At 36.6% G+C, this 72089-nt stretch overlaps 1 pseudogene; it reads left to right on the forward strand.

Annotated features, from left to right (window-relative positions):
* Positions 1 to 29681: 29681 nt before the first annotated feature.
* Positions 29682 to 32538, forward strand: LOC100140449 (splicing factor 1-like; annotated as a pseudogene).
* Positions 32539 to 72089: the final 39551 nt, after the last annotated feature.

A 72089-nucleotide genomic window follows, 5' to 3' on the forward strand; every position in this document is an offset into this window, starting at 1 on the left:
CCAACTTTTTCACTCTCCACTTTCACTTTCATCAAGAGGCTTTTTAGTTCCTCTTCACTTTCTGCCATAAGGGTGGTGTCATCTGCATATCTGACGTTATTGATATTTCTCCTGGCAATCTTGATTCCAGCTTCTGCTTCTTCCAGCCCAGTGTTTCTCATGATGTACTCTGCATAGAAGTTAAATAAGCCGGGTGACAATATACAGCTTTGACATAGTCCTTTTCCTATTTGGAACCAGTCTCTTCCATGTCCAGTTCTAGCTGTTGCTTCCTGACCTGCATACAGGTTTCTCAAGAATTAGGTCAGGTGGTCTGGTATGCCCATCTCTTTCAAAATTTTCCACAGTTTATTGTGATCCACACAGTCAAAGGATTTGGAATAGTCAATAAAGCAGAAATAGATGTTTTTCTGGAACTTTCTTGCTTTTTCGATAATCCAGCAGATGTTGGCAATTTGATCTCTGGATCCTTTGCCTTTTCTAAAACCAGCTTGAACATCAGGAAGTTCATGGTTCACTTATTGTTGAAACCTGGCTTGGAGAATTTTGAGCATTACTTTACTACCTTGTGAGATGAGTGCAATTGTGTGGTAGGTTGACTATTCTTTGACAATCTGCTATAGTTCAATTTTTAAAAGATGTATTGCACCTCTTTACTCATTTTCTTTTCATTATCACTCTACCTAATTTCTGATTAAACAGGTAACATAGTTTAATGGAAAAAAATAAATACAGAATGCCACAAGCAATATCATTTTCATAAATTTGACATTGAATTTCTCAAAAACCACAAAATTACAAATTTCACAAAGATAAAGTAGTCAACATAAACAGCTTTTAACCATTAATAAAATTGAAATTATAATTTAAATTTTCTCAAAAAAGAAATTTTTAAGTTGAGATGATTTCATTGGGGAATTATATCAAACATTTAAAGAAGTATCATATAATACACACTGAAATACTGAAAATGATAGATATAGATGAAAAAAAATCAAAGAAGGCCTAAATTAATTGAGAGACATGTATTGGAAACTTTAACATTGTAAAGATGCCAATTCTACCCATATCTATCTCTGCATTTATGCATTTCCTATCACAATAAGAAATTTTTTATAGTTATACACTACCTTATTATTATATTTGTATGGGAAATTGCTAAAATTATATTGACAAGGAAGAAGAAAGTGGGTAAAAGCATTTAACTTGATATTAAATTCTATTATATAGCTACAATATTTAAAATAGTGTGATATAACAAAGGGACAGATTCATAGATCAACAGAAGATAATGGAATATCCAGAAGTAGATCCACACAAATATGCTCAATCCAATCATCTTTAAAAAAAAAAAAGTTGCAAGAGCACTTCAATGGAATAAGGGTAGCCTTGTCAACAGATAGTACATAGAAACTGGACATCACTAAGAAAAAATGATCATGTATCTAAACTTCACATTTTATACAAGATGAAATTTTTAAAAATGGATCATGAACTCAAATAAAAAATATAAAACTATAAATATTTTAGGAAAAGAACTATGCAAAACATCTTCAGGATCTAGGGGTAATGAGGAATTCTTAGAATGGACACCAAAACACAACCTACAAAAAGAAAAATAATTATAAACTGTATCTCATAAAAATTAAAAACTGACATTTCTTCTAAGTAGATATAATGATTGCAAAGAAACACGTTCAGTTCAGTTCAGTTCAGTTGCTCAGTCATGTCCGACTCTTTGTGACCCCATGAATCACAGCACACCAGGCCTCCCTGTCCATCACCAACTCCCGGAGGTCACTCAAACTCACGTCCATCGAGTCAGTGATGCCATCCAGCCATCTCATCCTCTGTCATCCCCTTTTCCTCCTGCCCCCAATCCCTCCCAGCATCAGAGTCTTTTCCAGTGAGTCAACTCTTCGCATGAGGCAGCCAAAGTACTGGAGTTTCAGCTTTAGCATCATTCCTTCCAAAGAACACCCAGGACTGATCTCCTTTAGAATGGACTGTTTGGATCTCCATTAAAAGATGGTAAATATCATCACCCACTAGGAAAATGCACATAAAATCACAATGAGATACAATGAAATACTAATAAGAAAGGCCAAATTTTTTAAAATAGTATTAACAAATGAAAGAGAAAAGATATATCATCCATAGAAGAATTGCAATTTTTTTTATGTTGATATTCTCCCATATATGTATTCTTAAGAATCTCTTAAAATACAAAATCACTATTGGAAACCCAATGGTGAGTAATCAAAAGAATTGAGTTTGTCAGGATCTGCCGGGGACCAGCCCCGGCTGATCCAGGGTATTTGAAGGAGAGACGGCGTAGGCGAAGATCAGGAAACAATTGCTTAATTAAATGTTAATTAAGGATATAAAGAGTAATAGAATGAGGATAGCTCAGTGAGGAAATTCAGTGGAGAAAAGAGGCTGAAATAAGGATAGCTCAGTGAGGAAATTTAGTGCAGAAAAGAGGCTAAATAATTCAGCCAGAAGGTAAGAGAAAGAACAACATGGTGAGACCAAGTTTCGGTGAACAAGGCCCACACTTTATTTTCCAAAGTAGTTTTTATACCTTAAGTTATGCATAGAGGATAATGGGGGAAGGGGTAGAGTCTTGCAGCAAGCCAGGCTTTCTTCCTGCAAACTTATCATATGCAAAAGCTTAGGTGATTTGCATCATCTTCTGGCCTGGAGGCCTTTTTCTCTAAAGGTGATTATTCTAAAGTCAGGCGCCAGCCTCCAAAAAGCATTAGATAAAGTTGCATTCCTACAGAGCAAAGGCGTGGTGGGCTATAACAAGAAAAAGAATTAATTCAAGGGTCCCAGGTTACAAACATTAAAGCTACAACTTACACCAATTATATTAATCAATACACTGCCAGGGACACAGCAGATAAGGGATATGGAAAGTTAGCAGCAAACATTGGCCCAACAAGTGAAAATCCCTTCACCAATACAATTTCTAATCAATCTTTTAGCTACTCAAAAGAATCTGTGTTTAGACAGTTTAGAACATCTCATGCCTCTCACAGCTGGGAGGCTCTGAACAATTACATGTGGCCGGAAAAACCTATTCAGGCAGGCTAGAGGATTTCCAAAGGAGTTTGTAGGTTGAAACACTGTCACACCCAGGAATTATTAACTGGAGCTGCAAGCTAACTCTTTTTTCAGAGAGGTAGTGGGGGACAGCCCCCAGTAAAGTCAGAGGTGTAGGTGAAAGCAGAAAGTAGGCAGACTCTGGTTTTGGGGGTATATGCTGGAAAATTTCCAGGGGGATTCCTGAAGCTCGATCCCGCCTTTGCGTATGCCGAGCCTCCTTCCTCATGACCTTTGTCATGGGTGGAGTTCCTCACGCTGGCTACCGGCAGTGATAGAATTCCAGTTGAGCTATTCCAGATCCTGAAAAGTGCTGCACTCAATATGCAATATGCACTCAATATGTAATATGCCGGCTCCCGGCAAGGATCAACATTTTTTTCAAAGGAAATTGAATAGACTAAAATATATCAGAGTGCCTTGTTCATAGCAAGTGTAAGAAATTTTTGGTATTTTTTTTACATATGTATATGTACACTGCTTGACATGTGTGATACGTTTTTCAATGAGAATTTAGGTCAACTAAGTTTAAAACTAGTTCTTGAAGATATTCTTCAATCACAGGATAGATATAAGTCCAAATGATGAGTACATATCATGTTCTCAGTTCAGTTCAGACGCTCAGTCTTGTCTGACTCTTTGTGACCCCATGGAATGCAGCAAGCCAGGCCTCCATGTCCATCACGAACTTGCAGAGTTTACCCAAATTCGTGTCCAATGTGTCGGTGATGCCATCCAACTATCTCATCCTCCGTCGTCCTTTCGCAGCATCAGGGTTTTTTTTTTTTTTCTTCAAATGAGTCAGCTCTTTGCATCAGGTGGCCCAAGTATTGAAGTTTCAGCTTCAACATCAGTCCTCCCAATGAACACCCAGGACTGATCTCCTTTAGAAAGGACTGGGTGGATCTCCTTGCAGTCCAAGGGACTCTCAAGGGTCTTCTCCAACACCACAGTTCAAAAGCTTTAATTATTCTGTGCTCAGATTTCTTTTTTTTAATTTTTATTTAATTTTTAAACTTTACATAATTGTATTAGTTTTGCCAAATATCAAAATGAATCCACCACAGGTATACACGTGTTCCCCATCCTGAACCCTCCTCCCTCCTCCCTCCCCATACCATCCCTCTGGGTCGTCCCAGTGCACTAGCCCCAAGCATCCAGTATCGTGCATCAAACCTGGACTGGCATCTCGATTTCTTTACAGTCCATCTCTCACATCCATACATGACAACTTGGAAAACCTTGGACTTGACTAGATGAACCTTTGTTGGCAAAGTAATGTCTCTGATTTTTAATATGCTGCCAAGGTTGGTCATGACTTTTCTTCAAAGGAGCAAGGGTCTTTTAATTTCATGGCTTCAGTCACCATCTGCAGTGATTTTGGAGTTCAAAAAAATAGTCTGCCATGGTTTCCACTATTTCCCCATCTATTTGCCATGAAGTGATGGTACCAGATCTCTGTTTTATGAATGTTGAGCTTTGAGCCAACCTTTTTACTCTCCTCTTTCACTTTCATCAAGAAGCTCTTTAGTTTTTCTTCACTTTCTGCCAAAAGGGTGGTGTCATGTGCATATCTGAGAAATATGTGCATATTTCTCCCGGCAATCTTGATTCCAGCTTGTGCTTCTTCCAGTCCAGCGTTTCTCATGATGTACTCTGCATATAAGTTAAATAAGCAGGGTGACAATATAGTCTTGATGTACTCCTTTTCCTATTTGGAACCAGGCTGTTGTTCCATGTCCAGTTCTAACTGTTGCTTCCTGTCCTGCATACAGGTTTCTCAAGAGGCAGGTCAGGTGGTCTGGTATTCCAATCTCTTTCAATATTTTCCACAGTTTATAGTGATCCACACAGTCAAAGGCTTTGGCATAGTCAATAAAGCAGAAATAGATGTTTTTTTGGAACTATCTTTCTTTTTTGATGATCCAGCGAATGCTGGCAATTTGATCTCTGGTTCCTCTGCCTTTTCTAAAACCAGCTTGAACATCTGGAAGGTCATGGTTCATGTATTGCTGAAGCCTGGCTTGGAGAATTTTGAGAATTACTTTACTAGCATCTGAGATGAGTGCAACTGTGGGGTACTTTAAGCATTCTTTGGCATTGCCTTTCTTTGGAATTGGAATGAAAACTGACAGTTTCCAGTCCTGTGCCCACTGCTGAGTTTTCCAATTTGCTGGCACATTGAGTGCAGCACTTTCACAGCATCTTTTTTAAGGATTTGGAATAGCTCAACTGGAATTCTATCACTTCCACTAGCTTTGTTTGTAGTGATGCTTCCTAAGGCCCATTTGACTTCACATTCCAGGATGCCTGGCTCTAGGTGAGTGATCACACCATCTTGATTATCTGGGTCATGAAGATCTTTTTTATACAGTTCTTCTGTGTATTCTTGCCACATCTTCTTAATATCTTCTGCTTCTGTTAGGTCCCTACCATTTCTGTTCTTTATTGAGCCCATCTTCTGTGTATTCTTGCCACATCTTCTTAATATCTTCTGCTTCTGTTAGGTCCCTACCATTTCTGTCCTTTATTGAGCCCATCTTTGCATGAATTGTTCCCTTGGTATCTCTAATTTTCTTGAAGAAATCTCCAGTCTTTCCCATTCTATTGCTTTCTTCTATTTCTTTGCATTGATCTCCGAGGAAGTCTTTCTTATCTCTTGGCTATTCTTTGAAGCTCTGCATTCAAATGGGTATATTTTTCCTTTTCCACTTTGCCTTTCCCTTCTCTTCCTTTCACAGCTATTTGTAAGGCCTCCTCAGACAACCATTTTGCCTTTTTGCTTTTCTTGGAATGGTCTGGATCACTGCCTCCGATACAATGTCAGGAACCTCCCTCCATAGTTTTCAGGCACTCTGTCTATCACATCTAATCCTGTATCACTTCCGTTGTATAATTGAAAGGGATCCAATTTAAGTCATTCCTGAATGGTCTAGTGGTTTCCCTACTTTCTTCAATTTAAGTTTGAATTTGGCAATAAGGAGTTCATGATCTGAGACACAGTCAGCTCTCTTTCTTGTTTTTGCTTACTGTATAGAGCTTTTCCATCTTTGGCTGCGAAGAATATAATCAATCTGATTTCAGTGTTGACCATCTGGTGATGTCCATGTGTAGAGTCTTCTCTCGTGTTGTTGGAAGAGGGTGTTTGCTATGACCAGTGCATTCTCTTGGCAGAACTCTATTAGCCTTTGTCCTGCTTCATTCATTACTCCAAGAATAAATTTGCCTGTTACTCCAGGTGTTTCTTGACTTCCTACTTTTGCATTCCACTCCCCTATAATGAAAAGTACATCTTTGGTGGGGGATAATTCTAAGATATCTTCTTTATCTTCATAAAACTGTTCAACTTCAGCTTCTTCAGTGTTACTGGTCTGGGCATAGACTTGGAATATCGTGATATTGAATGGTTTGCCTTGGGAATGAACAGAAATCGTTCTGTCACTTTTGAGACTGCATCCAAGTACTGCATTTCTGACTCTTTTGTTGAGTCTGATGGCTACTCCATTTCTTCTAAGGGATTCTTGCCCACAGTAGTAGATATAATGATCATCTGAGATAAATTCACCCATTCCAGTCCATTCTAGTTCACTGATTCCTAAAATCTCGACGTTCACTCTTGCCATCTCCTGTTTGATAACTTCCAATTTGTCTTGATTCATGGACCTAACATTCCAGGTTGCTATGCAATATTACTCTTTACAGCATTGGACCTTGCTTCTATCACCACTCACACCCACAACTGAGTGTTGTTTTTGCTTTGGCTCTGTCTCTTCATTCTTTCTGGAATTAGTTCCCCACTGATCTCCAGCAGCATATTTGGTACCTACTGACCTGGGGAGTTCATCTTTCAGTGCCCTATCTTTTCGCCTTTTCATACTGTTCATGGGGTTCTCAGTGGAGGAATACTGAAGTGGTTTGCCATTCCCTTTTCTAGTGACCACGTTTTGTCAGAACTCTCCACCATGACCCATCCTTCTTGGGTGGCCCTACACGGCATGGCTCCTAGTTTCATTGAGTTAGACAAGGCTGTGGTCCATGTGATTAGATTGGTTAGTTTTCTGTGATTGTGATTTTCATAATCTGTGAAAAAAATCTGAAGGCAGATTTTCTGTCTGCCCTCTGATGGAAAAGGATAAGAGGCTTATGAAAGCTTCCTGATGGGAGAGACAGACAGAGGTGGAAACTGGTTCTTGTTTTAAGGGGCAGGGTCATGCTCAGTAAATCTTTAATCCAATTTTCTTTTGATTGGTTGAGCTGTGTTCCGTCCCTACTATTTACCTGGGGCCAAACTATGGTGTGGATCACAATAAACTGTGGAAAATTCTGAAAGAGATGGGAATACCAGACCACCTGACCTGCCTTTTGAGAAACCTATATGCAGGTCAGGAAGCAACAGTTAGAACAGGACATGGAACAACAGACTGGTTCCAAATAGGAAAAGGAGTACGTCAAGGCTGTATATTGTCAACCTACTTATTTAACTTATATGCAGAATAAATTATGAGAAATGCTGGGCTGGAAGAAGCAGAAGCTGGAATCAAGATTGCCAGGAGAAATGTCAATAACCTCAGATATGCAGATGACACCACCCTTTTGGCAGAAAGTGAAGAGAAACTAAAAAACCTCTTGATGAAAGTGAAAGAGGAGAGTGAAAAAGTGGCTTACAGCTCAACATTCAGAAAACGAAGGTCATGGTATCTGTTCCCATCACTTAATGGTAAATACATGAGGAAACAGTGTCAGAATTTATTTTTCTGGGCTCCAAAATCACTGCAGATGGTGACTGCAGCCATGAAATTAAAAAACGCTTACTCCTTGGAAGGAAAGTTATGACCAACCTAGGTAGCATATTCAAAAGCAGAGACATTACTTTGCCAACAAAGGTCCGTCTAGTCAAGCCTATGGTTTTTCCAGTAGTCGTGTATGGATGTGAGAGTTGGACTGTGAAGAAAGCTGAGCACTGAATTGGTGCTTTTGAACTGTGGTGTTGGAGAAGACTCTTGAGAGTCCCTTGGACTGCAAGGAGATCCACCCAGTCCATTCTAAAGGAGATCAGCCCTGGGATTTCTTTGGAAGGAATGATGCTAAAGCTGAAACTCCAGTACTTTGGCCACCTCATGCAAAGAGTTGACTCATTGGAAAAGACTCTGATGCTGATAGGGACTGGGGACAGGAGGAGAAGGGGACGACAGAGGATGAGATGGCTGGATGGCACCACCGACTCGATGGATGTGAGTCAGTGAATTCCAAGAGTTGGTGATGGACAAGGAGGCCTGCAGCGCTGCAATTCATTGGGTCGCAAAGAGTTGGACACGACTGAGCGAGTGAACTGAACTGAAACTATTGTGGAGGTAATGAAGATAATGGTGACCTCCTTCAAAAGATCCCAAGCATTTAATGAAACAGTCCATGCCCCCAACCCTACAGCAGGCCACCACCAACCCACTTCTTCACTGGAGATTCCCAGACACCCACAGGTAAGTCTCCTGTGTGGTCATTGTTCCTTTCTCCTGTTTCCTGGTTCACAAGGCTCTGTTGTTCCCTCCAACAATTTATTTCCCATTACTATGTAAGTTCTGTCAGCTCTATTGTGGGGTTAATGGCAACCTCCTCCAAGAAGACGTATGTCATATCCAAGCCCAGAGACCCTGTCCCTGCGGCAGACCACTGCCAACCAGTGCCTCCACAGGAGATGCGCAAACATAGTTCTGTCTCAGTCGCTGTGGAATCCCTGGGTCCTGGTGTGCACAAGGTTTATTTGAGCTCTCTCAGTGTCTCTGGTGGTAATGGGGTTTGATTCTCAACATGAATTTGCCCCTCCTACTTTCTCTCTGGGACTTCTCCTTTGCCCTTTGAACTGGGGTATCTCCTCACAGCTGTCTCAGTGCCATCCGTCTTACTGGGGTTTCTCTGACCTTGGACATGGTGTATCTCCACACAGCTGGTCCAGAGAAGTGCAGCCACTGCTCCTGACCTTGGACGTGGGGTATCTCCTCTCCGCCACTCACCACTCAAGCACTGCGCAGCTGCCACTTGCTGCGCCAGCACTGCATAGCTGCTGAAATCACGTAAAACTACCAAGAGAGATATCAAGCTAGCAGTTGATATAAGGATACTTATTTTAGTGCTGTTCATTGCAGAAACTGCTGGAAATTGCTGATGAATGTATAGAGCTCATCTATAGTGATTTCTCACTCATCGTCCAAACCTGCTGGTGACTGCATTTTTTCCATCTTTTATTTCTAGATACCTGAAAAGGATTATGTCAACAAACATTTACTGAAGCACTATCCATGATTACTTAGAACAATTTTGGCAGCATAATTCTTGCATTTCTATTTATTCTTCCCAAGAAACATGAGACTGCTCAGAAATGGAGATGGGAAACTTATATGCATGAAAATGTTGAAGATTGAATCTTAGGAGCCCATTGTTGAAGAGGGGAAGAAAAAGAGCCTATGCTGGGTGATTAAAAAATAAACTTCAATAGTCTTGTGACTATTCAACTTTAATATTCCACAAAAACTTCAATAGTTTGTATTAATTTATTATCCTCTTTGAAAACAAAATTTAAGATGTATATCTTAAATTTCATGATCAAATAGAATTAAGTTAAAAACGCTGAAGAGTCATCCATGTTGGCCTCCAATAACACACAATTTTATAATTTGAGAAAGCTAAAAAATATCATGAATATGGGACTTTTCTACTTTTTAGAGGAATGGAGCCAGCACTGCTAGGAAACTGGTGTTCCCAAGTACATAATGAGGAGTTTTGCAGACACTAAAGGCCTAATTATACAGTTAAGAATCAGAAGTTAACAATCATCAGAAGATTGTAGTATGTACATGTAAAATATAGATGTTTTTAATATGAGTGGGATAAACTAAGTGACAAAATTTGCAGGGAAAAAAAATGAAGGAAAGACCAGAGACAGGGGGAAAATAACTTTACAAAATAGGCTCCACATGAGATGTCATTAAGGAATTGAAAGTTAAAACAACAATGAGATGCCACTATATAGCTGCTGCTACTGCTGCTGCTGCTGCTACATCACTACAGTCATGTCCAACTCCGTGCAACCCCATGGACAGCAGACAACCAGGATCCTCTGTCCATGGGATTCTCCAGGCAAGAATACTGGAGTGGTTTGACATTTCCTTCTCCACTATATAGCTATTAGAATGGCAAAATATCCAGAACACTGTCAGCCACAAATGCAGGTGAGGATGTGGAACTATAGGAACTCTCATTGATTTCTTATGGGACGACATAGCTACTTTGGAAGTCAGCTGGGCACTTACCATATGATCCAGCAATTTCACTCCTTGCTATTTACCAAATTAGCTGTAAACATATGTCCACACAAAAATCTTCACTTGGATTCTGACAGAAGCTTTATTTGTAATTCCCAAAACCTGAAAATAATCAAGATGTCCTTCAGTGAGTAAGTGTATACATAAACTGATTCGTCCAGAAAATTTTGGATGGATAAAAACATAGTCTCCTTATTTCATCAAAAACATCACAATGCAGTGGAGTTGGCAAATGACATTCAATCTCAGTAGCTCTGGAAGAAGGTCTAATGTGTTTTTATTTGTGGGAAGGAGTGTCACTTCCCTTTGGTGTACTGGCAAACAACTTCAAATGTGTCATTAAAAATGACTCTTGAAGGTGTTGAAAGCATTTTTGGACTATGTAAGGAGAATCTATTTTAACGCACTGCATGCATATTAGTGTTACCTACACTTTGGATCATGTATATTCTCATATGTAGCAATAGTTTCATGGAATACCACTGTCCTTTGCCCTCTTACTACCTCAGGGCAACAACACATAAATGTATATATTAGCCTGTCAGAAATCCAGAAATACAAAATTAAAACCACCAAACCAATAAATAGTAAGAGTTTAGTGTGCATATAAGAACAGTTCACCAACCAGTAGCATTCAAATTTAAAACTGATATGAAGCTCAGGAGAATGATGTTACAGGATGACTTATGAAGTGAAAATGAGGAAGTTGTTTAACCTTTACTATGATTGGTTGTTACAGCGAGGGTTTCCAGACAGTAGGGAATTGGTTAAAAATCATCATCTTGGGACTTTCCTTGTGGTCCAGTGGCTAAGACTCCCTGCACCAATGCAGAAAGCTTGGGTTCCATCCCTCATCAGGGAACCAGATCCCACATGCTACAACTAAAATTTGCATGTGTGTGTGTGTGTGTGTGTATTATTAGCCACTCAATCATGTCTGACTCTTTGCAACCCCATGGACTGTAGCCCACCAGGCTCTTCTGTCCTTGGGACTTTCCAGGCAAGAATACCTGCGTGGGTTGCCATTTCCTTCTCCAGGGGATCTTCTCAACCCAGGGATTGAACTCAGGTATCACACATTGCTTGCAGATTCTTTACAGTCTGACCCACCAGGGAAGAGTTTGCATACCCTAAGTAAAGATCCTGCATGCTGCAACAGAGATCAAAGATCCTGTTTGCTGCAACTAAGACCCAGTGCAGCCAAATAAATAAATGATTTTTGAAAATTCAGGCTTCCTTCATAGCTCAGTTAAAGAATCCACCTGCAGGTTCGATGCAGGATACAGGATGCTTGGAGCTGGTGCACTGGGATGACCCAGAAGGATGGTATGGGGAGGGAGGTGGGAGCGGGGTTCAGGATGGGGAACACTTGTACACCCATGGCAGATGCATGTTGATGTATGGCAAAACCAATACAATATTGTAAAATAAAAAAAAAATAATAATAATAATAAAAAGAATCCACCTGCAGTGCAGGAGACCCTGGTTCAATTCCTGTGTGGGGAAGATCCGCTGGAGAAGGAATAGGTTACCCACTCCAGTATTTTTGGCCTTCCTTTGTGGTTCAGCTGGAAAAGAATCTACCTGCAATACAGGAGACCTGGGTTCAATCCTTGGGTTGAGAAGATTCCCTGGGGAAGGGAAAGGGTGCACACTCCAGTATTCTGACCATGGAAAAATCAATATCTTATACCATTTTTAGAAAGATGACTTAAGTTCCCTGCCTAAGTTTCACTTATATTCATGAAACAGGTTACCTTTAGTTTTGCTCATGTGGCTTAAATGGTTTTATCTGCTAAGGAAATTTCCAGGTCTGGTCTCTAATTTTAACAAGCTCAAACAATTCCATTTTGCTTTATCTTTGACATTAAGTCACTTTTTTTTAAGAGAACAATTTGCATGTGCAGCAGTAACATAATTATCACCTTAGCAAGAATATAGCTCAGGAATTTAAATATAACTTCTGGAGTGATGGAGTTAGACTCTCTCTCCAGCAAAACTGCAACCTATTTGGTAAAAATTATAGAAAACATTCATTTAAAATCTATGGAAACTGCCCTAAGGGCATATAGAAAATGGAAAACTTTCTTGTGAGAAAATTTACTAAATCTCAGTAAGAAAAAAACATGAAACTCTGACATTTGAGCCATGACCTTCTGCTCCATTACTCACCACCTACCAGGTGTTTAGGTGGTCTATTAGGACAAAGAGTCAAACTGAAAGTAATAATCAATCATTTATTCACTTACTGTAGTAGTGCAGACAAGAGATAAAGGAAAAATGTGCTGCTTCCCTGATATTCCATTTTTTCCCCAGGGAAGTACACAGGGTGAGCATCAGTTAGATGGCATGCAGTGCAAGTAATGGGAATGATGGGAATCATTTCTCTTCCAAAGAGCCCTGAACCAAACATTCTTTTACTTTATGGACCTTGAGAACTATGGCTCAGAAGAAGGGGAAAGTCTAGAAATGAGTCAGATGTCAAAAGTACTGGGTCAGTGAAGGGAAAAAATATCTAAGTCAAAGAAGCCTTACAAGGAGGTCTTAGCAGAAGTGCCTGAAAAGAGCCTCATTGGAGGTCCCCAGATATGAAAGTCTCTGAATGGAGGCACGGTAGCTAGGAAGGCATATATGTATATGAGCATGGCTGACCCAGGGGTTACCTTAGTCCTTGATTGAAACTGTCTCTACACTGTAATCTGTTGACAGTGCACCACATCTCAGGTGGAGAGGGTAGCTTTCCTCCCTTGTGGTCTGCCAAGCAAAGGCTTTGCATTGCCTGTAGTTGGGTCTGAAAGATTACACACTGAGTTTCATATACAGCTGTACTCTTCAACTCCCAGCAACTCTACAACACTACTCTGGGTGTGTGTGCCGTCAAGAAGACAAGCTCTCTCTTTGCCTACTTCCAGTATGGAGCTACAGTTCAACCCTGGGAAAGACAAGCAGTATGCACTATTCATTCTCTGTCCCCCAGCCACATACATATTGTACAAACTTACTTTCAAGTAAGCAGCTATAGCAAGCTGAGAATACTGTGGGCTTCTGTCCTAATGTTCTTATATGGTCAAGGTTCCATGTCAGAAGGGCAAGCCAAGTAGAAGAAGAATTTTCATTCACTCCCCACCGTACTTAATTGTAGAACTGGATTATCATCCCTAAAAGTGAGGGACCCCAATCTCTATTCCTGTGGAGTGGTATAGAATTTATGACTAGGAGGAAAGTGGGTCATATGGACAAGAATCTCTAAGTCTCTGCCAAAAAGGATAGATCTTATTCAAAACATTGAGAACTCTTTGCCTAAGGGCAGTGTTTGGGAATGTGAATTGGTACAGTAACTGTGGAGAACAGTACGGATGTTCCCTAAAAACAGTGCCAACATATGATCCTGCAATCCCACTCCAGGGCATATATCTGGAGAAAATCATAAACTGAAAGGATACATGCATCCTGATGTACATTGCAGCAGTGTTTACAATAGCCAAGACATGGAATCAATCTAAATATCTATCAATAGAGGAATGGATAAAGATGTGGTACATATATACAATGAAATATCACTTTGCCATAAAAAGAATGAAACAACACCATTTGCAGCAAAATGGATAGAACTAGAGATTATTATACTAAGTGAGGTAAGTCAGACAAAGACAAATATCATATGACAACCCTCATTTGTGGAATTGAATTCACAAAAAGAAAAGAAACAAATGAACTTATTTACAAAACAGAAACAGACTTACAGATGTTGAAAGCAAACTTAAGGTAACCAAATAGGAAACGTGGGGGAAGGGATAAATCAGAAGCTTCAGATACACACACACACTACTGTATATAAGATAGATAACCAAAAAGGACCTACTCTATAACACAGGGAAGTCTTCTCAATATTCTGTGGTAATCTATATGAGAAAAAGAATCTTAAATGAGTAAATTACATGTATATATCTAGCTGAATCACTTTTCTCTATACGTGAAACTAACACAACACTTTAAATCAGATATATTACCTCCTCCAATTTTCTTTTTTATAACTCATCTCACACTCTAACAAAATAATGCTTAAAATTCTCTAAGCTAGGCTTCAACAGTACGTGAATCAAGAACTTCCAGATGTTCAAGCTGGATTTAGAAAAGGCAGAGGAACCAGAGATCAAATTGCAAACATCCGCTGGATCATAGAAAAGGCAAGGGAATTCCAGAAAAAACATCTACTTCTGCTTCATTGACTACGCTAAAGCCTTTAACTGTGTGGGTCACAACAAACTGTGGAAAATGCTTCAGGAGCTGGGAACGCCAGGCCACCTACCTGCGTCCTGAGAAATCTGTATGCGGGTCAAGAAGCAACAATTAAAACTGGACATGGAACAATGGACTGGTTCTAAATTGAGAAAGGAGCATGTGAGGTATATATTGTCACCCTGCTTATTTAATTTATATACAGAGTACATCATGCAAAATGCCAGTCTGGATGAAGCACATGCTAGAATCAAGATTGCCAGAAGAAGTATAAATAACCTCAGATATGAAGATGACACCACGCTAATGGCAGAAAGTGAAGAGGAACTAAAGAGCCTCTTGATGAAAGTGAAAGAGGAGAGTGAAAATGTTGGATAAAAATCAACATTCCAAAAACTAAGATCATGGGATCCAGTCCATCATTTCATGGCAAATAGACAGGGAAACAATGGAAAGATTGACAGATTTTATTTCCTTGGGCTCCAAAATCACTGGAGATGGTGTCTGCAGTCTTGAAATTAAAAGACACTTGCTCTTTAGAAGAAAAGCTATGACAAACCTAGATATCATTTTAAAAATCAGAGACATTACTTTGCCAACAAATGTCAGTCTAGTCAAAGCTATAGTTTTTCCAGTAGTCACGTATGGATGTGAGAGTTGAACGATAAAGAAAGCTGAGCACCGAAGAATTGATGTTCTTGAGCTGTGGTGTTGGAGAAAACTCTTGAGAGTCCCTTGGACTGCAAGGAGATCAAACCAGTCAGTCCTAAAGGAAATCAACCCTGAGTATTCATTGGAAGGACTGATGCTGAAGGTGAACCTCCAATACTTTGATGCGAAGAACTGACTCATTGGAAAAGACCCTGATAGTGGGAAAGATTGAAGGCAAGAGGAGAAGGGGATGAGGATGAGATGGTTGGATGGTATCACTGAGTCCATGGACAGGAGTTTGATCAAGCTTTAGGAGTTGATGATGGACAGGGAAGCCTGGTGTGCTGCCTTTCATGGGGTCGCAAAGAATCAGATAAGACTGAGCAACAGAACTGAACTGAACTTTTTTTTTTTTTTTAATTATAAAAATGAAACGGGAGTTTTTGGTGGAAAATCACCACTAACATAAAGGTCTGTTACTCCATTTTGTGAGCTAAATGATGGACAAGTCAGAACTTTAATGTTTAATATACCCTCTATTAGTCTTAAAGATGTCAAATTTTGGGAAATAAAGTATATGCTAACCTTAATTTAAAGGCTAATAAATAAATTTTAAAAATCGATAATAAATAATACAATAAAAAAATAAAGGCTAATAACTGTTTTATATACATGTTCTCTGGTGGCTTAGATGGTAAAGAATCTGCCTGCAATTCAGGAGGCCCAGGTTCGATCCCTGGGTTGAGAAGATCCCCTGGAGAATGGAAGGGCTATCCACTTCAGTATTCTTGTCTGGAGAATTCCATGGACAGAGGAGCCTGGTAAGCTACAGTCAGTTGCAAAGAGTCAGACATGACAGCAAATAACACTCTACAGGTTTCTGTCTTGTCTATTGTTATATCTCTGTATAAAGGTAGGTATTACAGGTTCAATACAGAAAACCTTGGTAGAATAGAAACATCTATACCTTGAACTTCCCTTAACCAAGGCTAATGCAGTCACATGAAATATGGAGTTTGCCATAGTTATCAAGGAGGATGATAAAAGATTAGAGACAATAGTCCTACAAAATTGTTCTTGGAGTCTGTGATAAATTCATAAAATCTAATAGTTGAAAGAACCACTGAGCTTTATATTAAAGCTTATGAAAATAAAATGTTTCATCACTGGCTAATGCATTTAAAATTCAGTGCTATGTCAATATCAAGCAAAATTGTTCCTGAAAATAACTTTGGCAGAGTTTTGTTTTAAAAATCTAGCTATACTATCATGACTATCATGACTTTTTCATATATTACTTAATATTATTCCAGGCAATCCTGATTGCAAAGTAGGTAGATGAGAAGTATTTGATTTATTTTGGATCATTCTAGCTGGCATTAAAAAACAAACAACAACAACAAAAAACTGCTATGATGTAGAAAATCTTTATCTGTGCAAGTACAATGATTTAGAAGCAATTTAAACAGGGTTTCTTTAGTTGCAAGACTTCTCAGTGTATTAACATGCTAATTTTACATATTATGAATCTCCAAGAGAAGGGTTTAATAAGCACCATTTCCCATTTAACAAAATGAACCTTTGCTCTTGTACTTCTTTGCCTTGAATAATAATATTCTGTCTGTTACAACTAAAAACTAAATCTCATACATGTATTTCTAATCCAGAATTGGCAAAACTGTGACAAAACCTAATTTCAAGAGTCAATGAAAATATATGACCAAGTAATTATAAACTCCATTACATTATTGGACTGTACTTGTCAAGTTTACCTCCTATAGCTAATGCTTTATCTGGCTTAATCTCACTTTTTAAAATATCTTACTCAACCAGTCATTACAATAATGTTTTAAGCATCTGGATTTTTATAAGATGCATAAAATATGTGCATACCTAATCATGCCTTAGAAGGAGCTGTTAAGGCTTTATGTTGGGGACCATTTTTCCTACTTTAGCCACTCACTGGTACAGTGCAAGTGAGTATTTGGTTTTCTGACTTGGGCAAAACATAGTGATAAGGAATTTAGGAGAGCAGACTATGATTAGAAGTCTAGTCAGGTTAACAGTTGAATTCAGGAAAGGTTGTCAATCTTTCAGACTAAATTCTAAAATCATTACCCTGGATGACCATGACTGCCCTATGTGCTGAATATTGATTTTCTTCAGCAGAGCTGCTTGTTAGTGTGACCTAATTTGCCACAGAAAGGACTTGCTTCCCTACACTTTTTAGCATTTCTTTTGTCTTTCTTCTTTTCAGCCATCCAACTTCATCCTCACTTTGAATAGAAGCCTGAGGATCATTCATTCTCTTAGAATGTACCTGTCAGAAAGTGTATTGATTCAGTATTTGCAGGTTGTCCTAGGCTGTTTTTTTATTTGCTTGTTTGTTTGTTTTACCTTTGTTGTTTTTAAGCCTCAGGATTTACACCTCCTCCCTGATGATCAAGTCTTATTTGTTAAGATTAAGGAAGACTCACATGTATTATGGATTGGATTGCTCTTGAGCTTTAGTGGGATATATTTGTAAACCTATATTCAAATAAGAAAGAAGTAAGAAAACAGGACTGTATACTTGTTTGTTCTGGATAATGATGTGAAATTGCACCCATTCACTCTCTCTCTCTCTCTCTCTCTCTATATATATATATATATATATATATATATATATACACACACACACACATAAATAAAGCTGAAGAAAGGTCAAATTCACGTAACTAAATGTTTTAATTACTATTGTAAATTTCCCTAAAGGGCCAATCTGCATGAATTTATTCTCCATTTCTTCTTGAAAATACAATAAAAACCTTATTATTTCCCCTGCATTTATGTACATTTTTACTGTACTTGTGTGTATTTATCTACTCTGTCATTCACTCTAAATCAAGCCATAAAAAATTGACTTCATAAAAATGTCTATTCAATCCTACCACAGAAATTTAAATGGGGGGAAAAAATAACTTAAACTGTGATTTCTCATCGACTGGCATGTCATTGCAAAAGTACATGTTTAGAATATGCTGTCTTTTGAAATGCATTGATACATCTCTAACAGTTTTAGTGTCATATGAACTTCACTTTCAGCTCTAACACATTGAATTGTTTCAAATTGTAACAGGCAAATGAAATTCAAATACCTCTAAAGAGACATATTTTGAAGTTCTTTCATTCTGTACATTTAGTTTTCTTTGTAAGTTATTTGAATACAAATTATATGCTGCTGCTGCTGCTAAGTCGCTTCAGTCATGTCCAACTCTGTGCAACCCCTTAGATGGCAGCCTACCAGGCTCCTCTGTCCCTGTGATTCTCCAGGCAAGAATACTGGAGTGGATTGCCATTTTCTTCTCCAACAAGTTATACGACTAAAGCATTAATTTATTTGATGTAACAACGATATCAATTTTTAGTGGAGCTATTAATTTGACTTACAAACTGTTGCTAATGTATTTGAATCAATTAAGCATCCAACTATAAAAAACCAATTAGGTAAAATGACTTTTTAAAGGAGTACCTTCAACAGTTCCATAATATTTGACAGAAGGATGCACAAATTGTTGGTTAAAAAGTCTGAAGCTGCAATCACCTGAAATGAATATTGTAAAGTAAAAATAAATAAATAAATAAATAAAAGATATACTACTTTAAAAAGTACTATTTTGTCAAATTATACTTAAGAACACTTTTTAGAAATGACTGCTCAGGTCTTAAAATGTAAGCAAATTTCTAGCTAATATGGTAAAACATGCCCTTATGAAACATCACAATGAAGGTACAAAAAGTTTCAATTTACAAGGACAAATAAAATAGAAAAGGAGGAAATAGACAACAGCATTTTAGAAGTATTGACAGAGTTTTGGTGGATGGAATGGTAACTGACTCTGTTGAGGTAGAAAGCTGAGACCTAAGGACTACAGGAAAGAAAGTGACCAAAAACACACATACCCGTGCCTTATTGACCAATAATGCTGCTCTCTCACAGAAGCTTTTTCTATATATTGCCTCTTTGTTTAGTGTATTTAGCCAAAAATCCATGTCTACAAAATCATGAATATTATTATTTCAGCATTAAAAAGTATTTTTATTATTCACTCAATGAGAAGAGACCTTGCCTATTAAAAACAATCTTTTTAAATTATGTATTTCCTTAAGCTACCACCCTTTTTTCATCTATTAACAGCTAGTCTCCTCTATTCCTTAATTGAATATAATTGATTTTTGTCTTTATCATTCAATTTAAACTTCTGTTCTGTGGTCACTAGTGACTTTGTGTCTCTAATAAACATTTCTCAGTCTTCATCTTTCTTGACTTCTTAGCAGAATTTGATTCTCCTGACTACACTTTACATTATGAAATATTCTTGTCCCTTGTCTTCCAAACAAAAACCACACAGAGCAACCCCTCTTTTCTAACTTTAGAGAGTTTTCATTTCCCTAACAGTTCACTTCTTTTCTATCTTCATTGCAGGCTCATTTTCTCTATCCATTAAGTCAATATTGCAGTCCATCCACTTTGAATGGCAAGCCCTCTTATTCTCTCATTTTATATTCTCTCATGCAAACTCCCTAGGTCTGCAACTGTCCTAACTATTTATATGCTGTCCATTCTCAAATCTTTATCTTCATCATAGGACTTTCTTCTGTAATCCATATTTAAGAATGCTTTATCTAACTAGAATATCTTCTAGGTTGTTTCTAAGGAAATTCAAAATATTACAGGACCAAGATGAAACTGGGTGATCCTCCATGCCTGAACATGATCTTCTTTCATCATTCTCTTTTTGATTTAGTGGGTACCACCATAAACCTAGAAATATAGGAGTTAGCCCTGACAACTAATTTTCTCTCTCTGCTCCTTCTTCCACAATGTCATCAAATCCTGTTTACCTCCCAATATCTTTCAGACACATCCATGTCTCTCATTCTCCATTTCCATTTCTCTTCCTGATTCTAAACTACTAAAAAAATTTCTTTTGAGTTAGTACTGCAATCTTCTAACTCCTGACTTCTGTTCAAGACCTTTCTACACTTTTCATAACACTGAAGCCAAAATGATATTAAGAAAATGCAAATCTCCTTAGGTAACTCACTACTGAAAATCCCTAAATAGTTTCAAACTGCTATTACAATACAGACAAAACCTAACATAGTTTATATGGCCTTGTATGGTCTGGATTCTACCTATTCTTCCAGTCTTATCTCAAACCACAGTCTCCCTTGCTCTCCTCGTCCCACATTTAAGTTATTTAAATGTGCTTTCACTGTGTCTCAAAACAAGGCATTTGTGTATGCTACTAGCTTGTTTCAGAGCTTTTCACACATCCATCTGCTTCCAATAATCATTTATAGACATCTTTTCATTCTTCAGAGCTCAGCTCAAATACAACTTTGTCAAAAGTATTTCCCTAGTTAACCTCATTTGTACCCTCAAATCTACACCCCTCAAGTCTAGGTCAGATTACTTCACTATAGATTCTCATGGTGCTATATTTATTCGGATCTTTTCCCTCTCTTTGTTATTAGACATTCATTAGTATGATTATTTGATTTTCAGTTTATGTCACTAGATTTAAGCTCATTAGGGCAACAACTATGCCTCGTTAGTTCACTGATGTCTAACACCTTGCACCCTGATAGACACCTTGCCTGATAGACAGTAGGAGCTTAATAAATATTTCCTTAAAATTCTATTAAATACTGAATTGATGTGTTTGGAGAAAGAGTTTTGTGTCTCACACATAGGGATCCTGAGATCAATGAAGAATCATTCTATGGTAAGCCCCTATGGATAGCATTAGTAAACTTGAAAATGGGTTAATATAAATTACCCAATAAAACATAGAAAACAGATTGAAAAAGAGAGAGAATAGAGTGCCCAAGAGCTACGAGACAATAATTATCTGAGACATAATTATGAGACAAATTATCTGACATACAGATAATTAGAACACAAGAGGAGAATTGACAGTAAATAGGCTGGAAAGAAATATTTGGAGACATATTGGTCAAGATTTTTCTGAAAATAATGAAAATATTCAAACCACAGTTCCAGAGATCCCTTCTTCAAGAAGATACTTTACTGTTGTTGTTGTTGAGTTGCTAAGCCATATCTGACTCTTTGCCATGTGATGGACTGCAGCATGCCAGGCTTCTCTGTCCTCTATTATCTTCAGGAGTTTGCTCTAATCCATGTACATTGAGTCAGTGATGATATCTAGCCATCTCATCCTCTGTCACCCCCTTCTCCTCCTGCCCTTAATCTTTCCCAGCAATGGGCTCTTTTCCAATGAGTGGGCTCTTCACATCAGTGGCCAAAGTATTAGATCATCAGTCCTTCAGCATCAGTCCTTCCCGTGAATATTCAGAGTTGATTTCCTTTAGGATTGACTGGTTTGATGTCCCTTCAGTCCAAGGGATTACCAAGAGTCTTCTCTAGCACCACAGTTCAAAAGCATCAATTCTTCAGCACTCAGCCTTCTTTATGGTCCAACTCTCACATCCATACATGATTACTGGAAAAACTGTAGTAGCAATCTGTTGTAGGTTCATGTGTCACATAAGGATAAAATGTGCAACAGTAAAATCACAAAATATAAGGGGGTGGTGTTAGAAGCATATTGTCAAAGGATCCATACAGTACATGTAAAACAGTATAATATTTTTGAAAGTATATGTGATTAAAGATATAGATTGCAAACATCAGAATAATTCTTCAAAATATTAAAAAACCTTACAAATAATGAGTCACTACTGGAGATAAGATGCAATAATAAAACACTCAATCCAAAAGCAGGCATAAAAAGAGGGGAAAAAAAGAAATATAGAACAGATACAATGAAGAGAAAACATATAGGATCCTGTTGGTTTAATGTCAGCCATACTAATAAAAGGAAATAATGACATTAGGTGTAAATGTTCTAAATCAGGAGTTGGTAAGCTACAGCCCATAGGATAAATCTGTTTGTTGTCTATTTTGGTAAACAAAGTTTTATTAGAACACATCTATGATCACACCTTTACCTATTTTTGTGATTGCTTTCATGGAATAACAGTAGAATTAAGTATTTTGGAAAGTGGTATAAGAACTGCAAACTTTAAATATTTATTGTCTGTCCCTTTATTTAAAAAAATGCTTGCCAAACTATGGTTTAAACAAATAAATTAATGACATTGGCAAAGAGAATACTGTAAAGAAAAGATACAACTATATTCTGTCTATAAAGAAACTATTTTAAATATGAGGGGATTAAAAAAATCAATGCCACGCATGAATTAATCAAAAAAGAAAACTAACATTTCTATCTTAGACAAGTAAACTTCAGAAGAATAAAAACATCAGGGATGAAGAGAGACATGACCTCATGGTAAATAGATTGATTTTCCAAGATGACATAGCAATCCTAAATAGTCTGATTCACCAAGATGACATAGCAATCCTAAATGTATATGCATCTAACAGAATTTAAAAATACATGAAGAAAAATTTGATCAAACTAAAAGGGAGAAATAGGATAGTTCACCATTATGTTGGAAACAAATCCTTTTCTTTCAGTAATCATTGAACAAGACAAAAAAAAAAAACCCAAAACATAATCTACCAATTTGATATTTACAAACACTACATCTTAGAATAGATCATTTTAAAATGCATATAGAAGATTCACCAAGATAGAGCAAAGTATGTTCTATAGTACAAAACTCAACAAATTTAGAGAATTGAAATCATATGAAGTATGTTCCTAACCACAGAGGAATTAAACTAGAAATTGCTTGCAATCATTCTGTACCTGTACAACCATTTTTTTTTCACTTTCAGCACAACATTCAGCAGATTACAAGAGCTATTTAATGATTTATTGTAAAATAGTCTTTGTGCTAAATGATTTCACCCAACTGTAGGTCAGTTTAAGTGTTTTGAGTATGTTTAAGGAAGGTAGCTTGAACTAATGTTTGGTACCTTAGGCACATTAACTGTATTTTGCACTTTCTACTTACAACGTTTCTAATTTACAATAAATGTATTGGGATTTAGTCCCATCATAAGTCAAGGAAGATCTGTAGTAGAAAATAAGGAAGGTCTAAAATCAATGATCTAAACTTCCAACATAAGAAAGCAAAAGGAAAAGAGTATTTTGAACCCTAAGGAAACAGAGAAAGGGAAGTAATAATAATGAGGATAAATTTATGAAATTAAAAAATTGAAAACAGAAATGAATGGACAAAATAATGAAAACAAAAGTGGACTATTTCACCATATTAATAAAATTGAGAATTCTCTACCCAAACTGATCCACAAAAAGAGACAAATAACATTAACCCATAAATTTGACAAAATGATAAGAAATGTATAAATTGGTGAAAGATAACTACCGCATGAGAGAAGGCAGTGGCAACCCACTCCAGTACTCTTGCCTGGAAAATCCCATGGACGGAGGAGCCTGGTAGGCTGCAGTCCACGGGGTCGCTAAGAGTCGGACACGACTGAGTGACTTCACTTTCACTTTTCTGCATTGGAGAAGGAAATGGCAACCCACTCCAGTATTCTTGCCTGGAGAATCCCAGGGATGGGGGAGCCTGGTGGGCTGCAGTCTATGGGGTTGCACAGAGTCGCACACGACTGAAGCAACTTAGCAGCAGCAGCAGCAACTACCACATGACAGTCAAGAAGAGATAGATAAATTGATGATTTAAATTTATAGTTAAAAATACTTCTGAATTAAAAAAAAAAAGCTCACTTCTCATGTGTGTTTCTCATTTATTCTCACACTACTATCAAACAATGCTTCTGACATCTGATGTGTGGGTTTCATTCCCACAGCGAGCAATTCTCTGTGACATCAGTTGAATATTTTATGATTTAACTACATTCTGACGCTATCTACCCGAAGACAGTGTCAGATACCATAGGTTGAGAGTTCAGTGCTGTGAGACTGCACATCACTTCAGGTGCCAATGACAAGTAGTAGGTCTCCATGTTATCTACAACTTCTGTCTAATTTGGTTTCAAGTCAGAAGTTCCCATGACCTCCTTTTCTTCAGATTTGATTATTAGCTAGAAGAGCTCACAGAACTCAGGGAAGCATTCACTTACATCTAACAGTTCATTATATAGTAAAGGATAAAAGCACTACTATCACCCAGGGAATTCTAAGGGATTTAGGAACTCTGTGTCAAGAGTGAGAGTCAAAGACCAAAATATGAGAACAAAAGATGCTCCTAGTGCTTTTATAACTTAGGACATTACAAGGGTTTTGGCAGTTCTACTTCAGGTACCAGAGGTCTAGATCAATGCATGTATTTACTATTATCTCACATTTTCCAATAAAAAAAACTTTAGATAGAGGAGGCCTCACTAATGAAGTATACCCATCCTTGAAAAGATAGTAGTATCAACTCTAAAAATGTTCTGCACCACACAAGAGAGCAAAGATTTAAAGCTGCTTTCATGCAGACAACAGTTCAGTTCAGTCTCTCCGTAATGTCTGACACTTTGTGACCCCGTGGACTACAGCGCACCAGGCTTCCTTGTCCATCACCAAATCCCAGAGCTTGCTCAAACTCATGTCCATCAGATTGGTGAAGCCATCAACCATCTCATCCTCTGTCGTCCCCTTCTCCTCCTGCCTTCAATCTTTCCCAGCATCAGGGTTTTTGCAAGGAGTGAGTTTTTCACATCAGGTAGCCAAAGTATTGGAGTTTCACCTTCAGCATCAGACCTTCCAATGAATATTCAGGACGGATTTCCTTTAGGATGGACTGGTTTTATTTCCTTGCAGTCCAAGGGACTCTCAAGAGTCTTCTCCAACACCACAGTTCAAAAGCATCAATTCTTCGGCACTCAGCTTTGTTTATGGTCAAATGCTCACATCCATACATGAAGAATGGAAAAACCATAGCTTTGACTTTGTTGGCAAAGTAATGTCTCTGCTTTTTAATATGATCTCTAGGTTTGTCATAGCTTTTCTTCCAAGGAGCAAGTATCTTTTAGTTTCATTTTTGCAGTCATCATGGTTGCAGTCGTTTTGAAGCCAAAGAAAATAAATCTGTCACTCTTTCCACTGTTTCCCCATCTATTTGCAAGGAAGTGATGGGACAGGATGCCATGATCTTAGTTAAATAAGAAGGGTGGCAATACACAGCCTTGATGTAATCCTTTCCCAATTTGTAACCAGTCAGTTGGTCCATGTCCGGTTCTAACTGTTGTTTCTTGACCTGCATACAAATTTCTCAGGACGAAGATAAGGTGGTCTGGTATTCCCATCTTTTTAAGAATTTTCCACAGTTTGTAGTGATCCACATAATCAAAGGCTTTGGCTTATTCAATAAAGCAGACTTTTTTCTGGAATTCTCTTGCTTCATCTATGAACAAATGGATGTTGGCAATTTGATCTCCAGTTCCTGTCTTTAAAAAATTCAGCTTGAACATCTGGAAGTTCTCAGTTTACATACTGTTGAATTCTTTCTTGGAGAGTTTTGAGCATTACTTTGCTAGAATGTGAGATGAGTGCAATTGTGCAGTAGTCTGGACATTCTTTGGCATTGCCTTTCTTTGGGATTGGAATGAAAACTGACCTTTTCCAGTCCTGTGGACACTGCTGAGTTTTCCAAATTTGCTGGCATATTGAGTGCAGGACTTTCATAGCATCATCTTTTAGGACTCGAAATAGCTCAACTGGAATTCTGTCACCTCCACTAGCTTTATTTATAGTGATGCTTCATAAGGCCCACTTACACTCAAGGATGTTTGACTCTAGAGTGAGTGATCACTGACCTAGGTGAGTGACCACACAACCGTGGTTATCTGGGTCATTAAGTTTTTTTTTTTTTGTATAGATCTTCTGTGTACTGTTGCCACCCTTTCTTAATATTTTATGCTTCTGTTAGGTCCATACAGTTTCTGTCCTTTATTGTGCCCATCTTTGCATGAAATTTTCCCTTGGTATCTCTAATTTTCTTGAAGTGATCTCTAGTCTTTTCCATTCTATTGTTTTCCTATATTTCTTTTTATGATCACTGTCAAAGGCTTTCTTATCTCTCCTTGCTATTCTTTGGAACTCTATTCACATGGGTATACCTTTTCTCCTTTGCCTTTAACTTCTCTTCTTTTCTCAGATATTTTCAAGGTCTCCTCAGACAACCACTTTGCCTTTTTGTATTTGTTTTTCTTGGGGATGATCTTGATCCCTGCCTCCTGTACAATGTCACAAACCTCCACCCATAGTTCTTCAGGCACTCTGTCTATCATATCCAATCCCTTGAATATATTTATCACTTCCACTATATAATCTTAAGGGATTCGATTTAGGTCATACCTGAATGTTCTAGTGGTTTTCTGTACTTTCTTCAATTTAACTCTAAATTTTGCAATAAGGAGTTCATGATCTGAGCCACAGTCAGCTCCCAACCTTGTTTTTGCTGAGTGCATTGAGCTTGTCCATCTTTGGCTGCAAATAATATAATCAATCTGATTTGGGTATTGACCATCTGGTGATGTCCATGTGTAGAGTTGTCTTTCGTGTTGTTGGAAGAGGGTGTTTGCTATGACCAGTGTGTTCTCTTGGCAAATTTCTGTTAGCCTTTGCCCTGCCTCATTTTGTACACCAAGGCCAAACTTGTCTGTTACTCTAGGTAACTCTTGACTTCCCACTTTTGCATTCCAATTCCCTATGATGAAAAGAACATCTTTTTTTTTTAATGTTAGTTCTAGAAGATCTTGTAGTTCTTCATAGAACCATTCAGCTTCAGCTTCTTTGGCATTTATGGTTGGGGCATAGACTTGGATTACTATGATAGTGAATGCTTTGCTTTGGAAATGAACAGAAATCATTCTGTCAGTTTTGAGATTGCAGCCAAGTAGTGCTTTTGTTGACTATGAAGGCTACTCAATTTCTTCTAAGGGATTCTTGCCCACAGTAGTAGACATAATGGTCATCTGAGTTGAATTCATCCATTCCAGTCCATTTTAAATCACTGATTCCTAAAGTGTTGATGTTCACTCTTGCCATTTCCTGTTTGGCCACTTCCAATTTACCAATTCACGGAGCTAACATTCCAGGTTCCTATGCAATAATGTTTTTTACATTATTGGACTTTACTTCCATCACTGTCACATCCACAACTGGGTGTTGTTTTCACTTTGGCTCCGTCTCTTCATTCTTTCTGGAGTTATTTCTCCACTGATCTCCAGTAGCATATTGGGCGCCTACTCACCTGGGGAGTTCATCTTTCAGTGTCATATCTTTTTGCCTTTTCATACTGTTTATGGTGTTCTCAAGGCAAAAATACTGAAGTGGTTTGCCCTTCCCTTCTCCAGTGGACCATGTTTTGTCAGAACTCTCCATCATGACCTGTTCATCTTGGGTGGCCCTACACAGCATCGCTCATAGTTTCATTGAGTTAGACAAGGCTGTGGTCCATGTGAACAGTTTGTTTAGTTTTCTGTGATTGTGGTTTTCATTCTGTCTGCCCTCTGATGAATAAGCTTAAGAGGTTTATGGAAGCTTCCTGATGAGAGATAATGACTGTGGTGGAACTTGGGTCTTGTTCTGATGGCGGCGGGGGGGGGGGGGGGGCTCTGTAAATCTTTAATCCAATTTTCTGTTAATGGGTGGGGCTTTGTTCCTTCTCTATTATTTGGCCTGAGGCCAAACTGTGGACCCATGCCTCCACCTGAGACTCCTGGACACTCACAGGCAAGCCTGACTCAGTCTCTTGGGACACTGCTCCTTTCTCCTGGCTCCTGGTGTGCCCAAGGTTTTATTTGTGCTCTCCAAGATTCTTTATCCACAGTCCCGTGGAAGTTCTGTAATCAAATCCCACTGACCTCCAAAGTCAAATTCGCTGGGGGTTCTTAGTCCCTTTCCTGTATCCCCAGGTTTGGAAATCTGTTGTGGGTCCTAGAACTTTATGGTGGCTCTTTGGTAGGGCTCATGGCAACCTCCTCCAAGAGGATTTATACCACATGCTGTGTCACCCAGGTCTGCTACAACCAGAGCTCCTGTCCCTGTGGCAGGCCACTGCTGACCCTTGCCTCTTCCCTTAGACTATAACTAAACAAAAGCATTAAATCAAAGTTATAAGCAAATATATTTCACTAATACAGACACAGAAATACACAACAAATATTATGAAGTCACATTATTAATGCCGAAATAGGATGATAACTTAAGATGAACTGAAGTTTATCCCTGGAATACAAAGTTAGTTCAACATTCAAATATCAAACTGTATGAGATATCTCCTAAAAGGGAGAATAAGGAAGTCTGTGTATCCACTCTTCCCTAAAAGCAATGAAAATACTAGCGTTGTGAAATCAGCTTTTTGAAAATTCTTTAAATTAACCAAATGCAACAGTTTCAAGTGTATTGAAGAAAAACTGTTGAACCTTGCTAAGAAAAGCAAGTTCTGTAATATTTTTACTTAATCTCTTCTCATCCCCTTGTATAGCTCTATCAGTTCAGTTCAGTCTCTAAGTCATGTCTATTTGAGACCCCATGGACTGCAGCACACCAGGCTTCCCTGTTCATCACCAACTCCCAGAGCTTGCTCAAACTCATGTCTGTTGAGTTCGTGATGCCATCCAACCGTTTCATCCTCTGTTGTCCCATTCTCTTCCTGCCTTCAATCTTTCCCAGCATTAAGGTCTTTCCCAATGAGTCAGTTCTTCACATAAGATGCCCAAAGTATTGGAGTTTCAGCTTCAGCATCAGTCCTTACAATGAATATTCAGGACTGATTTCCTTTAAGATTGACTGGTTTTATCTCCTTGCTGTCCAAGGGACTCTCGAACATCTTTTCCAACACGAGTTCAAAAACATCGATTCTTTGGTGTTCAGCTTTCTTTATAGTCCAATTCTGACATCCATACATGACTACTGGAAAAACCATAGCTTTAACTAGACTGACCTTTGTTGGTAAAGTAATGTCTGCTTTTTAATGTGCTCTCTAGGTTTGTCATAGCTTTCCTTCCAAGGAGCTAGCATCTTTTAATTTCATGTCTGCAGTCACCACCTGCAGTGATTTTGGAGCCCAAGAAATAAAGTCTCTCACTGTTTCCATTGTTTCCCCATCTATTTGCCATGAATGGATGGGACTGGATGCAACTCTAGCTCCATAGTTACCTTGAAACCCTTCAGTTTTTACAGTGTTAGCTATGAACGCTAGATATACTTCTCATAAAATAGGAATAGCATCTCATCAAATGCAGAATATCAATAAAGATATAGAAAATGTTTAAAAATTTCATTCTAGAGTTGAAATGAACAATAATTGCAATGAAAAATTCACGAAAGGAGTTCAACATCAGAAACAACTAAGAATAAGAAAGAATGAGACTCAGAGAAATGCAAGACAATGTTTATGTGTCAACTTATGGGTAATGAGAGTTCTAGAAGGTAAATCAAAGGGACAGGAAAATATTTTAAGAAGTGATGTCTGAAAAATTCCTAAATTTGATGAAAAACATTTATATTTATTCACACATCCAGGAAACAAGTTTCAACTATGATAAACTAAAAGATAATCACACCTCTAAACATCACATTCAAGCATACTCAAGATTGACATATTGAAAGAGCTGAAAGAAAAAAGGATTGTGAACCAAGTATTCTATGTCTAGTATGACTGTATATCAGAAATTAAAAAAGAATAATGTATGAATAAAAGCTGAGAGAAAACATTCTTAGCAGATCTGCCCAGCCCACAGGAAAACTAAAGTGAATATCTCAGGCTGAAATTAAAGGACACAAGACAGTAATTCCAATTCATGTGAAGAAGTATAGAACACAACTGAAGGTAGTTATATATTAATAGGTAACTATAAAAAATAGCATAAATGTATTTTCATTCATAATTATTTTCTTCTCATATCTGAATTAAAATGTAATCCTTAAAGTCATAGTTATGTTAATACAACTATGTTGAAGGGCTTATAATGTATGAACATGTAACTTGTACAACAAAAATAATAACAATGAGGCTAAAGGATGAAGCCATAAAGGAATAAAATTTCAAAAATCAAGCCCTCATGTTTAAATCCAATTGATTAAAATCAGTTCAGTGGAGGTGTGGGGGAGGGATCATCTTTTTCAACAAACGGTGCTGACACTTTATACCTTACACAAAACTCACTTTAAAATGGATCAAAACCTAAATGTGAGTCCTGAAAATAGACAATTGCGAGAAAACAACCTTATGGGTTTTTGTGACTTTGGATAGAGCAGTGTACTCTTAGATATGACATCTAAAATACAAGCAACAAAGGAAACAATAAATTTGGCTTAATCAAAATTTAAAACTTTTACATAAATCAACTTCAATAAAAATTTAAAACTTTCATGCTTCAAAGAACACGGTAAAGCAAAAATACAACTGAAAAATGAGAGAACAAATTTTCAAACCACATGTCTAACAAAAGTCTAGTATCTAGAATATGTTAAAAAAATTCACAACTGATAAAGAGCAACTCAGTTTTAAAAAGGACAAAGGATTTGAACAGACATTTATCAAAAGAAAATAAACAAATGGCCAATAAGCACATGAAAAGACAATGCCATTAATTATTTGGGAAATAACACTACAAATCACAATGAGATACTTCTTCACAACCATTTGGATGGTTGCAATCAAAAAGAGAAGCACTAACACATGTTGGCAAAGATGAAACCCTCATAAATTTTTTGGTGGCAATGTAGAGTTGTTATGCAGAAAACAATTTTGCAGTTTCTCAAAAAGCTAAACATATCATAACCGTATAACTCAGAAAGTTTGCTCCTAGGTATATAAGCCAAGATAAATAAAAAACATGTGTTCATGAAAACACTTATATATCAATGTTTGTAGCAACATTAATCATAATAGCTAAAAGGTGAAAAAATATTCACATTTACCAACTGATGAATGAATAAGCAAATGTGTTATATGGGTCCAATTGAATGTTACACAGACATGAAAGGAAATGAAGTACTGATTCAAACTGCAACATGGATGAACCTTGGGAACATTATACTAAGTGAAAGAAGCCAGATACAGCAGACCATATGCTACATGATTACATTAATTTGAAATATCCAGACAAGTCAAATTCACAGATGAATGAAAATAGGGATTAATTTTAAATTGGCATCTGCAGTAACAAATGAAGTGCACCCTGCAGCACCTCCCAGCTCTTCAGGTTCAGTACCATTTCCTCGCCTGGCCTAAAGGTCAGTCCAGTCCCAACACCCATCAGAAGGGCTAAATCTCCACCAATTAGAGGCCACAAATTCCAATCTCTTGCCTAGGCCTGGCCCAATCCAGGTGGTGGGCTCCACAGGCTCTCTTCAGAAGATTCGCAAAGTTCAGAAGCCACCGCTGGGCTTCCCCAGTAAGAAGTGGAAGAGGAGCTTCAGGAACCAAGACACAATGGAACACACAATCACAAGACTGTGATTCCAGGAATGCCTACATTTATCCCCCCTGTACTTACTTGGGAACAAGAAAAATCTTATATAGTGCAACTGCAGCTAGAAGCCCTGACTTGTAAACTGCGCACAGGAGACCTGGGCATCTCCTCTAACCTGGGGGACACGTCCCCTTCCCCAGAGCCCATCTACAATTGTGAGGGGAAAGAGGCTTAACACTCATGACTTCCATACCCATAAGAAGCTTGAGGAGGAACAAAATAACATCGTTGCCAAAATGGCTTCCCTCAACCCTGATTTCAAGCCTCTTACAGATTAAAAACCTCCAGCAACATGTGTGTGCAATAAAGTAATGATCCCACAATATGAGTATCCAGAAATCAGCTTTGTGTGGCTCCTAAGTGGGCCCAGAAGGAATACCTTGAAGAACACAGAGAAGGAACGTAATGCCAAGATCTTGATTGCAGGGAAAGGCTCTGTGAAAGAAGGGAAAGTAAGGATTAAAGATAGCCAGATGCTGCCAGGAGAAGATGAGTCCCTTCACACCCTGGTGACTGCCAGGAGAATGTGAAAATAGCAGTGGAGAAGAAACATCCTGAAGCAAGATATAGATATCCCTGAGGACCAGAATGATCTACAGAAGGTGCAGCTTCGAGAGCAGGCTCGCTTGAACAGGACACTTTGCGAAGATGATAACAGAATCTTTAGACCCTGGCAGAGCTTGGAGACCCACAACATTACCACAGTGTGTATGAAGTGTGGAGGCTGGTGACCCTTAGTTAGCTCAGAGTAAAATTCAGATGATACCTGGAAAGTGCACTTGTGGACTCTGGGGTCTATTGCCTGCATCAAGGAAAATATATGATGACACTGCCCACTGCTGTTGCATCTCTCTGGTCCTCTTACCCCATGCCAACACCAGCTGCAGCTTCTGACACCCCCTCCATCCAGCAGCAGTATGGCTTTCAGAACCCCCTTGCCAGGGTGGCAAAATACAAGGACTACCACCACCAGCACTGTCCCACGGTCCATTCTTTCATGGAAACAGCAACATCCAGCTGCCACAGCTTCTCCAGGAGCCCCTCACATGCAAGGCAACCCCACTGTGGTGCCCCTGTCTCCAGGGATCCAGCCACCTGTGTTGCCTGGTGTCCCTCTGCCTCCACCGCATCCACCACCTGGTTACATATATATGTAAGGCATGATATATGAGCATGAAAATGTTTTAAAGCAGATATAGGATGATGGTCACACCACTTGGAAAAATTACTTAAAATCATTAAACTGTACACTAGAAAATAGTAGATTTTGTGATTCATAAACTATACCTCAATATATTTGTTAAAAATCAATTAATATAAATGAGCATATCAATGGATTAAACATAAAACCAAGAGCTCCACACAATTGGTTTAGGAAAATCACTTGAAAAAGTTCAAATGCATTCATGATATAAGTTTCAGGAAGCAAAATACAAAGAAAGATCTTTAAGGTGATAAAGGCATCTACAAAAACTTGTAACTAACATCAAATTTAATGTTCAAAAATGGAAAGTTTTCCCCCTTTTGGATATAGTACAAGAATGCCTATTTTCATCATTCCTACTCAACATTGTACTGGAAGTCTTATCCAGTTCAATAAGGATAAATAAAATAGATGGGAACAGAAGAAATAAATTGTGTTGCTTAACCAAATTTGTGATTATTTACTTAGACAAGCCCATAGCTAACATTATGCTCGATAGTGAAAAGTTGAAATTTTTTCTCTAATATCAAGAACAATACAAAGATGCTTATATTCATCACTTATATTCAACATAGTATTTGAAAGCCTAGTCAGGGAAATTAGGCAAGAAAAAGAAATGAAAGTCATCCAAATTAAGAAGGAAGAAGTAAAATCTCTGCAGATTATATGATTAAATATATAGAAAGTCTACCAAAAAGCTATTAAATGTAATCAACAAATTAAATGAAGTTTCAGGATACAAAATCAACTTACAAAAATCAGTGACATTTCAATACACTCACACCAAATTATCTGCAAAAAAATTTTAAAAAGACCCATTTTGTTTACAATAGCATCAAAAAGAATGAAATATTTAGAAAGAAATTTAAATGAGAAGATAAAGGTCTGTACAGTGAAAACTCTTCAGGGTTGAAATCTTAGAAGACACAAATAAATGAAGTGATATCCCATTTTCATGGATTAAAGAATTAATACATTTAAAATGTGCATATTACCCAGGACCATCTATAGATTCATTGCAATCTTTATCAAGATTCCAATGGGATCTTTTACAGAAGTAGAAAAACATCCTTAAAATGTGTTTGGAATCACAGAAAAACCCTGAATAACCAAAATAATCCTGAGGGATAAGAAAGTTGGAGGCATCACACTTCCTTATTTCAAACTATATTACAAAGCTATAGCAATCAAAATGGTACAGTACTGCATGAAATCTGATAGATTAACCAATAGAAGAAAACTGGGAACCCAGCAATATATATGTAGTCAACTAATATTTAACAGGGAGCTAAAACCACTCCATGGAGAAAAAATACAGTCTCTTCCATAAATAGTGTTGGGAAAAGTGGATATTCACATGCAAAAGAATGAAACTAGGCCCCTTTCTTATAACACAAGGGTTAACTTAAAATTTATAGTGTAAGTAAGACCTGACACTATAAAACTCTTAGAAGAAAAGTATAAGAAGAAAGCTCCTTGACATTGGTCATAGGAACAATTTTTTGGATATGACACAAGCAATAAAAACAAAATTCAACAAAACTATATCCTATCAAAAACCTTCTATATATCAAAAAGCAATATACAAAATGTAAAGATGACCTACAAAATTGGAGAAAGTATTTATATTTTCCAACCACAGACAAAAAGAACAAAAAATAAAAAAGCAAACAAACAAAAATAATCTGCCCAAAGGACCTGGGTAGAAACTTTTTCAAAGAAAATATTCAAATAATCAATAGGCATATGAAATAGTGCTCAAAATCACTAATCATGAGAGAAATATTAATAAAAGTCACAATACACAATAAGATATTAGCTCACAATTGTTAGGATGACTATTATCAAAATGACAAGAGAAAGCAATTGCTGGAGAGGATGTGGAGAACAGTAAACCCTTGTGCCTTGTTGGTAGGAATGTAAATTGATGCAGCCACTATAGAAAATAGTATGGAGGATTTAAAATTTTACAAGTAGAACTGCTATAAAATCTATCAATTCTACTTCTGGGTATATGAAGGAAATAAAAGAGCTATATTGAAGAGATATTTGCACTCCCATATTTACTGTAATATTATTTGCAATAGTTAAGACATGAAAACAACTTAAATGTTCACTGAGGAATGAATGGATAAGGAAAATGTGACTATATATATATATATATATGCACATACATATATATATCATGTATACATATGATACACACATATATATACACATATATCATGTATACATATGATACATACATACATATATATGTATATATATACAAAAAAGAAGGAAATTATTTGCAGCAATACAGATGAAGCACAAGGGCATTATAGAGGAAGACAAGTACTATATGAGCTCACTTATATGTGGAATCTTAAAAAAACAAATTCACAGAAACAGAAAACATATGAGGTATTTGCCAGAGGCTGGGGTGTAGGAGAAAGATACAAGAATCCCATTATAAGATTAACAAATTCTGGGTATGTACTGTGCATCATGTTGACTACAGTTAACAGTACTATACTGCATATTTGAAAATTGACAGTACATCTCCTGACAAGAAAAAAGTATTTATAATGTACAAGATGATGGACATTAAACTAAAATTATTCTAGGAAACACTTCATAATGTATACAAGTATCAAATTATATTTTACACTTTAAACTTATACAATATATTATATGCTAATTATAACTCAATAAAACTAAAATAAAAGTGCCATTAAACTAACACATAAAAACAAAAAAACAAAATTCTAGGTATAGATTTTAAAAAATTATGTTCAAAGTATGTATGGTGAAATCTACAAGACACAGATTTTCAAAAATTTATATAAATACAAGTATAGCATTTTCATGGAAAATACTCAATAGTGATGTCTAGATGTTATGCAATTCTAATCAAATTCTAAGTAGAAAATTTAGTTGAATCACATTTGATTCAAAAATTGTATGGAAAACAGAGAAAGTAAAATGGCCAAAACAAAACAAAGATTAAGGGCTCATACTACCTGATTTTAGGTAACATAAATCTACAGTAATCAAGACAATGTGGTATTGAACAAATGATTAATGCATATATCAGTGGAAGAGATCAGAAAGCCAAAAAATAAATTCACACATATATGTATTAAAAAGATACAAAAACAATTTGATCAACATAGAACAGTGTTTTCACTAAAATGACAAATATTAGTAAATATCTCTAGTCAAAAAAAGAAATGCAACTAAAACTAGACACACACCTCACATCATATACAAAATTTACCACAAAAATCGATCCTAGTTACCAAACATGTTAACACACACAGGTAAAAACATTTGAGGGCCTGACTTGGCAAAATTTTCTTAGTTAAAACATAATCTTTGATCAACATTAAAACTTCTTTTTTTTACTTATACAAAAGTGTAAAAGGGAATATTTGCAATTCACATATTAGACAAAGAATTAACAGAACAGAAAAGAACTCTCAACAGATAATAATTTTTTGAAAAGCCAATAAAAAATGTGTAAAAATTTGGATAGGCACTTCACCAGGTAAAGTATATGGATAGCAAATTGCCACATGAAAGGTATGCAGCACAATTAATCATTGTGTGCATGCTAAGTCACTTCAGTTGTGTCTGACTCTAGTTGTGTCTGGACTGTAGCCTGCCAGGTTCCTCTGTTCATGGGGATTCCCCAGGCAAGAATACTGGAGTAGGTTGCCATGCCTTTCTTATGTTTTACGACTTGTGTCTCTTGTGTCTCCTGCATTGGCAAGTGGGTTGTTTACCATTAGTGGTAACTGGGAAGCCCCAGTTAGGAAAATGCAAATTAAATCACAATGAGATATCATTCCAAACCTATTAGAATGTCTAATAAAAGTCTGAATACCAAACTGTAAAGACATGGAACAACTAGAAGTCTCTCTTTCCTAATGGGAATGAAAAAATGATATAGTCAGTTTGGAAAACTGATTGGCAGTTTCTTATATTGTTATATATGCATATTTTACATAATGTAATACATACATTACCTATGCTTACAATCTCACTTCTAGGTATTTGCCCAAGAGAAGTAAAAACTTATGTTCATACAAAAACTTGTATGTGAATATTTGTAGCAGCTTTAGTATCAATCAGTTAAAAGTGGAAACACTTGTAACTGCATCAACTGATGACTATATAAACAGTGATAACTTCACATGATAGAAAGATTCTCAATAAAAAAGGAAAGAATTAATTATACACAAACATCACATAGAACTCTCAAATGCCTTATACTAAGTGAAAGAGTCTGACTCAGAAAGCTACATATTATAAATACAATTTATATAGCATTTTTGTAAAAGGTAAAACTGTAAGGATAGAACATTATCAGTGGTTGTCAGAGGCTGGCATGTTGGGAAGGGTTGACTAGAAAGGTATAGGATGGAATTGCTCTCCTTGATGAAGCTTCTGTATCTTGACTTTGCATGTCATATGCATTTTTCAAGTTCATAAAACTGCATACTAAAAAGGATGAATTTTACTCAATATAAGTTATGCCTCAGTAAATAAGACTTCAAAATGTAATGTGATATTACCAAAAAAAAAAAAAACCCTCTGGCATTCAATCAGTGCAATGCAGTCATATCTCAAGTACTATTAAAGAACCTCTAGTAGGAAAGATTATTGTCTTTTACTCTACATATAAAAATATTTTCACCTTCTGCCTTTATCCTATTTTATTAGTTAGAATAGAAATAAAATTTTAAGAGCTATTTCAGGTTGTTTAAATATAAAGATGGTTTCTTCTCAAATACAAGTCAAATACAATGGATATCTGTATAATTGAAGAGGCAGCTATATCTTTAAGAATTTTTCTGGCAAATCATAGGCAACTTGTTAAAAGTGTATATGGAAATTCTAAGTGAGTGATTTGGTTTATAAAGCAAAGCAAGAAAAACTTGCAGTCCTTTCCCTCTGCATTTTGAAAGAATTTTGTATTGTTTGGATAAAAACACGTTTGCCCTTATAGGGTCATTTCTGTTTGGTCTCTAGGGACTATGGATTGAATATTTCCTTCTCTCAGAAAATCACTATTCTACAAACTGATCACATAAAACCATCTTAACTATCTCATAAGTCACAAACAAGGAACCAACTTCCACACAAATTATATTGTTTGACATTACTTTCTATTGAATTTCTTCTTTGCCTTATTTAAAAAAAACGGAAATCAATTAATGTCAGTTAAGGCAAGGCCATGGATCATAAGCAAATGGCCATAACTGAAGACTGAACTCTCACAAGGAAAAATATGCTCTTTGAACAATTAACATGGAATGCTATAAAACAAATATAACCGAGGCTTGTGACAAAACGTTTCTTATACACAAATGATCAAACAATTAAATTATGCAATATTTCCTATAGCTGAAACATTCAAGACCTTTAAAATAAAGTGCTTAAGTTAAAAATAAAATCCCACTAAGGATTTTAATCCTACAGGGAATATCCTGTGATAACCTATAATGGAAAAGAATCTGAAAAAGAATATATATAACTGAATCACTTTGCTGTAAACTAGAGTCTAACACAAAACTGTAAATCAACTACACTTCAATTAAAAAAAAACAATTCTAAGAAGGGAGTAAGCAAGAAGTCTTTATGGAGGAAGTGGCATTCAGTGTGAGGACTTAGATAGTAGGCAGGGGAAGCAGGAGTGGCTGGGCTGAGGAGCTGGTGGAGGTGAAGGGGAGGGGCAGTACATTGTCCCATGAATACTAGAAAAAAGAATTCTATTTATAAGAAAGTGGACTGGGACGACCCAGAGGGATGGTACGGGGAGGGAGAAGGGAGGAGGGTTCAGGATGGGGAACAGATGTATACCTGTGGTGGATTCATTTTGATATTTGGCAAAACTAATACAATTATGTAAAGTTTAAAAATGAAATAAAATTTTAAAAAAATATAAAAAAATAAAAAAGCTTCAAAAAAAAAAAGAAAGTGGAATTATTTTTTAATTATCCAATAATCCTGCGAATATCCCTAAGACTGTGTTTTTCTAGCTGAATTTCTGATAATTATTTTATTCATTTAAACTCTGTAGGATTTAAACTTATACGCATTTCAACTAGTAGAATTAGACTAGTTGAACTAGTTTTCAACAAGTACAAAAACACAGTAAACCTATTAAAATCCTTACATAGATATTTCTAAAACAAAACAAACAAGCAAACAAACAAAAACTTAGTGTCTAAATCTGGTCACATTCTTTATATTTAATATATGAAACCTGAAATTCCGTGAACAAAGGCATAATTTGTAAAAAATTTTGTAAAGTCCAAGGAGATGAATTATCTGTATGTTACAGAATTTCCAAATGAGAATTATATACATATATATGTATATGTATATAATTTTATATATATGTGTGTGTGTGTGTGTGTGTGTGTGTGTGTGTGTGTATGTGTGTGTGTGATTTTTCACTGAAAGTTTTCAGAAACAAAGATAACTGGCATACTTCGTAATCTAATATACACTATTTTAACACACAGCAAACCTAACACAATTATTATGACAAAATGTCTCTTTTGTTTCAGTGAAAGTGAAAAGTGAAAGTTGAAAGTCGCTCAGTCGTGTCTGACTCTTTGTGACCCCATGGAATTCTACAGACTAGAATACCGGAGTGGGTAGCCTTTCCCTTCTCCAGGGGATCTTCCTAACCCAGGGATTGAACCCAGGTCTCCCACATTGCAGGCAGATTCTTTACCAGCTAAGCCCCAAAGGAAGCCCAAGAATACTGGAGTGGGCAACCTATCCCTTCTCCAGCAGATCTTCCTGACCCAGGAATTGAACTGTGGTCTCCTGCACTGCAGGCAGATTTTTTACCAGCTGAGCTATGAGGGAAGCCCCTGCACATATTATATTTTCTCTTGTGCTGTGTGTGCTGTGCTTGGTTGCTTAGTCAGTTCAACTCTTTTCAACCACAGGGACAGTCTCTAGCTCCTCTGTCCATGGAATTCTCCAGGCAAGATTATTGGAGTGGATTTTCATGCCCTTCTCCAGAGAATCTTCCCATTCCAGAGTTCGAACCCAGGTGTTCCACATTGTAAGCAGATTCTTTACCCACTGAGCCACCAGGGAAGCCCATATTTTCTATTAGTGCCCAATATTTCTCCTTCATCACATCATATTATAGCCATACTGAATATCTTTTAGTCTAACAAATGTTTTACTCTTTTTGACTTACAGCCTTCATATATGTGGTTCTCTCTGGCTAGAAGATCTCAACTCTCCACTCCCACCCCCAATACCAGCTCCATTTTGCTAAATCCTTTGGAACTTTTACTCCAACTCACTCTGCTAAAATACGGCTTCTTGCAGGAAAAATTTTATTGCTAGTGTGTTAGCTCCTTTGTTATACATTTTTATAGCTAATGTTTCCCTTTCTTTTAAACATGCATCACACTTGTAGTGATTTGTAAATGACTATATTTCCCATTTGAGTTTTTACTTTATGAAGAGTGTCTCTAGTGTTTACAGCAGAATTCTCACATAGTATTGTATATCAATATTTGTTGAATGAAAGAATAAATGGATGGTGCACAATAAAGAACATTTTACTAATTGCTGTGGAATCCATAAGGAGTGGGACTATGTCAGTTAAAGAAAATGTATGAGATATAAGAAGTTTATTAACAAAAGCAAAAAAGCAATAAACACACATAAGAGACATCTGGAAAGCACTTATCAGAAAAAAAAGACCTATAGAAGAGGGTTTAAGTAGAAAAATGGTGATACCTAAGGGTGAAATTTAGATTTGAGGCAGAGTCTGTATCACATAGAATGCTGTGATAAACCAAAGAAGTTTGTCATTTAGTTTGAAAGAGATGGGAGGCCATATCATGAGGTAGGGAGTGACAAGATCATGGTTGCAAATTAGGAAACAATATTGTAGGATCATTTAGTCTGGGGAAATATCAAAGTTATATTAATGTTAATGTGTTAATGTTATGTTATGTTAATATTAATGTTATATTATGTTAATATTAATGTTAATGTTATGTTAATATTGTGTCATTCACTCTTACTCCATAACTCAGATTATCCCCAGTTTATAGAAATTAGGAATGGGCCATGGAATTAGTTACCTATTGAAGGTTCTGCTACTGCTGTTACTTTTAGCTAACATTCACTCAGCACTTACTTAGAGGTCCAGAACTATTTTATGACATAATGTGTATTATGTGTATTACAAAAGTAAATCTTTAAAACAATATTTTGAGATATGATCTCTTATTATTCTCACATTTCAGATGATGAAAATGAATCTCTGAGAGGCTATTTAACTTGTCCAAGGTATGCAGGAGATGTGAAGGTATATTGAAATCCTTTTTTTTTTTTTTTTTTTTTGAAAGGGGACACATATGATTCAGTAAAGACTAATGTCTGATGGACATAAAATAAGCAAGTTTTGAAGAAGGGAATGACAACTGAAGAAGGAAATGGCAACCCACTCCAGTGTTCTTGTCTGGAGAATTCCATGGACAGAGAAGCCTGGCAGGTTGCAAAGAGGGGTTGCAAAGAGTCGGACACAACTGAGTGACTAACACACTCATAAGCAAGCTTTATCCTGGGCATGGGTGGTAACTACCATTCCAAGCTACCAGAGTGACGGACACTTTGTGATTTACCTAATATTCTAATAAGATGTTATTGAATGCACATACTATTGATATTAAGGGCTTATTAACTGCTTCATTTTTACTCTGCTCCCTATATAATAGGCAGTACTAAACACAGTTTGTACTTTGTTCTTATGTTGCGCAATTACTACCATGCATCTCAGCATTACACAACCCTGATTGAATACCAATAATTAAGTACATGCTTATTTACAATGAATTATATTTAATAACCAAAAATTTATATTCACTTGCAGATAGGATAACTCTTAGATTAGTATTTCTGAAATGCACTGGGATATTAATGGGTCTCTGCTGCATGTTTGTACAAGAATCTAATCAGTTTAATGCACACTGGCTTGAATAAAAATGAATTAGATTTCTTTACATCATGCCTTTTCAGAAATATTTAGTATGTAAAGATGTAATACCACCAGGTAAGTCAATATATTGTATTTATGTGTGTATGTGTATGGGCTTCCCAGGTGGTGCTGGTAGTAGAGAACTCACCTGACAATGCAGGAGATGTAGGAGATGCGGGTTCAGTCCCCTGGGTCAAGAAAATCCCATGAATGAGGTCATGGAAACCCACTCCAGTATTCTTGCCTAGAGAATCCCATGGACAGAGGAGCCATACAGAGGACATGACTGAAGCAACTTAGCATGCACACACGCATGCATGTATGTATATGTACACAAATGAATAAAATGCTGATTTTTAAAGACACTAAAAAAGTCATGGAATTTGTTTTTTTCTATCATTGGTTATCTTTGAAAAAAATACTTTCAAGAGATCAGTGAACATATAAACAAAACTGTAGTAAATAGAGATAGTAGTATAGCATGATTTGGAGAAATAAGCAAAATCAGAAACAATAATATTTATTATTGTTACTATTGTAGCTGTTGTTCATATTGTTTTAAAGCTGAAGAGACATTATCATATTTGAAAATCATAAGGTACCACTTGAGGGACTAAAAACACAGTGAGTGAGTGAGTGCGTAGGCAGATAACTGGTGGATAAAAATTAGGAGATAATAAGAATGTGGTCAAGAGTACACAAGAATAAGTAGAGTTGCAGTTTCTAAAAGGAAAAGAAAGTGAAGTCACTCAGTTGGGTCTGACTCTTTGTGACCCCATGGACTATAGCCTACCAGGCTCTTCCATCCATGGGATTTTCTAAGCAAGAATACTGTACAAAAGAGGGCATACAACCTATATGTTCAACTTAATATTTATAAAGTGAAAACTGATATAACCATATTCTGGTCAAGAAACAGAATGTTGCCAGTACTTAAAAGCTTCACATTCACCCTCACTCAACTAAATAAGCTTCTCCTACTTAGAGAAAACAAGAAGCCCAATTTTCATAATAATAATACACTTTCTTTCATTATAGTTTAATCATCTATGTAGGTATCACTATATAACCTAGATTGTTTTTTCTATCTTTGAAATGTTTATAATGCGGATCATACATTATACACTGTTCTGTGTTTGTCTTACTTTGCTTAGCATTATGCTTGTCAAATTCACCCATATTCCACACAGTTTCAGTTCTTCTCTTTTCGTTGCTCTATAATGTTCTGTTTGCCAGTTATACTACTAACAAATACTTGGATTATTTCATTGTTGACTGGAAGAAAAATTCATTAGAGAGTTGCAAGTTCAGTTTTATCTAAGATCTTATCAAAGTCTATAGCCCAGAAAACAACCTCTCAAATAACTGAGAAAATGTTCCAGAGAAACATGGTTTTCAGGAAAATTTTATATTTTTTCAGAGCAAAGGACATCAAGCATGACAGGGATATATTTTTTTAAGATTTCAGAAGAAATAGATTAGCATGAACACAATGAGTTAGCATTACGTTGGCATTTGGGCAAGGAATCTTATCTTCCAAAGAGTACTAGAAAGGGCATCACAGGAAAGGAGTAGTTTAACTTCAAAGTGGACATTATCAGGATACTGCATTCTCTTGTTCCCACTAGGTGGAGCTAGTGGTAAAGAACCTGCCTGCTAATGCAGAAGACTTAAGAGACGCAGGTTCAACCCCTGAGTCGGCAAAATCCCCTGGAGAAGGGAATGGCAACCCATTCCAGTATTCTTGCCTGGAGGATTACATGGACAGGGGAGCCTGGTAGGCTACAAATCCATAAGGTCGTAGAGTCAGACATGACTTAGCATGAAAGTCAAGCTGCCTTAGCACACAATTTGACCTGCCTGTTCAGGTCAAATCATGCATAAGCCAGAATGGTTTCCTCTTACTGACCTCAATATGTGAAAATTTCTTCCATCATCATGTTGCTTATTGTGAAAAATGACACCATGTAGATACTAATATATTTCCCAGTGCATATGAGAGTTTTAAAAATATTTTCCTCTTAGTGAGATAACTGGATAATAGGATCTGCATATCTTGGGGAGATTAATAACCAATTATCTCACACAGTGTGCCAACTTAGATGCCAGTCAGTGTTATATGAAACATCTCTTTGCAGCACATCCCTGTTAGCATCTGATATAGACTGGCTTCATAGTTTTTGCCAGTCTAATAGAACTGCAGTGCTATTTTTTGTTATTTAGAATTTGTATTTGCCTGATCACTTATCTGTATGTAGGACAGTAAGCAGAAGTTAGAACTGGATATGGAACAGCAAACTGGTTCCAAATAGGGAAAGAAGTACGTCAAGGCTGTACATTGTCACCCCACTTATTTAACTTATATGCAGAGTACATCATGAGGAATGCTGGGCTGGATGAAGCACAAGCTGGAATCAAGATTTCTGGGAGAAATATCAATAACCTCAGATATGCAGATGAAACCACCCTTATGACAGAAAGTGAAGAAGAACTAAAGAGCCTCTTGATGAAAGTGAAAGAGGAGAGTGAAAAAGTTGGCTTAAAACTCAACATTCAGAAAACGAAGATCATGGCATCTGGTCCCATCACTTCATGGCAAATAGATGGGGAAACAGTGGAAACAGTGACAGACTTTATTTTTGGGGGCCCCAAAATCACTGCAGATGGTGACTTCAGCCATGAAATAAAAAGAACACTTACCCCTTGGAAGAAAAGTTCTGACCAATCTAGACAGCATATTCAAAAGCATTACTTTGCCATCAAAGGTCCATCTAGTCAAAGCTATGGTTTTTCCAGTAGCCATGTATGGATGTGAGAGTTGAACCATAAAGAAAGCTGAACACCAAAGAATTGATGCTTTTGAGCTGTGTTGCTGGTAAAGACTCTTGAGAGTTCCTTGGACTGCAAGAAGATTTAATCCTAAAGGAAATAAGTCCTGAATATTCATTGGAAAGACTGGTACTGAAGCTGAAACTCCAATACTTTGGCATAGATGTGAAGAGCTGACTCATTTGAAAAAAGCCTGATGCTGGGAAAGATTGAAGGTGGAAGAAGGGGACAACAGAGGATGAGATGGTTGGATGGTATCACCAACTCTATGAACATGAATTTGAGTGAACTCCAGGAGTTGGTGATGGACAGAGTGGCCTGGTGTGCTGCCGTCCACAGGATTGCAAAGAGTCGGACATGACTGAGCAACTGAACTGAACTGATTGATCACTTATGAAGTTGAGTACATTTTCCCTAGTTTATTGGCTATTTGGGTTTTCTTTTTTATGAAACATTGATTCTAATAGTTTTGCCAATATTTCTACAGAGCTGTCTTTTTGTCTTTGTTGAAGTTACTTTCACGTTTTCCATATTAACCCTTTGTTAATTTTATATGTTACCAATAACTCTACCAAACTTGAGCTTGTACTTTACTCATTTTATGATATAACTTGATGAACAGATGTTCTTAATTTTTAGTGATGATGAGTCTAGCAACATTTTGTATTACGTGTGTGTGTGTGTGTGTGTGTGTGTGTGTGTGTGTCTTGTTTAAGAAATCCTTGCCTGCCTTATGATCATTACAAAATTATGTTTTATCTCCTAAACTTTTCAAAATTTTACTTTTCAGATTTGAGATTTTAATCTACCTGCACTTCATTGCTGTGTCTGACTACATGTTGGAGTCCTTTTTATGTGTATATGAATTGCCCTGAAAGCATTTACTGAAAAATACATTATTTTCCCCTAGTTTGTATTCAAAATGCACCATACATGTGTCCATATATGTAAGAATATGTTTCTGGATAGAGTTGTATTCCATCCTACTGGTCTATCTTTGTGTAATTATCACACTGTCTTAATTACTATAGTTTTGTAATGAGTCTTAGTATATAGCAAGATCACATCCTCCATATTGTTCTCCTTTTTTGATAAAGACTTGGCTATTCTTGACCCATGGCGTATCCTGTTAAATTTTAGAATAGTATTTTCACTTCTGCAAGGAAGTTTTATTGGAAGATATATGGTATTTCATGGAATTTATACATCAATTTGGGAAACAATTGACATTTTTATAGTACTGAGATTTCCTGGCAAATATATGATACAGCTCTCTATTGAGTTATATTTGACTTTTACTAATACGAGAAAAAATTCCTTCTAGAGGTTTACACTTTTAAAGATACCCATACATGATTGACATCTGAATGTTATTTTGAAGGCTTTCTTTTAAGTTGCATATTTTGTTTGTTGCTAGCAATTTTTCAATTTATACTTACATTGATTTTTATCCAACAACCTTGACAAAGTCTTAATTATAATAGAATTTATAAACACAAATTCTGTATCATCCTTTTTTCCAGTTCTCATGCCTTTCTTTTTCTTTGCCTACTTCAGTTGTTAGCACATCCAGTGCAATGTAGAATGGATACAGTGGCAGTAGCTCTCCTTGTATTGTTAAAAATATGAAAGGTAGAACTTTCATTATATATTTACATTTATTAAGTTTATTGTATAATGATCTTGTATTTTGCAATCTTGTTCTAATATTAATAGATTTTTAGTTGATTCTTTAGGTTTTTCTGTATAAAAATCATGTTATCTGCAAATATAGTTTTACCTCTTCTTTTCCAACTTGTATGTTTTTATTTCATTTTCTTGTCTAATTTTTCTGGCTACAACCTGCAGTACAGTGTTGAATGGAAGTAGCAAAAGCAAGCGTCTTGTTTAATTCCTGAACCTAAGAAGAAAACATTCAGTATTTTGACATTAAGTATAAAGTTTCTAGTGGAATTTTTGTTGATACCATATATCAGGGACATGAAGCTACTTTTTGTTCCTACTTGATTGAGTGTTATTTTCATGAAAGCGTGCTAGACTTCCTCAAATGCTTTTCTGCAACTATTGAATAGATTGTATGATTTTTCCTGAATTCTGTTATTATGATAAATTCCATTAGTTGATTTATTGAATAATAAACCAACTTTGCATTCCTGGGATAAGTCCAACTTGATCATGGTAAAAATCCTTTTTATTTGCTGCTGGATTCAGTTGGTGAGTATTTCATTGAAAATTTTTGCACCTATTTTTCATAGGGAATATTTATCTGTAGTTTTCTTGTGATATATTTGTCTGGGTTTGGAATCATTATTTGACTCATATAATAAGTTAAGAAATATTCTGTACTATTTATCGTAAGATTTTGTGACAGATGGGTAGTATTCTTTTAAAGTTTTTGATGTGCTGTGCTTAGATGCGCAGTCATGTCTGACTCTTTGTGACCCCATGGATTGTAGCCCACCAGGCTCCTCTGTCCATAGGGATTCTCCAGGCAAGAATACTAGAGTGGGTTGCCATGCCCTTCTCCAGGGGAGAGAATTCAGCAATAAGGCCATCTTCTCCAAGGCTTTATTGGTAGGAATATTTTACATGACCAATTCAAGCTCTTTATTTATAAATCTGGTCAGATTTTCTATTTCTTCTCGAGTTAGGATCAGTAGTTTGTATCTTTCTGAAAAGTAGATTTTGTAATCTACGATATACATTTTTATTTTATAATAAAAATAAGTTCTCATCAAATTACTGTTTTAAAAATTTACAGTGTGTGCAATTCAGTGGATTTTAGTACATTAGAAATGATGTGCAACCTCTCACCACAATCTAATTCTGGAACTTCTACATCAAACAAAAAAGAACACTTGCACTTGATATTAATAGTAATCCCTCAAACCTACCTAAGTTATTAGAGTCTAAAGTTATCCAGTACTTTTTCTTTCTTCTTGGAAAAACAAGTAACCCAGTGTAAATTAAACTCCATCAAAAACACCTCCCAGCTTGTAAGCTATTTCTTTTATGTCTTTCTTTCTCATTCTCTCTTTTCAAGATCAAAAATTACTATTATAAGTCAATGTTTATTTCATCTCACAAGTTTATGATATCCTTTAAGGTGCTTCTGATTCCTTTTATCTCAGACCTTCTACCCAGGTCACTTTCCTTTAGAATATCTTTTAATGTTAATTAGAAAACTATATCCTATAGTTTTATTTTTTTGAAATGTGTTTATGCCATTCTTATTGTTAAAACATATTCTTACTTGGTCAGAACTCAAGTATTAACTTTCTTTTTTCCAAACAATTTGGGAAAAGTATTCCATTGTTAGTAGCAGTGAATTAGCTTTCAGTAAAGCTTTTACTCATTTGAAAGTATTCTATCTGCTTTCAATTCTACTCAGCCAGACAACCAGGAACTTATTTATAGCTGAACAAGTGGTATCTATTACTCATTGCAGTGGGGGAAAATACGCACCATGGAGAATTATGGGGTATCTGAGTAAGCAGATGCAAAAAAAAAAAAAAAAATTACTGAATATATGAATTGGGCTTTGACTGGGTGATTTGGAGGAAATTCTAACAAAATGGAGGTTAATTATATACTGACTACTACTGTAATGTGAGATCATTTGTAAGATTGCATATATCAATAAATTTTATTTATAGGATAGAGACTAGAATGGGGTTAACATTATAATTGCTAAAGAAGTGGCACTCATTCATGTTGATCAAGAGAAGAATTTTTTGTTACTTATTAGTTTTATAGTGCCCCACCCCATTTTTTGTTGTTCTTTGCTTAGAAAAATTTATAAAGCAGTCTTATTTTATCTCATTTATCAAGGTCCCAAAGTAACCGTGTCTGAGGTTAATATTTAGTGACATTATTTTTAATAGGAAAATGGCACGACCTAGTTGTGTGTGTCAGGGCATATCCTGAATGACATAATCTGCTGTCTGTTTTTTTGTTGTTGTTGTTTCTTTACTATTATCTCTGGAAAATTTTAAATCTTTATTTTAATCCATAGTGTTCTATGGATTAAAGCTCAACATTCAAAAAACTAAGATCATGGCATCTGGTCCCATAACTTCATGGCAGATAGATGGGGAAACAGTGGAAACAGTGACTGACTTTATTTTCTTGGGCTCCAAAATGACTGCAGATGGTGACTGCAGCTATGAAATTAAAAGACACTTGCTTCCTGGAATAAAAGCTATGGCCAACCTAGACAACATATTAAAAAGCAGAGATGTTACTTTACCAACAATGGCCCATCTAGTCAAAACTATGTTTTTTCCAGTAGTCATATATGGATGTGAGAGTTATACCATAAAGCAAGCTGAGCACTGAAGAATTGATGTTTTTGAGTTGTGGTGCTGAAGAAGACTCTTGAGAGTCTCTTAGAAAGCAAGGTGATCAAACGAGTCAATCCTAAAGGAAATAAGTCCTGAAAAGTCATTGGAAGAACTGATGCTGAAGCTGAAGCTCTGATACTTTGGCCATCTGGTGAGAAGAACTGAATCTTTAGAAAAGACCCTGATGCTGGGAAAGATTGAAGACAGGAGAAGAGGGACAATAGTGGATGTGATGGTTGGATGACATCACTGACTTGATGGACATGAGTTTGAGGCAAGCTCCAGGAGTTGGTGATGGACAGGGAAGCTTCACGTGGGCAGTCCATAAGGTTGCAAAGAGTCAGACATGACTGACTGACTGAACTGAACTAGAGGAAATGGAAAACAATAAAAAGTATATGAATAAATATACAATTACAACTTTTAGTAAGTGTCATTAATGAAACAAATAGGGTTCCATAATACAATGAAAAGAAACCACAGAATGTTTTAAACAGGGAAGTAACATGGTGTAATTTTTGTTTTTGTTTTTAAAAGGTCAAAACATCAGATTGTTAGCTGTCTCACAATATCTATTCCTCCATTTTTTTTAAATAACAAAGACTTGACTGGGCTACAGTCAACTAATGAAATTTTGATTTCCCAACTTCCCTTACATCTAGATGTGGCCATATGACTAAGTTCAGGCCCATGGAAATGGTAATATAATATAGGTCACTTTTAGGACTTCTTCTTAAAAGGAATGAGCATTCACTTTCCTGAGCTGTTTCTTCCCTCCCTCTGGCATCTGATAAAAACTTGGAGACACTGTTTTGAGCCCAGAGATGAAAGCTAAATATTGAGAACACAGAGCTGGTGTTCCAGTCTTGGACTGCTTATACCTGAAGTCTTACATGAAAGAGAAATACAGATACGTCTTATTAAATCCACTGTACTTTGGAGTTTCTTTGTCATAGCAGCTTTGTGTAATGACTAATAGCTTCTTTGTGGAGAAGGAATTGTTCATGGCTGCTGCGGACCTGCCCCAGCTGATCCAGGGTATTCGAAGGAGAGACGGCCTAGGCGACTATTTATATGCTAATTAGAGATATAGAGAACAATAGAATGAGGATAGCTCAGTAGGAAAATTCAGTGGAGAAAAGAAGCTGAGTAGCTTGGTTTACGCGGGAGACCAATAAAACTTCAAGACAAGAAGTTTGCACCACTGACGTAGGCCGCAGGCGCCCTCTCGAATAGCGGAAGGTGTCTCACCCTAGACACCTTCTCGAGTGGGTCTTAGAAGCCCAGGCATGATTAGTCAGCGTGGTGGGTTCCGCGCTCCAGATGGAGACTCAGCTGGAAGTTAAAGGGGGACTCAGCTGGAAGTTAAAGGGAAGAATGACATGGGGAGACCAAGCGCTGGTAAACAAGGCCCGTAGCTTTATTTTTAACAGGGGCTTTTATACCCTAAGTTACACATAGAGGATAATAGGGGATGCAAAGTCAGCAGTCTTTGGTTCTTATCAAAAACCAAGGTTTCTTTCCTGCAAATGTATCGTATACAAATGGTTTAGGTGATTTACATCATCTTCTGGCCAGAAGGCCTACTAACATTTTATGACTCTTGACAAGGACTTATCAACAAAGACTTACTTTCTCTAAGAGTAATTATTTTAAGGTTTGGCACCATCTTCCAAAGATAAAATTGCATTCCTATAGGGCGGATGTGTAATGGGTTTACAACAAAGAAAGAATTTATTACCTTAAGGGTCTAAAGTTACTAACACCAAGGCCACTACTTATTTTTTCTACATACCCACTATTAATTGATACATATTCAAGGATACAATTCAGGGGATGTGAAAACTTGGCAACAAGCATTGACTCATCAATGAAATCCTTTACTAGTTTATTCTGACAGTTTTTAACTCTCTGAGAGGCTCTAAGCTATTTGAATATCTTAAGCATCCCATGCCTCTCCTGGGAGACTGTAAACAATCGTATGCATAGCTGCAGGAGTCCGGGTAAACTTGTCAGGCGAGTTAGAGAGCCATCAGAGGGGTTTGGATTTAAACACTCCTAATTGCCCAGGAACTTTATTAATTGGAGCTGTAAGTTAACTCTTTGACACAGAGAGAGAGAGATGGTGGTAGGGGACAGCCCCCAGTAAAGTCAGAGGTGAGAGCACAAAGCAATAAAGTAGGCAGACTCTGGTTTTTTTGGGGGAAAATGCTCGAGAATATCCGGGGGGACTCCTGAGGCTCGATCCCGCCTTTGCGTATGCCGAGCCTCCTTCCTCATGACCTTTGTCACGAGTGGAATGCACCGGCTCCCCGCACATGGCCAATAGTGGAATTGGGAAAATCCATTTGGAAGCTATTGCAGTAATTCAGAAGATAGATAGATGATGGTACTTGAAATAGGATGGTGGTAATAAATGTTGAGAGAAGTGGATGGAATGGTGATATGTTTGAGAGATAAAGGTAACATGAACTGCTGAAAGGTGGAATCTGGGATTGAGGGAGAATAATGAGTAAAGAATCAGTCTAAGTTTTCTAGCTATTGATTGAAATGAGGAAGTATAGATTGGGAGACCACAAAGTTGTGTGGGTGGTTTGAATAAGCAGTAAAATCAAAAGCAGCAAGGGAGAGAAAATTGATCAATAAGTTGTCCTCTCTTCTGTGAAACTTTCCCTAATTTCCTGGGCAGAATTAGTTATAAGCTTTATATATTTTCATGGCATTTTTGTGCATGATTTCATAAGAACATTTATCAAATTGAACTAAATTTTTCAGTTGTATATCTCCTTGAGTGCAACAGACCTTGTAAGCATTCATCTTGACACCTCTAGGTTCTATCAAAGTTTTCAAGGACATATTAGATACTCAACAATTTTATTTCCTTTTTTTTTTGAAGCAGTGTTAGTAGTAATGCTAAGGCTAATTTTTTTAAATTTTATGTCTATTTTTGTTAATTTTTCTTTGCTTTTCCTTTTTAATTTTTTGGAAGATTTGGCATACATAAAATAATAAGATTTTGGCACACATAAAAAATGATTATATGGTACAGATGATCATAAATGATACATTTCTTCATCTTTGCACTTTCTACTTTGAAAATAATATTTAATTCGAAGTATTGATAAGTAGTAAGGATTAATTTGGAAAATGGAAATAGCAGTCACTTCATATGTGTGGCTATAATGAAACAAAGCAAACCTAGAACTTGAAGTTATTATGAATATATATACAACTACATTAATTTGAATGAACTAGAAGGCATTTACATAAGTTGTATAATTGAAAAAGCTCATGGAAAGCAGAAGGATGGGAAACTCTGGATTCTACTGAGTTTGAAGCTGATATTTTAAAAGACGACAATTTAGCAGTGGGTTTTCTGATAGATTTCAGTTATGAGAGGCCTGTGAAAAATGCTTGTGGAAGTAACTTCAGGCAAAAAGGGATAAAGTCTGAGGAGCCAAAATACAAGCTAAGAAGTACGAACTTGGTTATTTTAAACAAAAGTAAAATACTTCAGAAATACACTGAGACATAAATTCTAAAATCAGGTTCACAATGATTGTAGGTAAGTTGGTATCATGTGTTGAGTAATATTCCTGATTCTTTCACATGACTCTTCTGTAGGATAGTTTCCAATATATTCTGGAATTATGGTATTTAAATTCTTTTCTAAGTAACTGTTAGAAAAAATGAATGAGTTCTTTTATACATACATTTCCTTTTGAATATAAGTAGAATAAACCTTAGTATGTAACCTTAATTCTCTAAGACAAATCTGCAGTTTCCTCAAATACAGAGGAGAGTTCAGTTCAGTTCAGTCTTTCAGTTGTGTCTGACTCTTTAGGACCCCATGAATCACAGCACACCAGGCCTGCCAGTCTATCACCAACTTCCTGAGTTTATCCAAACTAAAGTGCATTGATTCGGTGATGTCATCCAACCATCTCATCCTCTGTCGTCCCCTTCTCTGGCTGCCCTCAAACTTTCCCAGCATCAGGGTCTTTGCAAATGAGTCAGCTCTTTGCATCAGGTGGCCAAAGTATTTGAGTTTCGGCTTCAACATCAGTCCTTACAATGAACACCCAGGACTGATCTCCTTTAGTATGGAGTGGTTGGATCTCCTTGCAGTCCAAGGGACTCTCAAGAGTATTCTGCAACACCATAGTTCAAAAGTGTCAATTCTTCAATGCTCAGCTTTCTTTATAGTTCAACTCTCACATCCATAAATGACCACTGGAAAAACCATAGCCTTGAACAGATGGACCTTTGTTGACAATGTCTCTGCTTTTTAATATGCTGTCTCAGTTCTGTTCAGTTCAGTCACTCAGTCGTGTCTGGCTGTTTGCGACCCCATGAATTGCAACATGCCAGGCCTCCCTGTCCATAACCAACTCCCGCAGTTCACCCAAACTCATGTCCATCGAGCCAGTGATGTCATCCAGCCATCTCATCCTGTCGTCCCCTTCTGCTCCTGCCCCCAATCTCTCCGAGAATCAGTCTTTTCCAATGAGTCAACTCTTTGCATGAGGTGGCCAAAGTACTGGAGTTTCAGCTTCAGCATCACTCCTTCCAATGAACACCCAGGACTGATCTCCTTTAGAATGGACTGGTTGGATCTCCTTGCAGTCCAAGGGACTCTCAAGAGTCTTCTCCAACACCACAGTTCAAAAGTATCAATTCTTCGGTGCTCAGCTTTCTTCATAGTCCAACTTTCACATCCATATATGACCACTGGAAAAAACATAGCCTTGACTAGACAGACCTTTGTGGGCAAAGTAATGTCTCTGCTTTTGAATATGCTATCTAGGTTGGTCATAACTTTCCTTCCAAGGAGTAAGCGTCTTTTAATTTCATGGCTTCAATCACCATCTGCAGTGATTTTGGAACCCCCCCAAAAATGCAGTCTGACACTGTTTCCTCTGTTTCCCCATCTATTTCCCATGGAGCGATGGGATCAGATGCCATGATCTTCGTTTTCTGAATGTTGAGCTTTAAGCCAACTTTTTCACTCTCCACTTTCACTTTCATCAAGAGGCTCTTTAGTTCTTCTTCACTTTCTGCCATAAGGGTGGTGTCATCTGCATATCTGAGGTTATTGATATTTCTCCTGGAAATCTTGATTCCAGCTTCTGCTTCTTCCAGCCCAGCGTTTCTCATGATGTACTCTGCATAGAAGTTAAATAAGGAGGGCGACAATATATAGCCTTGACATACTTTCTTGACATAGGAAACTATTTGGAACCTGTCTGTTGTTCCATGTCTGGTTCTAATTGTTGCTTCCTGACCCGCATACAGGTTTCTCAAGAATTAGGTCAGGTGGTCTGGTATTCCCATCTCTTTCAGAATTTTCCACAGTTTATTATGATCCACACAGTCAAAAGCTTTGACATAGTCAATAAAGCAGAAATAATTGTTTTCTAGAACTCTTTTGCTTTTTTGATGATCCAGCTAATGTTGACAATTTGGTCTCTGGTTCCTCTGCCTTTTCTAAAACCAGCTCGAGCCTCTGGAATTTCATGGTTCACATATTGCTGAAGTCTGGCTTCACAATAAATTGCATTGTTAGGCTTCTCAGGTAGCTCAGTAGTAAACAATCTGCTGCCAATGCAGGAGACACAAGAGACACTGGTTTAATTCCTGGATTGGGAAGATTCCCTGGACTAGGAAATGGCAAACTGCTCTAGTATTCTTGCCTGGAAATTCCATAGATAGAGGAGCCTGGTATGTTACGATCCTTGGGGTTGCAAAGAGTCAGACAGGACTGAGCACACACAGATACACACACACACACACACACAATTGCATTATTGTCTCCAAATGTTTACTCTCCTTTTTTCTAAAAGGATTATACATTTCTGCAAGCAACTTTAATCATGAGCTAATATAATAATACACATTGTTTTTTACACAACAAATATTGAGTTACTTGTTATTGTAGTATAACTAATAAAAACTAACTAAAAGAAAATGCATAGACTCAATTTAGAATGCAAGAAGAAAGATTACTTAATTTCATTACCCTTTTGTTGCTGTTCAGTCGCTAAGCTGTGTCTGATTTATTACCTTTATTAGCTTTTAAAAGTATGAACTAAAATATGAAAATATCAAAATTAAACTGAAGGAAAGTTTTAGATGCTTTGAGATGGAATAACTGGAATCCAGAGATGACATGATGTTCCTCTGTTCAATTCAGTTCATTTCAGTCCCTCAGTCATGTCCAACTCTTTGTGATTCCATGGACTCCAGAATGTCAGGCTTCCCTGTCCATCATCAACTCCCAGAGTTTACTCAAACTCATGTCTATTGAGTTGGTGATGACATCCAACCATCTCATCCTCTGTCATCCCCTTCTCCTCCTGCCTCCAGTCTTTCCCAGCATCAGGGTCTTTTCATATGAGTCAGTTCTTCACATCAGGTGTCCAAACTATTGGAGTTACAGCTTCAGAACCCGTCCTTCCATTGAATATTCAGCTCTGATTTCCTTTAGAATGGACTGGTTGATGTCCCTAAGATGTTAATAAATTCCTGTTTATTAATACTGCTATTGAATATAATTTACATGATTAAAATATATAGAGAGTAGCTCTCTATAGCTTAAAACTTCTCACCATAAGAAAAAAAACGTATCTATGGTATGGTGACATATGTTAACTCGACTTATTGTGGTGGCCATTTCAAAATATATTCAAATACCAAATCATGCTGTGCACTTGAAACCAATATAATGTTATATGTAATTTAATGCATGTAAAAGACTATGATATGGTAGCATTAAACTAGAAATCAATAGTAGAAAGTGTGTATATTAGTCACCCAGTTGTGTTTGACTCTGCTACCCCATGGAATGTAGCCCACCAGGGTCCTATGTCCGTGGGATTCTCTACGCAAGAATACTGGGGTGGGTAGTCATTCAGGGGATCTTCCCAACCCAGGGATAAAACCTGGGTCTCTTGCATTGCAGGCAGATGCTTTATCTACCGAGCCACCAGGGAAGACCATCAACAATAGAAAGATAGCTGACATATCCCCAAATTCTTGTACATTAAATAAAGATTTCTAACTGACACATTGGTCATACCTGTATGTAGGTCAAACAGCAAAAGTTATAACCAGACAAGGAACAATAAACTGGCTCAGCACTGGGACAGGAGTACCTCAAGGCTGTATATTGTCACCTTGCTGATTTAATTTATATACAGAATACATCAGGCGAAATACTTGGCTGGATGAAGCACGAGCTAGAATGAAGATTGCTGAGAGAAATAGCAATAACCTCAGATATGCAGATGATACCACACTAATGGCAAAAAGGGAAAAGGAACTGAAGAGCGTCTTGATGAAAGTGAAAGAGGTGAGTGAAATAGCTGGCTTAGAACTCAACATTCAGAAAAGTAAGATCATGACATCTGGTCCCATCACTTCATGGCAAGTAGAGAAGAAACAGAAAAAGTGACAGACTTTATTTTCTTGGGCTCCAAAATAACTGCAGATGGTGACTGCAGCCATGAAATTAAAAGATGCTTGCTCCTTGGAAGAAAAGCTATAACAATCCTAGACAGCATATTAAAAAGCAGAGAAATTGTTTTGCTGTCAAACGTCCATATAGTAAAAGCTATGGTTTTTCCAGTAGCCATGTATGGATGTGAGAGTTTGAGCATAAAGAAGCCTGAACACCTAAGGATTAATACTTTCAAGCTATGTTGCTAGGGAAGACTTTTGAGAGTGCCTTGGACAGAAAGGAGATCAAGCCAGTCAATCCTGAAGGAAATCAGTCCTGAATACTCATTGGAAAGACTGACACTGAAGCTGAAGCTCCAATACTTTTGACCACCTGGTGTGAAGAGCCAACTCATTGGAAAAGACTCTGATGCTGGGGAAGATTGAGGGCAGGAAGAGATGCAGGCAACAGAAGATGAGATAGTTGGATGGCATCCTTGACTCAATGGGCATGATTTTGAACAAACTCTGTGTGATAGTGAAGGACAGGGGAGCCTGGCATGTTGCAGTCAATGGGGTCACAAAGAATTAGACACATGCCACTGAACAACAACAAATAAACATTTCTGACCAACACTTTGATCCAAGAAAAAATTTCAAGAGACTTTAAAAATATTTTGATAAATGATAAGGAAAATGCAATGAAAGTAGTAATGATAAGGAAAATGCAATGAAAGTAGTGATTATAAGGAGATATATAGCATTGATTTACTATATTAGTAAAAAATAAAGATCTAAAACCAATAATCTAAGCTCTCACTTTAGGAATCTAGATAAAGAAGAGAAATTTAAATCCAAAATAAGTAGAGAAAAATAAACTATAATAAAAATTTGTACAGTATCAATGGAATTGAGAAGATGAAATTAATAGACAATAGGGACTTCCTCAGCAGCTCAGTGCTTAAGACTCCCCAGTTCTACTGCAAGGAAAGTGGATTTGATCCCTGGTAGAGGAACTAAGATCTCACATCCCACATACCTTACAGTGTGATAAATAATAATAATAACAAGAAAACCAAGTATGCTTCTTCAAAAAGATCAATTAAATTGATAAATTTCTTGTTTCAACAATAATACCTTTGAAGAAATATGGAAATATGGTGAAATTGGACACATTAAAAGAGAGATACCAATCGAGTTGGGACACTGACCCAAGAACACATTGGTATAACTTAGGTCAGAAAATGTTTTGCCTGTGTTTTCTTTTAGTTTTATGGTGCCATGTTTTGTAGTTGAGATTCTAAGTCATTTTGAGTTTCTTTTTGTGTATGGTAAGAGGGTGTATTCTAAGTTCATTGATTTACATGCAGCTAACCAACTTTCCTAGCATCACTTGCTGAAGAGACTGCAGTTTTCTCATTTTATATTCTTACATCCTTTGTTGAAGATTAATTGACTATAGGTGTTTGGTTTTATTTCTGGGCTCTCTATTCAGTTCCATTGACCCATATGTCTGTTTTTGTGGCAATATCAATACAAACAAAAGCAAAAAGAAACAAATGGGACCTAATCCAACTTACAAGCTCTTGTACAGAAAAGGAAGCCATAAACAAAGTGAAAAGACATTGTACGGGATGGGAGAAAGTATTTGCAAATGATGCCACCGACAAGGCTTAATTTCCAAAATATACAAACAGTTTAACAGCAGCAGCAACAACAACAACAACAAAACAACTCAATATAAAACATAGACAGAAGACCTAAATAGATATCTCTTTAAAGGACATTCAGATGGCCAACAGGCACATGAAATGATGCTCAATATTGCTAATTATTAGAGAAATGAAAATCAAAACAACAGTGAGGTATCATCTCACACTGATCAGAATGGCCATCAATAACAAGGTTACAAATAACTAATGCTGGAGAGGTATGGAAGAAAGAACTTTCCTATACTGTTGGTGGGAATGTAAGTTTGTGAGGCTACTATGGAAAACAGTATGGAGGCTCTTCAAAAAATCATTTAAGAAAAGTCCATATAATCCAGCATTCCCATTCCTGAGCATATATAATTAAACAAGATACATCCACCTCTATGTTCATAACAGCACTATTTGTAGTAGCCAAGGCAAAGAAACTATGCAAATATCCATCAACAGTGTAATGGATAAAGAAAATGCAGTACATACATACAATGAGATAATATTCAGCCATAAAAAAAGAATAAAATAATGCCATTTGCAACAATATAGATGCAACTGGAGATTACCATACTAAGTGAAATAAGTCAGAAAAATAAAATACCATATGATATCACTTATATGTGGAATTTAAGATATTACATGAACTTATCTACAAAACAGACATGCACATAGAGAACAGACTTGTGGTTGCCAAAGTGGAGGTGGGGAAAGGGATGGATGGATTGGGAGTTTGGGATTGGATTAATAGATACAAACTATTATATATAGAAGGAATAAACAACAAGGTTCTACTCTATAGCACAGAGAATTATATTAAATATCCTGTGCAATATTGGAATATTGCAATAATGGAAAGCAATAGTGGAAAGAGTATATATAAATGAATCACTTTTTTGTACAACAGAAATTAACACAACACTGTAAATAAACTATACTTGAATAAAATAAACAAACAGTCATACCTTCCTAAACAATGCATAAGTCAAAGAAAACAACTATTATTACTTTGAACTAAAAGAAAGTAAAAATACAATTTATTAAAATGTGTGGATGCAATGAAAGCTTAGAGAAAAGTTTACCTCACTGAATACATACTCTAGAAAATAATAAAGATCTAAAATTAATTATCTAAGCCTCTATCTTAGAAAATTTGAAAATGAAGAGAAAATTAAATTGAAAAGATTCAGAGGGAAAGAGAGAAAAATTAGAGCTGAACTGAATGAAATTGAAAACAGAAAATCAACAAGGAAAATCAATAAAAAACCAAAGCTGCACACTTTTAAAAAATATAAAATCAAGAAGGCTTTAGTAAAGCTAATTTAAAAAAAAAGAAAACACAAATTACTAATATCAGAAATGAAAGACAGTGTTGTCACTACTGAGCTCATTAACATTAAAAGGATAATAAAGAAATACTATGAACAACTCTATGTCTACACATTTGATAACTTTAGTTGAAAATTTTCTTGACAGATAAAATTTACCAAAACTCATAAGAAGTCATAGAGAATATGAATCAGCCTATATCTTTTTTTTCAGCCTATATATTTTAAGAAATGTAATCAATAATCAATCAACTTCCAAAACTGAATGCACTAGGTCCAGATGGGTTCACTGGTGAGTTCTACCAAATTCTCTATAATATCTTTCAGAAAATAGAAGTGGAAAGAGTATGTCCAAACCTATTTTATGAGGCCAGCATTATCCTAACTTTAAAACCAGATAAAGACATTACAATAAAAGAAAACTATATACCAATATCTCTCATGAACATTGATGTAAAATTTCTCAGCATAATATTGGGAAATCAAATTGCATGTATAAAAAATTACACACTATGACCAAGGTGAATTTATCCCAGTTATGCAAGTGTGGTTCAACATTTGAACATCAATTAATGCGTTTCATCACATTAACAAGCTAAAGAAGAAAAATTGCATGATCATATCAATAGATACAGAATATACATTTGACAAAATATAACATCTATGATTAAAAACTCTCAGCAAACTAAGAGTACAAAATAATTTTCTAAACTTGGTAAAGAATATCTTCAAAAAACCTCCAGCTGACATAATACCTATGAATGAATTTTCTCACTAAGATCAAGAACAATAGAAGAATGTCCCCACTCACCACTCCTTTTCACTCCTGGATCTAATAAATGATTATAGCAAGGTTGCAGGATACAAGGTTAGTGTAAAGAAATCTGCTTTCCTATATATCATAAATGTACAAGTAAAAATTGAAATAAAAAGAGCAATAACATTTACATTAGCCCCCAACACAGAACACTTATGTATAAATCAAACAAAATATTTCTAAGATCTATATGAAAGTGAAAGTGATATTTGCTCAGTCCTGTCCAATTCTTTGCAACCACATGGGCTACAGTCCATGGGATTCTCCAGGCCAGAATACTGGTTGGATAGCCATTCCCTTCTCCAAGGGATCCTCCCAACCCAGGGACTGAAGCCAGGTCTCCCACATTGCAGGCAGATTCTTTACCAGCTGAGCCACCAGGGAAGTCCAAGAATACAGGAGTGGGTAGCCTATAGCCTATCTTTTCTCCAGTGGATCTTTCCAACCGCAGTAAGTTATTTTTTAATATCAATAAACTGATTTTAAAGTTTATTTGCAGAGGCAAAATACAACATTGAAGGAGAAGAACAAAGTTGGAGGACTGACACCACCCAGCAAGACTTGCTATAGTGCTAGAGTAATCAAGACTGTGTGGTATTAGCAAAAAAAAAAAAAAAAGAGAGAGAGAGAGAGAGAGAAATAGAATAGATAGCTCAAAAATAACTTCTTTAAATATAATTAACTGATCTTTGACACAGGATCAACATACAATGAAGAAAATATTAGTTATTTCAAAAACTGGGACTGGAAAAACTGGACATCCAATATAGCAAAAGAGTGAATCTAGTCACAGACCTTATATCTTTCAAAAGAGTAACTCTACATGATTACAACCTAAATGAAAAAACTGTAAAATTCCTAGAAGAGAACATAGGTGAAAACCTAGATCACTGGGTTTTGGTGATTAATATTTAGGTACAACATCAAAACTACAATTCATGAAGGAAAGAACTGATAAGCAGGACTTCTGTAAAAGTAAAATAATCTCTGCTCTTAAGGGGGGAAAAATAAAACACTTTCAAGAGAATGAAAAACAAACAACAGACTAGAGAAAATGTTTGCAAAAGATATACCTGATAAAAGACTGCTACCCAAAACATACAAAGAACTCAAATCTCGACAATAAGAAAAAATGGGCCAAGGACCTTAACAGACACTTCACCAAATAATAAATACAGTGGGAAAATTAGCATATGAAAAGCTACTCCTCATCATATGTCTTCAAGGAAATGCAAATAAAAACAACAATGACATATCACTACACATGTATTGAAATTGTTAATACTTGAAAAGCTGACAATATCAAGTTCTAGTGAAGATGGTGGAGCAAGGGCTTCCCAGGTGGTGCAGTGATAAAGAATCCACTTGCCAATACAGGAAATACAAGAGATGTGGGTTCAATCCCTGGGTCAAGAAGATACCCTAGACTAGGAAATGGCAACTCCAGTATTCTTGCCTGGAAAATTCTGTGGACAGAGAAGCCTGGTGGGCTACATTCCATGGGGTCACAAAGAGTTGGCTACAACTGAGCACTGATGGTGGAGCAAAGCGATTTAGGCATCATGGTAGCCTGAGTCATTCCTTTATTAAAAAGTGGGCATCCATAAATGAATTCACTCTGTACATTATACCAAAACACCCAGTTGGTTTCTACTCACAAGTGCATTTGGAAGTGGTGGGAAAGAACCTCAGTGAGGGTTGCACATCCAAAGGAGTCAGTAAGCCTATGCCACCCCCACTTGCCAAGATTAGGAAAATGTGCCAAACTGGTCAGATACCCATTGGTGAAATAATTTGTGAGAGTCCAGTCTCCCTAATGGGAAAATCTGGCATATTGTCAGAGTGGGAAGTAAATGAGTTTAGATAGAGAAGGGAATACTTTTTAAGGGAGCATCCTGTCTCAGGGTGACTCTGCAAGGTACTGGACTTTTGGTAGCATCAGTGGCAACCTCTCCATCAGATGAGGTAGAAAAAAAAGTGGTGAGTAACTTCCCAGCTACTCCAGTTGTGTAGGTTGTGGCTGGAGAAACTCATTTCTGTCCTGGCAACAACCAGGTTTCTGAGGAGGTTACATCCATGCCTGGGGGAACGGAAAGGAAAGGGAAGAAGGCAGGTAAGAATATCACAGGAAACTGAAGGAATGTGTTTCCTGGTGAATGCTTTGGGACTTCAGCAGAAGGTCTGCTCACAGACCTCTTTGGGTCTGTTCCACTTGGGGATCTCTCTCACTAAGCACATAGGCATCCATAAAGCCACAGATGCTGTCTATTTCCCACCTCCCTACCCTCATACTGACTCCTTGTGAATTCTCCAAAGTGCATTCTTGAGAGCCAGCTCCAGTAGGAGAAACTATAGTATGGTTTCTTGAACTCCTGTCATATTTGCATTGAAATCAGCAGTATGCAGCAAAGATAGTCACACTCACTCCTTTCAGGAAGTGTCTAGAATTTGCACATATATCCACTTCCAGCTCTTTGACCAGAAATATATTATAAATATACCAATCCAGAAGGTAATCCATATATATTCAGAACAACCTTGTACTCAGCTTAAACTGGGGCCATTGTTAGATGGGAAGAATAGATAATAGGGAACGATTAGTCATTATTATTATTACTATCATAATTTATATAACAATTTACCATAGAAAATCTCTCTTGTGAATATACTCATACCCTATCAGAGAGGCTAAATGAGTAAATGGAAACATGAACTCTAAATACTTCAATCCTACAATTGAGCCTGCACTTAACAATGGTGAAACCAATTTAAATATTAAGTGGTTATCCAGATAATTTAACAAAAGCTTTCTATTTTATAGAAAGAAACTTTAATATTGTCTGTTTAATAAAATGCAAAAGAAAAATTGAATGATGGCTGCTTTTCCATGTAAAAACAAACTAAAACAAAAAATACTTTATTCTTAGTTATATTACTCATTGTTTAACATTAATTGAATATCGAGAATATGAAATTTGTTTCTTTTTTCCTGATTAAAAGATATTAATGATAAAGAAATCCTGGTACTTTGTATCACCTGAAAACAGATTCCAAACCAAGATTAGCTGTATAAGACATTTATTAGAAGAGGTAATAAGAATGGGTCTTCCCAGGTAGCTCTAGTGGTAAAGAACTTGTCTGCCAATGCAAGATTTATGAGACAAGGGTTCAATCCCTGGGTCAGGAAGAGCCCTTGGAGGAGTACATGGCAATCCATTCCAATATTCTTGCCTGGAGAATCCCATGGACAGAGGAGCCTGGTGGGCTACAGTCCACAGGGTCGCAAAGAATTGAGCATGACTGAAGCTACTTAGCACACATGCATGTAAGCAGAATAGGTGGAAAGAGAGCATTTAAAGTGCAATGCAGGTCTGACAACTGTGGAAGGAGACTGGGAAGAAAGCAAGTTTGGGTAGAAAGTCTTCAAAAACTGTTTTAGAAAAGTTGATGAGGAGTTCTTCATCCAAAGTCACCTGTTAAAGAAATCTCATACACTGCCTTAGTACTCCAGTACCCTTTCATTCTCAGTCATTGGTTAGCAGCAGGCAATGGGAAATGCAGCTTTGGTGTGAACATGGTGGATTTGGTACAATAACAGGTTGGACCACTAGTCGATTATGCTCCGCATGTAGGAGATCTGAATGGTACATCTATATTATTGCCACATTTCACCCTTTGCACAACAATTTTCTGTTGCCACTCCATATCCAAGGGTTTCACAGCTGTCATTTCAACCAACTGTGGATTGAAACTATTTGAAAAGAAAATCCAGAAATTTCCAAAAAGCAAAACCTTAATTTGCTGTGTGCTGGCTGTCAACACTTTATGTAGCATTCACATTTCGTTAGGTGTTATAAGTAATTTAGAGACAATTTAAAGCACACAGGAGGATGCATATAGGTTATATGTAAATACTATGCCATTTTATATAAGGGGCTTAAAGATACTTGGATTTTGATAATTGATGATTTTCTTAGGACAGATCCACCATGAATACTGAGGAATGGTTTCTCCATGCACATTCAGGAAGGAGTTTCTCCATGGTTCCATGAGCCACTGTTACTTAGGAGAAAGTTAGAATACAGAGGGAAATGAGATGAACTACAATCACTGTAACCATAGTTTGTCTTGGTGCCATAACACTTCCTCTTTCATTCTCTGTTTTAAATTTTTCTCACTCTCAATTATCACCCTGGTAAGTCTTAGTGGCTCATCTGGTGGTGTGATCCAAACCCACATTGCTTAGAGTTACTAGTCTTTGGTAATTACACCATTCTCGGGCTTGGATGGCTACACCTCTACCTACAATCATAGTTACAATGGGGCAAGAAAGTGCCAAAGTCACCCAGATAGAGCACATAGGTTCTCCACATATTCCTCCCTGATGCTATTATGACTCCTCTTGTTTTCTGTGGGTTCCTAGACAAAAAGAGTTAGAAGTGCCTTGTAGTAGCTATAGCTTGTATTGACAATTATATCCTTGTCATGTTCAATGGCAGGAGCAGGACTAACTTTAGGGAATTATAGGTACAGCACAAAATCCTTCACTATTTCATTAAGATTGATAGTAAATGACTTCATCCTGCTTCAACTCCTTGGTTCCAAGACTCATAGAATTTTCCTGCTGGGGACACAGCATCATATAGTGGTGTGCTATTTAATGCATACACCACATTATTCCAGAGTTTTCTTTCCAAGCTTTAACTCAGATGTGCTTTAAAGTACTTTTATTACTCTATGTAGTTGGCTGCTTCTTGATGGTGCAGTATGTGATATGATCAGTAGAATCCATATTTGAGGGGCCACTCTCATACCTCGTTTGCTGTGAATTGGGTCTTCTTGATGGATGCTAAGTTATTTGGGATTGTATGGCTTTGGATAAGGAATTCTGTAAGTTTCCAGGTAGTACTGCTTGCTGAGCTTCTGCAGATAAGAAAGGCAGACTCAAACCCAGAATATATGTTTCTTCTCTGTGACAACTAGTCTCTGTTTCTTATAAGATAAAAAGGGTTTGGTCTAGTCAACTTGATACCAAGAGGTTGGTTGGTGTCTTTGAAGAACAGTGCCATATGGAGGACTCATCATTGCTCTCTTTTGCTACCAGATTAGACATTCAGAGGAAGTGGTATTTAAATCAGCCTTGGTAATTGAGAACTGATGTTGTTGGACCCATATGCATTCTCTATCTCTGCCCTTATGGCCATTCTGTTGGTAAGATCATTGTGCCAGTTCCAGGGTGACCATTGATAAAGGCTGATGAATACATGACTGAGCAACAAAACTGAACTGAACTGATGAATATCAATTGGCCAAAGCATTTTACTACTTTTTGCTCAGTATCTCTTCCATGGTAGGTGTTAATGTTTGTTATAAAAATATTCACATTTTGTTCCCATTCCCATATGTCCATCCACAGGCCTCTACCTATGATCCCCTTATTAGTAATCTTCCAATCCTTTTATTTCCAGGCCTCTGACCTTATGGCCAGTTCTTAATTTTATTTCAATCACCTCCAGAACAAATCAGGATACAAAAATATATCCTTTTCCATGTCATCCTAATGGAAATATATTTTACAGGTGTTTGGCATTAAAATCACATTGTTGTTATGTACTTCAGTTCTAGAAGAGGATGTGACTAATATATTGCTTTTATGTCAGTAGTAAATAAAATTTGATCATTGTGTCATTTTTACATATGTATCCAAGATAACATTTTTTAGGTAGTGGTCATTTGTGAGTCCATTTCGGCTCTGACATTGGCTCTATTTCTTTTGCAGCCATTATTCAAATGAGCACTCCCACAATAATTGCTACACATTGTTTCATCCTCAAATTAGTCCAAATGGAATGAGAAAATATAGCCCCTTTTCAAATTAATCTAGGTTCCAAGATATGACAGGATGAAATATATTCAACATTTTCTTATTTTTTGAAAAATTCTCTAATTGTATTTTGATATTTTTGACACTATTCACATGATATGATTCTAAAGTTGTGAAGCCAATTATAAACCAAATAAAAACAGTTCTTGATTTTTAATAAGCTTTCACAAATACTAACATTTTGAAAATACCCAAGTAGAAAATTGGGTATCAGACAGCAACAAGACTTTCACTTCACACAGTTATATTAACTAAAATTTCTTCTAAAAGTTTCCCTCAATAGATTAAACATTTTTCACATCTGTCAAAATTTGACATACCATATCAGGAAATATTCAGAGAAAATTTGCTTTATATTCTCTTTTGTGCAGTTCATCACTTCTTCTATTTATCTGGCATATGTTGAAATCTTTGAAATATATGCCATAGCATTTTTATTTTCCAGGAAAGGAATATCTACTTTATTTGAATAGATATAACATTTTACAGAGGCTAAATATTTATTTTATTTGTGCTAGTTTTAGACAAAATTATTTTAAGTTTTGTAACAATACAAAGACTTCTCACCTGCTTCCAAACTTATGTTAACTGTATTTGCATTTCTGATAATTACTTATCTCCCCACAATATCTCATGTATAAATTGATTATCTTAAACCCTGATATACAGTAACCTTATGTAACACACATAAACAAAATCTAGAAAATGAACTCAGAATTAATTAAGCCTCCTGAGGTTAAAAAAGAATTTTGACATATAATATCTGAACTACAAGCATAGTAATTGACATTCAGATAAAGGAGATAATACATCTGCATTTTCAAAAAGGCATCTAAGAACTTTCTTGAAAGTCTTAAACTTAAATTCTTTAGGTTTTGCTGATTTATTTCAAGCAAAACAAACTATGTTAAATCTCTGAAATAAGACACAATAGCCAGCAATTTACAATGTAAAGGCAATGATTTTTCCTTTAAAGATGCCAATCGATTCTCTAGTCATGTATGTAAATTATATACATGTATATTATATAAGCATGTGAGATGTGAATGTGTGCTACGTTACTACAGTTGTTTCCAACTCTGTGTGATGCCATGGACTGTAGCCCATGAGGCTCCTCTGTCCATAGGACTCTCTGGGCAAGAATACTGGAATGGGTTGCCATGCCCTCCTCTAGGAGATTTTCCCTACCCAGAGATCGAACCTGGGTTTCTTGCATTGCAGGTGGATCCTTTACCACTGAGCTATCAGGGAAGCTCTATATAAGTATATATAATCTATAATAATATATGTATATATAATATACATATTAACTAAATCAGCTGCATTTATTTTGAAAACATTTATTTTGAAACATTTTAAGTTTCTTTCTGCTAAATATATGTCAAATCAACAATCTAGCAAAATTAATAGTTAACAGCTTCTTAGAGTACTAGATTGGTCTTTTAAAAATATGGTGTTCTGTCACATGTATACTACATAGATTGTATATAACTACAATATATACTACCCTGATTTTCTTATGTTACATACATAATTTTGTTTTAAAGTAGAAAAATGTGCAATGCCCCCAAAAGGTGTAATATATTCTTATAGAAACAAATAAATACTCTCACTATTGTATTTAAAATAAGTGTGAAACATTCTGCGAGCTACAAATAATTAGTAAAAAAGACAGGGAGATCATTAGGAATAACATTAGTGTGTAGCAGTATAGTGGTCATTTGTAGTGAGAGGTGACCTCTTGGTCTATTTAGGAGTAAATAGTTCTTTTAAATCAATTTCTTTTGACAGGAGACTCTTAATGCCTACAGTAATTTCTGCCTCTAAATTGAGCAATTTCCACAGATATTTTAAATTTACCAATACACACTTATTTTGTAAAGATTCTTCCTTTGGTTATCTATGGAATAAATTCTAGATATCAACTCAAATGCCCTGCTCCTATCAATGTGAAATTAAATGAGGTAAGTTCTAATCCAACTAACAGAAACTATTTCTGCAACAAAGGACCAACATTCAAGTAGTTTCTCAGATATACACTGAAGGACTTCCAAGAAATAACATGAGTTGCATATGTGTGTGTGTTTGTGTGCTCAGTCACTCACTCATGTCTACCCCCTGGAATGTAGCTTACCAGGCTCCTCCACTCATGGAATTTTCTTGGAAAGAATACTGGAGTGAGTTGTCATTTCCTCTTCCAGGGTATCTGCCTGACCCAGGGACTAAACCCTAATATCTTATGTCTCCTGCATTGGCAGGTGGATTTTTTACCACTATACCACTTGCATAGCTAACAATAAAATATATATATATATATTTAATGGTGGTTTAATACACTGCAAATCAAAACTACAATGAGGTATCACCTCACACCAATCAGAATGGTCATTATAAAAAAAAATCTACAACAATAAGTGCCAAAGAGGTTGTAGAGAAGAGGGAGCCCTCCCTAAACTGTTGGTGAAAATGTAAATTGGTACAACCACTATCGAGAATGCTTCCTAGTGGCTCAGTGATAAAGAATCCACCTGCCAATGCAGGAGATATGGGTTCGATCCCTGGATAGGAAAGATACCCTGGAGGAGGAAATGTCAACTCACTCCCTGGGAAACCCTGGGAAATCCCATAGACAAAGGCGCCTGGTGGGTTACAGTCCAGGGGTTCACAAGAAGTCAAACATGACTTAGCAACCCAACAACTATGGAGAATAGTACAGAAGTTCCTTTAAAAAATTAAATAGAGCTACCATATGGTCTAGCTATCTCATTCCTGGGTATATATCCAAAGAAAATAATTCAAAAATATTCATGCACCACAATGTTCATTGAAATATTATTTACAATAGCCAGGGCCTAAGTGTCCATCAACAGAGGAATGGATCAAGAAGATGTGGCAAATATATACAATGGAATATTACTCAGCCATATAAAAGAATGAAATAATAAAAACATGGGTGGAGCTAGGGCTTATCATATTGAATGAAGTAAGTTAGACAAAGAAAGACAATTATCATAGGATATTGCTTGTGTGTTTTCCCAGTAGTCATGTATGGATGTGAGAGTTGGACTATAAAGAAATCCGAGCTCCAAACAATTGATGCTTTTGAACTGTGGTGTTGGAGAAGACTCTTGAGAGACCCTTGGACTTCAAGGAGATCCAACCAGACCATCCTAAAGGAAATCAGTCCTGAATATTCATTGGAAGGACTGATGCTGAAGCTGAAACTCTAGTACTTTGGCCACCTGATGCAAAGAACTGACTTATTTGAAAAGACCCTGATGCTAGGAAAGATTGGAGGCAGGAGGAGAAGGGGACAACAGAGCATGAGATTGTTGGATGGCATCACGGACACAATGGACATGAGTTTGAGTAAACTTTGGGAGTTGGTGATGGACAGGGAGGCCTGGCGTGGTGCAGTCCTAGCGGTCACAAAAAATTGGACATGACTTAATGACTGAACTGAACTGATTGCTTATGTGCAGAATCTTAAAAATGGGTGCAAACTAACTTACTTACAAAACAGAAATAGAGATACAGATGTAGAAAACAAATGTGGTGTCCAGAGTTAAGGGGAGGAATACATTGGCAAAATTAGAATGACATATACAGATTACTATAAACACGATAGATAACTAAAAAGGTATTTCTGTCTAGCACAGGGAAACCTACTAAATACTCTGTAATGCCCTATGTGGGAAAAGAATCTAAAAAAGAATGGACATATGCGTATAACTGAATCACTTTGCTGTACACTGAAAACTAACACAATATTGTAAATCAACTATACTTCAATAAATTTCTTTAAACAAAATTATACTTCAGAAATACTGACTGTTTCAATTGCTTGTTTTCAAAGTTGGGACCAAATTTTGGACTACTTCTATGTTCTCTCTTGGTGCCCATTGATATTTTTATAATGAAAGCCTTGCTCCTTGCTCAATGAGCAAGACTTCATGTCCATGTCTTCACAGCAAAGAACAAGATGAAAGTTTCTTTAGTGTCTTAAATGTACTCTCTGCCTTCCAATACTCCATACATACAATTTAAATTATTGATCAGAATCTTATTTTAGCCAATCTTTATCTTTTCTATTTGACAACTGTTCATATATTTGTATCTAAGAAAACAGTGATTCAGACATGCTGTATGTTTAGTACTGAAGCATGTGCCTAAGTCCAAACCCTCAAAGATCCTCTCAAAAACCCCAGGGCAGTTTTTCTTCACATTTGCCCTAACCTTGTTTACATTTGAGTCCAACATTGACTTAGTTCATTTATGTATAATGAATGTATTATTGTTTTCTCTTGATGTATTCTTGAGCTTCTATTTATCACTAGATGACATGTAATTATGGCTTTCTTATCTCTGTTTTGTATCATCTCTGAAATTTGACCTTGGTAGTATGAAATACTTAACAATATTCTTTAATAATTTGGTATGCATTTTGAGTTACTTTTGAATATTCGTATGTAATTTTGACCAAAAAATATGCCTTAGACTTCTAGTTTCTGATTCCACAGGCAAGGAGCTTGAAAGTCATCAGTCCTAACAACAAGTAAAAAGATGAACAGGCTGAAAAATCTGGATCCATAAGACAAGGGAGCATACAGAACAAACTGCTACCATCCAACCTGAAGACACAGAAATGTGAATGTAGGAATTCCAGGTTATCAAAGCAGAGACTCATGAGAGGAAAAGTCCAAGGGAACCAGTGTCCTGATGGGAAAACCTGAACTGATGAATTGCTGGAGATTGTGTGAAGAACTACGAGAGTTAAAATTCCAGGAAGACTCATTTATAGGGAGACTCACAAAATATTGAGTTACCTCCAGGAGTTCAAACAGGTTCCCACAGTAAACAGCAGAAAAATCTCACAGGTTTCTGGAATGGGTAAGAGGAAAGAATTAAATTTGAAATATGCCAGAGCACTCTGTTCTTAAAGAGGTTAGCCTCAAGGGAAACTAGCTAAAAAGAGCTTGAAAGTGTTAGTCACTCAGTCCTGTCCAATTCTTTGCAATCCCCTGGATTTGGTCCCTAGGCTCCTCATCCATGGAATTCTCCAGGCAAGAATATTGGAATGGGTTGCCATTTCCTCCTCCAAGGGATCTTCCTGACCCAGAGAATGAACCCGGGTCTCCTGCACTGCAGACTGAATCTTTACTGTCTGAGCCACCAGGGAAGCTGAAAAAGGAGCTTAATCAGTTAGCATTTTTCAGAGCCTAACTGACCAGGGAAAAAGGAAATACTCAACTGCAAGCTTTAGCCTTCTATGTGAAGAAGGGAAATGCCCTATTTCAGTGCATTCTCATTATTGTGTCCAAGCTAAAAGGGTATAAAAACAACTGAGAAGTGCTACGTTCACAGTATAAGCACACAAAATGATTAGGTCCAAATCATAGGGCTGAAGAATACTTCCTATCACTTCATGACTCATCAAAACATTACTAAAAGACACTCTGTGATGACCTAGAGGAGTAGGATGGAAGGAAGGAGGGAAGGGAGGCTCAAGAGAAGGTGGTATATGTATAATTATGGTTGATTTGCACTGTTGTATGGCAGAAATCAATACAATATTGTAAAGCAATTTTCTTCCAACTAAAAAATAAATTTAAAAAACTTCATATTTACAGCAAACTCCTTTTACATGCACATCATAACTAGAATCAAGAAAAAAATTACAAAACAAAAGCAAAATAACAACACAATTTGAACAGAGAAAACATTCATCAGAACAGACATTGTAGGGATGTTGCAGTTATCACATTGGGAACTAAATAACTATGATTAA

This window comes from Bos taurus, chromosome X, assembly GCF_002263795.3.
Source record: "Bos taurus isolate L1 Dominette 01449 registration number 42190680 breed Hereford chromosome X, ARS-UCD2.0, whole genome shotgun sequence".
Lineage (NCBI taxonomy): Eukaryota > Metazoa > Chordata > Mammalia > Artiodactyla > Bovidae > Bos > Bos taurus.